This window comes from Triticum urartu, chromosome 2 (genome assembly GCF_003073215.2).
Source record: "Triticum urartu cultivar G1812 chromosome 2, Tu2.1, whole genome shotgun sequence".
NCBI classification, from domain to species: Eukaryota; Viridiplantae; Streptophyta; class Magnoliopsida; order Poales; family Poaceae; genus Triticum; species Triticum urartu.
In genome coordinates, this window is record NC_053023.1 from 159,816,817 (window position 1) to 159,888,905 (window position 72,089).

The following is a 72,089-nucleotide window of genomic DNA, read 5'->3' on the forward strand; positions in this document are numbered from 1 at the left end:
AATTGATGCAGATGTTAGTCCAGAACCAGCAGAACAACAACAACAACAACCCCCCACCACCACCACCTGTTGACCACTTAGCCCGTTTCCTTAGGCTGAATCCTCCGGTGTTTTCCAGTAGCACCGAGCCAATAGTAGCAGGCGATTGGCTCCGCAAGATAGGAAGGGAGTTGACCACTGCGGGATGCACAGATGGTGAGAAAGTGAAGTTTGCCGCACATCAGCTTGACGGACCCGCGGCAGCATGGTGGGAGAATTTCACAACCACTTACCCAGTCGACACTGTCACATGGGATCAGTTTCAGCAAGCTTTCCGCACTGCCCATGTTTCAGCAGGAGCTATGGCCATGAAGAAGCGTGAGTTTCGCAACTTACGCCAAGGAGCAAGGACAGTTGGCCAGTACGTTGATGATTTCAGCAAGTTAGCACGTTATGCCCCAGATGATGTTGCTACGGATGCAGCTAAGCAGGAGAAGTTTCTGGAAGGACTAAATGATGAACTAAGCATGAAATTGATGGTAGCAAGTTTCAACAACTACCAGGAGTTGGTAGATCGTGCCATCATGATTGAAGGAAATCAACAGCAGATTGAGAACCGTAAGAGGAAGTATGGACAGGGGAAGTATAACTCTGGAGCCCAGCAGAAGCCCCGTTTTTCCCCTAAACCGGGATTTCAGTTTCAGCATACCCATGGAGGAGGTAGTTCGCACAACCATAATGGCCACAAGAATGGTAATGGGAATGGAGGAAGCAACGGCCAGAACCGTACCACCCCATCGACCCCAACCAAGAGAGATCTGAGTCAAGTCACTTGTTTCAAGTGTTCCAAGACCGGACATTATGCCAATGAATGTCCCGAAGGCCAGAATGGAAATGGCAATGGAAGCTCTGGGAAGAAGCTGAACCCTTTCAATAGGGGACAGGTGAACCATGTTAATGTGGAGGAGGTTGAAGATTAGCCTGATGCAGTAATCGGTAAGTTTTTGGTTAAGTCATTTACTGCACTCGTTCTTTTTGATACTGGTGCATCGCATTCATACATATCAAGGGGATTTGTGGATAAATATAACCTGCCAACCCAAGCCCTTAGGTCACCCATGTTAGTAAGCTCACCAGGAGCGGAGTATATGGCTAGACGATGGTGTGATCGGTTACCATTAAGGATTGGTAACTATGTGTTTCCCTCAGACCTAATAGTATTGGAATCTCAAGGATTGGATGTGATATTAGGCATGGATTGGTTATTGAAGTATGAAGGGAACATTGAATGTGCTAGTAAGTCAATTTTGCTTACCACACCCGAAGGAAGAAGGATCAAGTATGTATCCCGGCATGTGCCAAACAGGACACAAGTAAACTGCCTGACAGGAGTTGTGCAAGAAGAAGTACCAGTGGTGAAGGATTTTCCTGATGTATTTCCTGAGGAATTGCCAGGAATGCCACCGGATAGGGACATAGAATTCTTGATTGAGTTATTGCCAGGTACAGGCCCAATATCGAAGCAACCATACCGGATGCCAGCAAAGGATTTGGTAGAAATTAAGAATCAGATTAAGGAGTTACTGGAGAAAGGTTACATTCGCCCAAGTTCTTCGCCTTGGGGATCACCCGTACTTCTAGTGGAAAAGAAGGATGGATCATTAAGGATGGTTGTAGATTATCGGGGATTGAATGAAGTAACCATCAAGAACAAGTACCCACTGCCAATGATCAATGAACTGTTTGATCGGTTGCAAGGAGCTAAAGTGTTTTCCAAGATCGATTTGCGATCAGGGTACCATCAATTGAAGATTCGGGAGCAGGACATACCTAAGACAGCATTCACCACGAGATATGGACTGTATGAGTATACCGTTATGTCATTTGGATTGACTAACGCACCTGCCTATTTTACGAACATGATGAACAAAGTGTTTATGGAGTTTTTGGATAAGTTCGTCGTAGTGTTCATTGATGACATCTTAGTTTATTCAAAGAATGAAGAGGAGCATAAGGAACATTTGCGTTTGGTTTTGGAGAAACTAAGGGAACATCAGTTATACGCCAAATTCAGCAAATGTGAGTTTTGGTTGAAGGAAGTTGGATTTCTTGGACATGTTATATCTGGAGAAGGTATAGCAGTTGACCCCACTAAGGTTGAGACCATAACCAAATGGGAATCACCAACGACAGTTGGAGAGATCCGGAGTTTTCTTGGACTCGCAGGATACTACTGGAGATTCATTGAGAACTTTTCAAAGATTGCAAAGCCTATGACTGAATTGTTGAAGAAGGATACTAAGTTCAAATGGACTGAGGAGTGTGAGGCTAGTTTCCAGGAATTGAAGAAACGCTTGGTCACCTCACCAGTATTGATTTTGCCAGATCAGACCAAGGATTATGAGGTGTATTGCGACGCTTCACGTCGAGGACTTGGAGCAGTGCTTATGCAGGAAGGGAGAGTTGTTTCGTATGCTTCACGGCAACTGAAGCCTCATGAGTTGAATTATGCCACGCATGATTTGGAGTTAGCAGCCATAGTGCATGCATTGAAAACATGGAGACATTTCCTCATTGGAAATCATTGTGAGGTGTACACGGATCACAAGAGTTTGAAGTACATTTTCACGCAGAAGGAGTTGAACCTCAGACAAAGGAGATGGTTGGAGCTCATCAAGGATTATGACATGAGATTGCATTACCATCCCGGAAAAGCTAATGTGGTAGCTGACGCATTGAGCCGTAAGAGACATGTCAACACCCTAGTGACGGGAGAAGTACCAAAGGAGTTAGCAGAAAACCTTCGTGAGCTATGTTTGGAAATAGTTCCGAGAGGCTATGTAGCAGCATTGGAGATTCAGTCAACCTTGATGGATAAGATCAGAGAAGCTCAGAAATCTGACAAGGAGATTGCTGCTATAAAAGAGAAATTGAGCGAAGGAAAAGCAAAGGGATTTCGTGAGGATGAGCACGATACCTTATGGGTTGAGGACCGTGTTTATGTGCCCAATGACCCGGAGATCAGGAAGTTGATTTTGCAAGAGGCACATGATTCACCGTATTCGATTCACCCAGGGAATACCAAGATGTATTTGGATTTGAAGGAAACATTCTGGTGGACCAGAATGAAGAAGGATATTGCAGCATATGTAGCAGTTTGTGACGTATGTCAGAGAGTAAAGGCAGAGCATCAGAAGCCAGCAGGATTGTTACAACCATTGCCGATACCCGAATGGAAGTGGGATAAGATAGGCATGGATTTTATCACAGGACTACCCAGGACGAAAGCAGGCTATGACTCGATATGGGTAGTAGTTGATCGTTTGACGAAGGTAGCACATTTTATTCCAGTTAAGACCACTTACACCAGTGCTAAGTTGGCAAAGATATACATGACTAGGATCATTTGTTTGCATGGAGTTCCGAGGAGTATCGTATCAGATAGAGGAACTCAATTTACCTCAAAGTTTTGGAATCAGTTGCATGAAACTTTAGGAACCAGACTGGAGTTCAGCACAGCTTTTTACCCACAGACGGATGGACAGACCGAGAGAGTCAATCAGATTTTGGAAGATATGCTGAGAGCTTGTGCACTAGATTATGGATCTAGTTGGGACGATAACTTGCGTATGCGGAGTTTTCTTATAATAACAGTTACCAAACCAGTTTGAAGATGGCACCTTTCGAAGCTTTATACGGAAGGAGGTGCAGGACACCGTTGTCATGGGACGAAGTTGGAGACTGTCAATTCTTTGGACCAGATTTGATTAAGGAGTCTGAACGGAAGGTTAAGTTGATTTGCGATAGGCTCAAGGTAGCCCAGTCCAGGCAGAAGAGCTACGCAGATTCTAAATGCAAGGAGACAGTCTACGAAACCGGAGACAGGTTTTATCTTCGAGTATCCCCACTTCGAGGAGTTAAGCGCTTTGGAGTTAAGGGAAAGTTAGCACCGCATTTCATTGGACCGTATAAGATCTTGCAACGTATGGGAGAAATCGCTTATAAGTTGGAATTACCAGAGGAGCTGTCAGGAGTTCATGATGTATTCCATGTTTCTCAACTGAAGAAATGTCACGCCGAGATGGCAGAGATACCGCTAAGAGATACAGTACCGCTTGAAGCGATTCAGTTGAAGGATGACTTAACATATGAGGAGAAGCCAGTCAAGATTCTCGATTATGCCAGCAGAGTTACCCGCAGCAAAGTTATCAAGTTTTGCAAAGTTCAGTGGAACCACCACTCAGAGGATGAAGCCACCTGGGAAAGAGAAGAAGATTTGCTCAAGGACCACCCTCACCTATTTTCTAGCCAACCCGAATCTCGAGGGCGAGATTCATCTTAAGGGGGGTAGGTTTGTAACATCCCAAATTTGCAATTTGGAATGTCATACACTAGATCATCATGCATAGCATATTTTCATGCATTTTGGTTGATCCTAGAAATTTCACGCAACTCAAGGACCCACGGAGAGAGTTGGAGATTTCGTTATTTTCATATTTGAGAGTTTTCTCAAATTTTGAAAAGAGGATCATTTGATTTATTTATTTCATCTTCAATTATTTTTCCAATATCAAAAATATAAGAGAGGGAATGATATGACTTTCCCAAATTTAGGAAAAATGAAGATTTAATGAATAAATCCAATTTTGGTTTTGCCGGAGTTTTGTTAGCTTTTTATTTGGATAGGGAAAAATGCGCGTTTTCAAAAAATTGCATTCTAGGTCCGGAGTAAAGTTCATTTTGTTCGACTCATTTTTAGGAGTCGGGGAAAATTTACTTTAGTAATTTTGGAGTTCGTTTAGTTTAGTTTTCTTTTGTTTTTTGCGCGTGAATCCAGTCAAAAAAAAGAGGACCAAGGCCAGCCGGGCCAAAGGCCCAGCCAGCCGGCCGCCTCCCCAGCCAGCGCGCGCGCCAGGCGCAGCGCCAGGCCGCCGCCTCCCTCGCTCTAGGCCGAGTCCCAGAGGGACTCTAGGCCGGTTAGCCCCCCCCCTTTCCTTGTTTTGTTTTCCCTCTTTTGCTTGCCCCCTACCCCAAGTAATCCCCCCCACCTATATAAATACACCCCAAACCCCCCCTCTCCTCACATCAATCCCAAGCCCCTCTCCTCCTTAGCCGCGCCCCACCCCACGCCCCTCACCCGCCGCCGCCCTATAGCCGCCGCCGCCGCCCTATAGCCGCCGTTCGCCGGAGCCTCGCCGAGGTTGTCCCACGCCGCGTCTCTTTTTCTCCCCTCGGTTCAGTTTTTCTTCTAAACCCTTCCGGTTCTTTCTTAACCGTTCCGGTTTTGTTTCGTTCTTTGTTTCGGTTTTCTTTTCCGAAAACCCTAGATCGGTTTTCGTTCTTCTTTCGGACCGTTCGTCTCAACGAACGTGATCACCGATTATTCCCCTGTTAACGACGCCCGTTCGTTTAATCGTTCTTCTTTTTCTCTTTGTTGGATTTATTCCGCGATCGCGATCTCAGATCCGATCTTCGTTCTAGTCTTTCTTTCCGCTCGCTTATCGGAATCAGGTGATTCAAGCGCCTGGAGTTTCGTTTCGAAACCGCCGTTCCTACTAATCAACTTGAACAAGCCTTTGCTACAGTAAAAATTTGACCTAGTTTCAACTTGCCAGAACCGAGTTGTTTCTTCCGCCGTTTGTTTTCCGTTTCTTTGTTCAGTTCGTTCTTTCTTTGCAACCGGAGTTCTTAAGTTGAACTCTCTGGTTCGATCTCTTGTTCGAGTTTTACCTGTGCATTAGATGAGTACTTATTGTGTGCTTGTTGTTTGTCTGCGATAGATCACCCGGATTGCGCCGCTTGTTACTTCGAAACCCTAGGTCTCGCGGATCATCAGCAAGGCAAGTAACACTTTGATCATACCTTTTCTACAACCCATGTTTTACTGCATTAGATCAATCCTCTCACATTGCATGATTAGGATCTAATTAAATTGTGGGTTGGGAAGTAGATGAGGTAGTACCTATTACCTGTATTATTATGAAACCTTTGGGAGTTACTTCTACGTTTGCTTATTATGCCATGCTATGCTAGTAGATGTGGATTGGGAGAGTGATATCCATGACAGATGTGAGTTGATAATTTTTAATGGTTTATCTAAGGTGGCCACTTAAACACACATCTGGGTGGATTGAGGCACCTGATGTCTATCAGGACTTGCCTGTTTTATTTGGACCGCCACCCAGGCTCAAAGGGATCATAAGATCATTCATGCTAGTAACTTCCGTGTGCAGCCACATGCTACTATGGGCTCTGGCATAGTTGACTAAGTTGTGCGAACTCTTATGGGGTGGACTAGCAGATGTAGGGGTTGTAGGTGGTACGGTCTACCCCACATGTAAGGTGCTAGCGCTTCTGAAAGACTGTGTCTCGGTCATCCGTTTCTCAAACACCATGTAGTGCGAGAAAACAAACGGAGGCGATCGAGTCATGTGGGGAAAAGTGCGCAAACCTCTACAGAGTGTATAAACTAATCATGATTAGCCGTGTCCCTGGTTATGGACAACTTGAGTATCTAGTACTTGAATATCATGTGAATCTCATCACATTACTTCTAATTAATGTTGTTGGGTTTTAATTACTTAATTGGGATCGGAATGCTGTCAACCATTCTCGATGTTTAACAACCACCATGATAGTTAAATAAATTTATTTCTTTGCAGTAGGGAAAAATTGGCTTTACGCAAAATTGTAACCATAGAGCTTTCCACCAGCCATATATGCATATAGTATAGCTGTTTCATTCCATTACTCTCTATGTGTTACTTTGCCAGCATATTCCATGTGTTGACCCGTTTTCGGGCTGCAACTTCTCACGTTGCAGACTTTTCAGACGACGAGTAAGGTGCTTTTAGGTCGTGGTTCTATACTCAGTGATGCCGTTGGAGTTGATGGACCCATTTATCTTCCGAGTCTTCCGTTGTTATCGTTATTAGATGGCCTTAAGCCATATTTATTGTAATAAGTTCTCTTTGAGACAACGATGTAATAAGTGTGTGATTGCCACTCTGCTATAAATCCTTCGATGTACTGTGTGGTGTCAGCATTACTGATCCAGGGATGACACCGGAGCACAGTAGACTTGATCCATTCGGGTCGGGTCGCCACAGATGCGATCCTGATTACTTAGATAACATGTAGGTGAATTATGTCATGCGATCTTGTTTAGTTATTCATCATATCTTTGAATTATGTTATGCTATGCTATCCAGTTTAGATAGACATCATATATGTGAAATTATGTCATGCTATCCGTTCTAGTTAAACAATATACATGTCAACTATTTCATGCCCTCTTTTTTCCACACTATCTATTGCATCTGTCTCTCATACAATGTCTGTACATTCAACTATGTTTCCTGTTTATCAGCCATTTGAATTGGAGCAGGTGATGCCAGTATCTAGCAGACTAAAAACACGGTCTTGAAATAAAACAGTGCTACCTCTTGGTGGAGATAGCACCCCGGTTGTACATGCACAAGAACCAGTCCTACCACACATAACCCAAACTCTCCCAGATTGTACCCCAACTGCGATGGAGAGAGAACCAGCTTCACTCAATCTAACCCCAACCCCAGCCGATAGTAACCCAGTTCCTGTTGACACAGCACCATCTCCACCACAGAGCTCCCAAACAAGAGCAGTTAGTAAGGCAGCTCTAGTGCCCAATGGGCCAGTACTATCACGGCGAACCCCAACTCCACTAGTTAGTACGCCTATTCCTGTGGAGGAAGCACAACCAGCTAGTCGTAGTTTAGCATCTATCGCATTTGATGTTGTTAAATCGTATGTGCGTATCTTCCCATCTTGGAAATATTATACTGAAGATGAAGGAAAATGCCAGTTGCAGGTGTTTGTCCAGGAGTTATGTGTAAGTAATGTTATTCATGGCAATTACTTTGCTTCGTCTCATACATCCTACCTCCATGATGGTTATAATACAGCAAATTTTCCCATTTTTCTCTATAGAGAAGGACCGATTTGGAAACTCAGGATGAGGTAACCTGTGCTAATACCTCTGCTATCTTCAAGAATGCTTGGTGGAAGTATCGGAATTACCTGAAGAAAACGTACTTCACCCGCAAACAAACTCATCAAATTCCCTTACGTTTTCCTGAGACACATTTACTGGACGATGACTGGGAACGCCTTGTTCTGTACTGGTCGTGAACCAAGAATGTGGTAAGGTCTATGAACTCATTTTCTATTTTTAAGTATTATATTATTGTGTCTTACTGTACTCTGTTCATGTAGAACAAGTCCTAAACCTGAAGAACAACTGTTCTAATTTAAGATTCCATTGTTATCATAGTTCAAAAAAGCGCTAGGCGTTAATTGTGCGTTTTGCCACCGCCTTGCGCTTTACTGACCAAAGTGCATGCTTATGCGCAGTTATGCACAGATTATGCGTAGTTATGCGCAATGCGTTTTGCCAACGCCTAGAGCCTAGGCGCGCTTAAGCGCTCACTTAGGCGCACCTTTTTAACTATGATTGCTTTGCTCTTGTATCACTGTATTTACTCATACAAACTTATTTTTAAATTGAAGGATCCAAACGAAACTCCAATGGCACAGCAGGTATGTTCACGCATGTTTCTTTAACAGGTTTGCTCTTATCAATAGCTCTACTAATTTCAATTTTAATCGTGTATACAGTTGACTTTCATATCATGCACATTACTAGCATCACAACAGAGCCAATAGTGTTGTTGTACATGTAGACCCGTGGTACCCATCTGAAATCTTGTTGTGCCGTGTAGTTTCCCACGCTTTGTATTCTTTCACTGGTGCTTTGTCTTGAACTGATATGATTTGAGCCGTGTCTCTATTTTGATTTGGCAAGACAATGCAGTGACCATAGGACATAGATATATGTTTGTTTGATGCTTTTATTATGTACTAGTACTTGGCAATAGAAGACTTGGTAGTTTAATCCTGTCCACCTTACTAATGAACTGGTTCACCGAAATGAGTTTCATATACTAGTACATGCTAAACTTGTTACGTGTCTGCTTGTTTCTTCTTTTAGAATGCTGACAGAATATTGGGGAAGAGTGCCTTATTAAGCAATGGTAAAGGAAGTAATGCAGATAAGGTTCAGGATAGTGACACATCCTTGTTGGTCTCCAACAAAGTTGATAAAACAGCTAAAGAAGACTATCTTGAAGACAGCGAGACAACCCCAAAGTCCTGTCCTGGTTTAGTGTTCGAGTTACTAGCCACTACCGCTTGCACAAGCTATTCAAACTCACTGTCCAAATCAGTTCGGTTTCTTGAGTCTCAACTACAAGCTGAAAGACATCGATCAGTTGTGCTGCGACAAGAAGCGAAAGGACTGCAGAAGCCCCTGGAGCATTCAGATGCATACTTTCTGGTGCAACAGCAAGCGTTGGAGGATTTTAGCACCAAACAGGACAAAGCTAATCAGCTTGCTAAGCTTATTGCCAGCATGGCGGATACCCATGATAACGTTTCTTGAGCTCTTCTGAAGTTGTTTCAGTTATGCTCTTGTTTTGCTGCCGCGTTTATTTGCACTGGTAGCCAATTTTGACGGCCAATGTATGTAATGTGATGCTTTGTTCCCTATATTTGCACTGGTGGCGAACTTTGATGCCCAGTGCATGTAATATGTGTAATAGTGGTAATAGGCTAGCATTAATTGCTTGCTTGTTTATTTCCTTATTGTCTTGTTTAGTTGTTTGCTTGTAGTCACTGCAGTTCTTTTTCTATTTTTTTTCTAGTGGCCACAATAGCCTATTTTTGATAACTAGGCCAAAATAATCATGGGCCTTCTATGGGCCGTATGATCCATGGGCCTTCGTCCGGCCGTAGGATCCACCGGCCTTCTATACGGGCCTTAGGGTCCATGGACCTTCTACGGGCCGTACTATCCATGGGCCTCATACGGGCCGTAGGATCCATGGGCCTTCTACGGGGCGTATCATCATTTCGCCAATCATGGGCCGTACTATTTGTGGACCATAACGGGCCGTTAATAGGCCGTATTTGATAACTCTATGAAAACAGCCCAACGGGTTTTTTTACATGAAAACGGCCCAATGTATTAACGATCCGCAAATGGGCCGACTGTAACGACGGGCTGAATTTGGCCCACAAGAAGAAAATGATAGTAACGGGCCGTATGTAACCGAATGCTGCAAATGAGCCCAAGAATCAATGGGCCCTGAGAAGGCCGAAAGATAACTTGGGCTAGAAATGGCCCAATGGAATAACGGGCCGTTAATGGGTATAAAGTGATACACTGTTCATTACGGGTCAGTTTCACCATGGGCCGTTAATGGGCCAAGAGTTACAAAGGTCCTTATATGGGCCGAAAGAATTCATGGGCCACACATGGGCCGAAAGTTAAAACGGGCTGAATCATATTGGACAGCCCAGATGACGCTACTGGGCCTAATTCGGAAAGGGCGTAACGGGGCCTGGGTTAGCGGGCTGTAAATGGGCTATATGCGAACATGCCGTTAACAAGCTTTCCGTGGGCTGGCCCGCCACCTTTTGACCAAGTCAAACGAGCCGGCCTATTCACATGAACGGGCCTCTATTGGGCCATGCCACGTGTCGCCGTATCATAGGCGCTTTCGGTCCAATGAGCGGATGACATCTGTCCCAACGGTGAGCCGACACATGTTTCCTCCAGCCAATGATGATTTTACACGTGGAAAATCCCCATTGGTCGGGGCAGTTAACGGGTTATTGATACGTCTCCGTCGTATCTATAATTTTTGATTGTTCCATGCCAATATTCTACAACTTCCATGTACTTTTTGGCAACTTTTTATACTATTTTTGGGACTAACATATTGATCCAGTGCCCAGTGCCAGTTCATGTCTGTTGCATGTTTTTGGTTTCGCAGAATATCCATATCAAACGGAGTCCAAACAGGATAAAAACGGAAGGAGCTTATTTTTGGAAAATATGGAAAATTCGGAAGGAAAATCAATGCGAACCAGTGCCCGAGGTGGTCACGAGGCAGGGGGCGCCCCCCCCCTTAGGGCGCGCCCCTACCCTCGTGAGCCCACCGTAAGGTGGTTGACGCTCTTCTTTTGCCACAAGAAAGCTAATGTTCGGAAAAAAATCACGGCGAAGGTTTCAGGCCAATCGGAGTTACGGATCTCCATATATATACAAAACGGTGAAACAGAGCCAGGAGAGAACGCAGAAACAGATAGAGACAAAGAGATAGATCCAATCTCGGAGGGGCTCTCGTCCCTCCCACACCATGGGATCCAAGGACCAGAGGGGAAACCCTTCTCCCATCTAGGGAGTAGGTCAAGGAAGAAGAAGAAGAAGAAGGGGGCCCTCTCCCCCTTGCTTCCGGTGGCGCCGGAGCGCTGTCGGGGCCATCATCATCACCGCCATCTTCACCAACAACTTCACCGCCATCATCACCAACTCTTCCCCCCTCTATGCAGCGGTGTAACCTCTCTCTTACCCGCTGTAATCTCTACTTAAACATGGTGCTCAACGCTATATATTATTTCCCAATGATGTATGGCTATCCTATGATGTTTGAGTAGATCTGTTTTGTCCTAATGGCTATTTGATGATCGTGATTGGTTTGAGTTGTATGTTTTATTATTGGTGCTGTCCTATGGTGCTCTCCGTGTCACGCAAGCATGAGGGATTCCCGTTGTAGGGTTTGGAATATGGTTATGATTTGCTTATGGTGGGTGGCGTGAGTGACAGAAGCACAGACCTGAGTAAGTAGGTTGTTTGCGTATGGGATAAAGGGGACTTGATACTTTAATGCTATGGTTGGGTTTACCTTAATGAATCTTTAGTAGTTGCGGATGCTTGCTAGAGTTCCAATCATAAGTGCATATGATCCAAGTAGAGAAAGTATGTTAGCTTATGCCTCTCCCTCATATAAAATTGCAATAATGATTACCGGTCTAGTTATCGATTGCCTAGGGACAAATAACTTTCTTGTTGACAAAGGCTCTCTACTAAAACCAATTTAGTTGTGTCTTCATCTAAACAGCCCCTAGCTTTTATTTTCTCGCTCTTTACTTTCTTGCAAGCCTATCCAAAAAACCCCACAAAGTACTTCTAGTTTCATACTTGTTTCTGGTAAAGCAAACGTCAAGTGTGCGTAGAGTTGTATCGGTGGTCGATAGAACTTGAGGGAATATTTGTTCTACCTTTAGCTCCTCCTTGGGTTCGACACTCTTACTTATCGAAAATTGTTGCAATCCCCTATACTTGTGGGTTATCAAGACCTTTTTCTGGCGCCGTTGCCAGGGAGCAATAGCGTGGGGTGAATATTCTCGTGTGTGCTTGTTTGCTTTATCACTAAGTAATTTTTATTTGTTGTTCTTAGTTGTTCTCTATCTTTAGTTATCGATATGGAACACGAAATACCAAAAAAAATTAGGTGTACTTTCTGCTCATGGAGATGGGGAACCTCCTAAAATCCTCGATGCTGGTTATGTGAAAGATATTATGTACTACTTTAATAATCCTGAGAAAACCCCATTCAATTATGTAATGGGAGTAACGTTGGATCAACGTGAATACTTTAGGGATTACCGCTTGACACAAAAAGGGAAACTATTATGGGATCAAATTCATATATTGAAGTGGTATGCTAGACAACTATGCGTGGAATATGATTATACTTGTTGCTCTAAGATGAAGGCTCCACACCTTCCCTTTTCATGCAAATTTAATGATAATAAAACCTTAGCCTCTTATGCTAATGGTATATATGATTACTATGATGTGGAACAAATAGAAGAATTTGTTTCTTTTATGGGTGCTTATGAAATTGAATCTATGTTTAAAGAGTTTGAAGATTTTGATGATGCTTGCTATAGATCTGAAAATTTAGCTATCCTTAAATATTGCTATGAGAATTATGAATACAATTACGAAATTAATGCACTTGTTGAGAAAGTCACTGTTGTCCAAGAAGAGACTAATATTTTGCAGGAGTCTATGGAAGAAGAAGTTGATGAAACTGTGAGCTCATTGGATGAAAAAGATGAGGAGGAGAGCGAAGAACAAAAGGAGGAAGAGCGGATTGATCACCCATGCCCACCTTCTAATGAGAGTAACTCTTCAACTCATACATTGTTTAATTCCCCTTCGTGCTTACCGAAGGATGATTGCTATGATGACTGTTATGATCCCTTTGATTCTTTTGAAATATCCCTTTTTGATGATGCTTGCTATGCTTATGGCCAAGATGCCAATATGAATTATGCTTATGGAGATGAACTTGCTATAGTTCCTTATGTTAAACATGAAATTGTTGCTATTGCACCCACACATGATAGTCCTATTATCTTTTTGAATTCTCCAAACTACACTATATCGGAGAAGCTTGCACTTATTAAGGATTATATTGATGGGTTGCCTTTTACCGTTGCACATCATGATTTTGATGAATATAATATGCATGTGCTTGCTGCTCCTACTTGCAATTATTATGAGAGAGGAACTATATATCCACTTCTCTATGTTTCCAATATGATAAAATTGCAAGAAACTGTTTATACTATGCATTGGCCTTTACTTTGTGTGCATGAATTGTTCTTTTATGACATGCCGATGCATAGGAAGAGAGTTAGACTTCTTCATTGCTTGATATATGTTACTTTGTGCTCACTACTAAATTACAACTCATTGTTGATTCAAATTGGCTTTGATATACCTTGGGATCCGGGTGGATTCACTACTTGAGCACTATATGCCTAGCTTAATGGCTTTAAAGAAAGCGCTGCCAGGGAGACAACCCAGAAGTTTTAGAGAGTCATTTATGTCTGTTGAGTGCTTTCATACGGTTTAAAAACAACAAAAATAAAGAGGGGAACCCAAAACTTTTTCTAAAAGAAAAGTGAAAGTGAGAGAGACGAGCATTGTGAAAGTGGGGGACGTCCTTGAACTTTGTTCATGCCCATGGGAACTTTGTGAATCTTAATTACAGAAACCTTTCAACAAAAAAATAATTATCCCCTTGTAAAATTCCATTGTATTATAAAAATAATGTGCCAAGGTTTGCCTTTAGGATGTTTACATTTGCTTGATGGTTTGTACGGTGCAGGACAGAAACTTTGGCTGTAGTGCGCGATTTTACATTTTTAGCTGGAACGTCAAATGGTTCTGATTATTTTTGCACTGTCTTTATATACAAATTGTTTATTTTTCCTAATTTTGGCTGAATTGTTCAACTATCAGAAGTATGGTGAATGTTCAGATTGCTACAGACTGTTCTGCTTTAGACAGATTCTGTTTTTGATGCATAGTTTGCTTGCTTTGATGAAACTATCAATTCATATCAGTGGATTAAGCCATGAAAAAGTTATATTACAGTAGACACAATGCAAAAACAAAATATGAATTGGTTTGCAACAGTACTTAGAGTAGTGATTTGCTTTATTATACTAACGGATCTTACCGAGTTTTTTGTTGAAGTTTTGTGTGGATGAAGTGTTCGATGATCGAGAAGGTCTCGATGTGAGAAAAAGGAAGAGAGGCAAGAGCTCAAGCTTGGGGATGCCCGAGGCACCCCAAGTAAATATTCAAGGAGACTCAAGTGTCTAAGCTTGGGGATGCTGGGGAAGCATCCCCTCTTTCTTCAACAAGTATCGGTATGTTTTCGGATTCGTTTCGTTCATGCGATATGTGCAATCTTGGAGCGTCTTTTGCATTTAGTTTTCATTTTTATTTTATGCACCATGCTGGTATGAGATAGTCCTTGGTTGATTTATAGAATGCTCTTTGCACTTCACTTATATCTTTTGAGTATGGCTTTATAGAATGCTTCATGTGCTTCACTTATATCATTTGAAGTTTGGATTGCCTGTTTCTCTTTACTTAGACAACCGCCATTTGCAGAATGCTCTTTTGCTTCACTTATATTTGTTAGAGCACGGGCATATCTTTTGTAGAAAGAATTAAACTCTCTTGCTTCACTTATATCTATTTAGAGAGATGACAGGAATTGGTCATTCACATGGTTAGTCATAAAATCCTACATAAACTTGTAGATCGCTGAATATGATATGTTTGATTCCTTGCAATAGTTTTGCGATATAAAGGCGGTGATATTAGAGTCATGCTAGTCGAGTAATTGTGAAATTGAGAAATACTTGTGTTAAGGTTTGCAAGTCCCGTAGCATGCACGTATGGTGAACCGTTATGTAACGAAGTCAGAGCATGAGGTGTTTATTGATTGTCTTCCTTATGAGTGGCGGTCGGGGACGAGCGATGGTCTTTTCCTACCAATCTATCCCCCTAGGAGCATGCGCGTAGTACTTTTTTCGATGACTAATAGATTTTTGCAATAAGTATGTGAGTTCTTTATGACTAATGTTGAGTCCATGGATTATACGCACTCTCACCCTTCCATCATTGCTAACCTCTCTAGTACCATGCAACTTTCACTGATACCATAAACTCACCATATACCTTCCTCAAAACAGCCACCATACCTACCTATCATGGCATTTCCATAGCCATTCTGAGATATATTGCCATGCAACTCTCATCATCATCATATACATGACTTGAGCATTCATTGTCATATTGCTTTGCATGATCGTAAGATAGCTAGCATGATGTTTTCATGGCTTGTCTGTTTTTTGATGTCATTGCTACGCTAGATCATTGCACATCCCGGTACATCGCCGGAGGCATTCATATAGAGTCATATCTTCGTTCTAGATATCGAGTTGTAATATTGAGTTGTAAGTAAATAAAAGTGTGATGATCATCATTATTAGAGCATTGCCCAAAAAAGAGAGGCCAAAGAAGCCTAAATAAAAAAGGGGGGCCAAAGAAGCCCGCAAAAAAAGAGAAAAAAAAAAGAAAAAGGGGCAATGTTACTATCCTTTTACCACACTTGTGCTTCAAAGTAGCACCATGTTCTTCATATAGAGAGTCTCTTGAGTTATCACTTTCATATACTAGTGGGAATTTTCATTATAGAACTTGGCTTGTATATTCCAACGATGGGCTTCCTCAAATGGCCTAGGTCTTCATGAGCAAGCAAGTTGGATGCACACCCACTTAGTTTCAGTTTGAGCTTTCATATACTTATAGCTCTAGTGCATCCGTTGCATGGCAATCCCTACTCCTCACATTGATATCTATTAATGGGCATCTCCATAGCCCGTTGATATGCCTAGTTGATGTGAGACTTTCTCCTTTTTTGTCTTCTCCACATAACCCCCACCATCATATTCTATTCCACCTATAGTGCTATGTCCATAGCTCACGCTCATGTATTGCGTGAAAGTTGAAAAGGTTTGAGAAACGTCAAAGTATGAAACAATTGCTTGGCTTGTCATCGGGGTTGTGCATGATGTGAATGCTTTGTGTGGTGAAGATGGAGCATAGCCAGACTATATGATTTTGTGGGGATGAGCTTTCTTTGGCTATGTTATTTCAATAAGACATGATTGCTTGGTTGGTATACTTGAAATATTATTGTCTTTATGTCAAAGGATAGATTATTGCTTTGAATCACTCGTGTCTTAATATTCGTGCCATGATTAGACATATGATCAAGATTATGCTAGGTAGCATTCCATATCAAAAATTATCTTTTTTATCATTTACGTACTCGAGGACGAGAAGGAATTAAGCTTGGGGATGCTGATACGTCTCCGTCGTATCTATAATTTTTGATTGTTCCATGCCAATATTCTACAACTTCCATATACTTTTTGGCAACTTTTTATACTATTTTTGGGACTAACATATTGATCCAGTGCCCAGTGCCAGTTCTTGTCTGTTGCATGTTTTTGGTTTCGCAGAATAACCATATCAAACGGAGTCCAACCGGGATAAAAACGGACGGAGCTTATTTTTGGAAAATATGGAAAATTCGGAAGGAAAATCAACGCGAACCAATGCCCGAGGTGGTCACGAGGCAGGGGGGTGCCCCCCCCCCTTAGGGCACGCCCCCTACCCTCGTGAGCCCACCGTAAGGAGGTTGACGCTCTTCTTTTGCCGCAAGAAAGCTAATATTCGGAAAAAAAATCACGGCGAAGGTTTCAGGCCAATCGGAGTTACGGATCTCCATATATATACAAAACGGTGAAACGGAGCCAGGAGAGAACGCAGAAACAGAGAGAGACAGAGAGATAGATCCAATCTCGGAGGGGCTCTCGCGCCTCCCACACCATGGGAGCCAAGGACCAGAGGGGAAACCCTTCTCCCATCTAGGGAGGAGGTCAAGGAAGAAGAAGAAGAAGAAGGGGGGCCCTCTCCCCCTTGCTTCCGGTGGCGCCGGAGCGCTGCCGGGGCCATCATCATCACCGCCATCTTCACCAGCAACTTCACCGCCATCATCACCAACTCTTCCCCCTCTATGCAGCGGTGTAACCTCTCTCTTACCCGTTGTAATCTCTACTTAAACATGGTGCTCAATGCTATATATTATTTCCCAATGATGTATGGCTATCCTATGATGTTTGAGTAGATCTGTTTTGTCCTAATAGCTATTTGATGATCGTGATTGGTTTGAGTTGTATGTTTTATTATTGGTGCTGTCCTATGGTGCTCTCCGTGTCACGCAAGCATCAGGGATTCCTGCTGTAGGGTTTGAAATATGCTTATGATTTGCTTATGGTGGGTGGCGTGAGTGACAGAAGCACAGACCCGAGTAAGTAGGTTGTTTGCGTATGGGATAAAGGGGACTTGATACTTTAATGCTATGGTTGGGTTTTACCTTAATGAATCTTTAGTAGTTGCGGATGCTTGCTAGAGTTCCAATCATAAGTGCATATGATCCAAGTAGAGAAAGTATGTTAGCTTATGCCTCTCCCTCATATAAAATTGCAATAATTACCAGTCTAGTTATCGATTGCCTAGGGACAAATAACTTTCTTGTTGACAAAGGCTCTCTACTAAAACCAATTTAGTTGTGTCTTCATCTAAACAGCCCCTAGGTTTTATTTTCTCGCTCTTTACTTTCTTGCAAGCCTATCCAAAAACCCCTACAAAGTACTTCTAGTTTCATACTTGTTTCCGGTAAAGCGAACATCAAGTGTGCGTAGAGTTGTATCGGTGGTCGATAGAACTTGAGGGAATATTTTTTCTACCTTTAGCTCCTCGTTGGGTTCTACACTCTTACTTATCGAAAGAGGCTACAATTGATCCCCTATACTTGTGGGTTATCAGTTATCGGATCCAAAACCCGACCCGATAGCTTAACGGCGTTCCGTTACGGTGGATGCCACGTGTCGGTCACCCTTGATGAAAGCACTTCTGTGACGCGCGATTTATCATCATGGAAGTGGACACTTCCGTGATGATAATTTTGGTAATGTCATGGAACACTTCTACGACAGCACAGGTATGACTATCTTGATTCTGTCATAAATTTGTCATGGATGTACATGCATGACAAAAAACGCGACCTACTGTGACAAACACGTATCATCACGGAAGTGTATTTTTTGTAGTGTCGTCTATCAGTAACTTTACTTGAGGCTATATTTTTATTCACCACATGATATGTGTTTTGCTTGGAGCGTCTTGTATGATTTGAGTCTTTGCTTTTTAGTTTGCCACAATCATCCTTGATGTACACACCTTTCAGGAGAGACACACATGAATTGGAATTTATTAGAATACTCTATGTGCTTCACTTATATCTTTTGAGCTAGATAATTTTGCTCTGGTGCTTCACTTATATCTTTTAGAGCACGATGGTGGTTTTATTTTATAGAAATTATTGATCTCTCATGCTTCACTTCTATTATTTTGAGAGTCTTTTAGAACAGCATGGTAATTTGCTTTGGTTATAAAATTAGTCCTAATATGATAGGCATCCAAGATGAGTATAATAAAAACTATCATAAAAAGTGCATTGAATACTATGAGAAGTTTGATACTTGATGACTGTTTTGAGATATGAAGATGGTGATATTAGAGTCATGCTAGTTGAGTAGTTGTGAATTTGAGAAATACTTGTTCTAAAGTTTGTGATTCCCGTAGCATGCACGTATGGTGAACCATTATGTGATGAAGTCAGAGCATGATTTATTTTTTGATTGTCTTCCTTATGAGTGGCGGTCGGGGACGAGCGATGGTCTTTTCCTACCAATGTATCCCCCTAGGAGCATGCGCGTAGTACTTTGTTTCGATAACTAATAAATTTTTGCAATAAGTATGTGAGTTCTTTATGACTAATGTTGAGTCCATGGATTATACACACTCTCACCCTTCCACCATTGCTAGCCTAGCTAGTACCGCGCAACCTTCGCCGGTACCATAAACCCACCATATACCTTCCTCAAAACAGCCACCATACCTACCTATTATGGCATTCTCATAGCCATTCCAAGATATATTGCCATGCAACTTTCCACCGTTCTGTTTATTATGACACGCTTCATCATTGTCATATTGCTTTGCATGATCATGTAGTTGACATCGTATTTGTGGCAAAGCCACCGTTCATAATTCTTTCATACATGTCACTCATGAGTCATTGCACATCCCGGTACACCGCCGGAGGCATTCACATAGAGTCATATTTTGTTCTAAGAATTGAGTTGTAATTTTTGAGTTGTAAGTAAATAAAGTGTGATGATCATCATTATTAGAGCATTGTCCCATGTGAGGAAAGGATGATCAAGACTATGATTCCCCCACAAGTCGGGATGAGACTCTGGACGAAAAAAAGGAAAAAAGGGAGGCCATAAAAAAGGCCCAAATAAAAAAATGAAAAATGAGAGAAAAAGAGAGAAGGGCAATGTTACTATCCTTTTACCACACTTGTGCTTCAAAGTAGCACCATGATCTTCTTGATAGAGAGTCTCTGATACGTCTCCAACGTATCTATAATTTTTGATTGCTCCATGCTATATTATCTACTGTTTTGGACATTACTGGGCTTTATTACCCACTTTTATATTATTTTTGGGACTAACCTATTAACCGGAGGCCCAGCCCAGAATTGCTATTTTTTGCCTGTTTTAGGGTTTTGAAGAAAAGGAATATCAAACGGAGTCCAAACGGAATAAAACCTTCGGGAACGTGATTTTCTCAACGAACAAGACCCGGGAGACTTGGACCCTACGTCAAGAAAGAAAAGAGGAGGCCACGAGGTAGGGGGCGCGCCTACCCCCCCCCCCAAGCGCGCCCTCCACCCTCGTGGCCCCCCTGTTGCTCCACCGACGTACTCCTTCCTCCTATATATACCTACGTACCCCCAAACGATCAGATATGGAGCCAAAAACCTAATTCCACCGCCCGCAACTTTCTGTATCCAGAGATCCCATCTTGGGGCCTGTTCCGGAGCTCCGTCGGAGGGGGCATCGATCACGGAGGGCTTCTACATCAACACCATAGCCCCTTCGATGAAGTGTGAGTAGTTTGCCTCAGACCTACGGGTCCATAGTTATTAGCTAGATGGATTCTTCTCTATTTTTGGATCTCAATACAATGTTCTCCCCCTCTCTTGTGGAGAACTATTCGATGTAATCTTCTTTTTGTGGTGTGTTTGTTGAGACCGATGAATTGTGGGCTTATGATCAAGTCTATCTATGAATAATATTTGAATCTTCTCTGAATTCTTTTATGTATGATTTGTTATATTTGCAAGTCTCTTCGAATTATCAGTTTGGTTTGGCCTACTAGATTGATCTTTCTTGCAATGGGAGAAGTGCTTAGCTTTGGGTTCAATCTTGCGGTGTCCTTTCCCAGTGACAGTAGGGTCAGCAAGGCACGTATTGTATTGTTGCCATCGAGGATAACAATATGGGGTTTTCTTCATATTGCATGAGTTTATCCCTCTACATCATGTCATCTTGCTTAAGGCGTTACTCTGTTTTTAACTTAATACTCTAGATGCATGCTGGATAGCGGTCGATGAGTGGAGTAATAGTAGTAGATGCAGGCAGGAGTCAGTCTACTTGTCTCGGACGTGATTCCTATATACATGATCATACCTAGATATTCTCATAACTATGCTCAATTCTATCAATTGCTCAACAGTAATTTGTTCACCCACCATAGAATACTTATGCTCTCGAGAGAAGCCACTAGTGAAACCTATGGCCGCTGGGTCTATCTTCATCATATTAATCTCCTACTACTTAGTTATTTCCTTTGCTATTTACTTTGCCTTTATTTTACTTTGCATCTTTATCATAAAAACACCAAAAATATTATCTTATCATATCTATCAGATCTCACTCTCGTAAGTGGCCTTATAGGGATTGACAACCCCTATTTGTGTTGGTCGTGAGGATTTATTTGTTTTGTGCAGGTACGAGGGACTCGCCCGTAGCCTCCTACTAGATTGATACCTTGGTTCTCAAAAACTGAGGGAAATACTTACGCTACTTTGTTGCATCATCCCTTCCTCTTCGGGAAAACCAACGCAGTGCTCAAGAGGTAGCAAGAAGGAATTCTGGCGCCGTTGCCGGGGAGGTCTACGCAAAAGTCAACATACCAAGTACCCATCACATACCCTTATCTCCCACATTACATTATTTGCCATTTGCCTCTCGTTTTCCTCTTCCCCCCACTTCACCTTTGCCATTTTATTCGCCCTCTCTCTCTCTATCCTCCCTCTCTTTCTCTATTTGCCTCTTTTTGCCTGCTTGCTTTCTGTTTGCTTGTGTGTTAGTTTGCTTGCTTCTCACGATGGCTCAAGATAATACTAAATTGTGTGACTTCACCAATACCAACAACAATGATTTTATTAGCACTCCGATTGCTCCTCTTACCGATGCTGAATCTTGTGAAATTAATACTGCTTTGCTGAATCTTGTCATGAAAGATCCGTTTTCCGGCCTTCCTAGTGAAGATGCCGCTACCCATCTAAATAGCTTCGTTGATTTGTGTGACATGCAAAAGAAGAAAGATGTGGATAATGATATTGTTAAATTGAAGCTATTTCCTTTTTCTCTTAGAGATCGTGCTAAAGCTTGGTTTTCGTCTTTGCCTAAAAATAGTATTGATTCATGGAATAAGTGCAAAGATGCTTTTATCTCTAAGTATTTTCCTCCCACTAAGATCATCTCTCTTAGAAACGATATTATGAATTTTAAGCAAATTGATCATGAACATGTTGCACAAGCTTGTGAGAGAATGAAACTAATGATACATAATTGCCCTACTCATGGTTTAAATTTGTGGATGATTGTTCAGAATTTTTATGCTGGATTGAATTTTGCTTCTAGAAATCTTTTAGATTCGGCCGCGGGTGGAAATCACTTTAGGAGAAGCTACTAAACTCCTAGATAATATTATGGTTAATTATTCTCAATGGCATACTGAAAGATCTACTAATAAAAAGGTGCATGCAATAGAAGAAATTAATGTTTTGAGTGGAAAGATGGATGAAATTATGAAATTATTTGCTAATAAGAGTGTTTCTTTTGATCCTAATGATATGCCCTTGTCTACTTTGATTGAGAATAATAATGAATCTATGGATGTGAATTTTGTTGGTAGGAACAATTTTGGTAATAACGCGTATAGAGGAAATTTTAATCCTAGGCCTTATCCTAGTAATCCCTCTAATAATTATGGTAATTCCCACAAAAATTCTTATGGAAATTATAATAAGATGCCCTCTGATTTTGAATCTAATATTAAAGAATTTTAATGCTATGATTGAAGAAAAATTGCTTAAGATTGATGATTTGGCTAGGAACGTTGATAGAATTTCTCTTGACGTTGATTCTTTGAAACTTAGATCTATTCCACCTAAGAATGATATCAATGAGACTCTCAAAGCCATGATAATTTACATTGATGAGTGCAAAGAAAGAACCGCTAGGATGCGTGCTAAGAAAGATGCCTTTATAAGAGTGTGTTCTTCTAGTTCCTATGAAAATAAAGATGAAGATCTAAAAGTTATTGATGTGTCCCCTATTAAATCTTTGTTTTGCAATATGAATCTTGATAATGATGGGACTGAATATGATCCACCTTTACCTAGAAGGCATTCCAAGAATTCGGAATTTGTTGATCTTGATGCTAAATTTGATAAAAGTGGGATTGAAGAAATTAAAACCCTAGATGTTGCTAAACCCACTATTATGGATTTCAAGGAATTTAACTATGAAAATTTCTCTTTGATTGATTGTATTTTCTTGTTGCAATCCGTGCTAAATTCTCCTCATGCTTATAGTCAAAATAAAGCGTTTACTAAACATATCATTGATGCCTTGATGCAATCTTATGAAGAAAAACTTGAATTGGAAGTTTCTATCCCTAGAAAACTTTATGATGAGTGGGAACCAACTATTAAAATTAAAATTAAAGATCACGAATGCTATGCTTTATGTGATTTGGGTGCTAGTGTTTCCACGATTCCAAAGACTTTGTGTGATTTGTTAGGTTTCCGTGATTTTGATGATTGCTCTCTAAACTTGCACCTTGAGGATTCCACTATTAAGAAACCTATGGGAAGAATTAATGATGTTCTTATTGTTGCAAATAGGAATTATGTGCCCGTAGATTTTATTGTTCTTGACATATATTGCAATCCTTCATGTCCTATTATTCTTGGTAGACCTTTCCTTAGAACGATTGGTGCAATTATTGATATGAAGGAAGGAAATATTAGATTCCAATTTCCATTAAGGAAAGGCATGGAACACTTTCCTAGGAAGAAAATTAAATTACCTTATGAATCTATTATGAGAGCCACTTATGGATTGCCTACCAAAGATGGCAATACCTAGATCTATTCTTGCTTGTTATGCCTAGCTAGGGGCGTTAAACGATAGCGCTTGTTGGGAGGCAACCCAATTTTATTTTTATTCCTTTCTTTTTGATCCTGTTTAGTAATAAATAATTTATATAGTCTCTGTTTTGGTTGTGTTTTTGTGTTTAATTAGTGTTTGTGCCAAGTAGAACCGTTGGGAAGACTTGGGGAAAGTCTTGTTGAACTTGCTGTAAAAAAAACAGAAACTTTAGCACTCACGAGAACTGCTGTCATTTTTATTTGGATAGTGATATTTAGTTAATTCTTTTTGCAGATGATTAATAGATAAATTCCTCACGTCAAGCAATTCATTTTAGAATTTTTGGGGTTCCAGATATTGCGCTAGCTACAGATTATTACAGACAGTTCTGTTTTTGACAGATTCTGTTTTTCGTGTGTTGTTTGCTTATTTTGATGAATCTATGGCTAGTAAAATAGTTTATAAACCATACATAAGTTGGAATACAGTAGGTATAACACCAATATAAATAAAGAATTAGTTAATTACAGTACCTTGAAGTGGTCTTTTATTTTCTTTCGCTAACGGAGCTCACGAGATTTTCTACTTTAAGTTTTGTGTTGTGAAGTTTTCAAGTTTTGGGTAAAGATTTGAAGGATTATGGAACAAGGAGTGGCAATAGCCTAAGCTTGGGGATGCCCATGGCACCCCCAAGATAATCTAAGGACACCTAAAAGCCAAATCTTGGGGATGCCCCGGAAGGCATCCCCTCTTTCGTCTACTTCTATCGGTAACTTCAATTGGAGCTATATTTTTATTCGCCACATGATATGTGTTTTGCTTGGAGCGTCTTGTATTATTTGAGTCTTTGCTTGTTAGTTTACCACAATCATACTTGCTGTACACACCTTTTGAGAGAGCCATACATGATTTGGAATTTGTTAGAATACTCTATGTGCTTCGCTTATATCTTTTGAGTTATATAATTTTGCTCTAGTACTTCACTTATATCTTTTAGAGCACGGTGGTGGATTTGTTTTATAGAAACTATTGATCTCTCATGCTTCACTTAGATTATTTTGAGAGTCTTAAATAGCATGGTAATTTGCTTAAAATCCTAATATGCTTGGTATACAAGATTAATAATAAAATTTCTCTTATGAGTGCGTTGAATACTATGATAAGTTTGATACTTGATAATTTTTTTGAGATATGGAGATGGTGATATTAAAGTCATGCTATTTGAGTAGTTGTGAATTTGAGAAATACTTGTGTTGAAGCCTGTGATTCCCGTAGCATGCACGTATGGTGAACCGTTATGTGATGAAGTCGGAGCATGATTGATTTATTGATTGTGTTCCTTATGAGTGGCGGTCGGGGACGAGTGATGGTCTTTTCCTACCAATCTATCCCCCTAGGAGCATGCATGTAATACTTTGCTTTGATAACTTGTAGATTTTTGCAATAAGTATATGAGTTATTTATGACTAATGTTGAGTCCATGGATTATACGCACTCTCACCCTTCCACCCTTGCTAGCCTCTCTAATACCGCGCACCTTTCGCCGGTATCATACACCCACCATATACCTTCCTCAAAACAGCCACCATACCTACCTATTATGGCATTTCCATAGCCATTCTGAGATATATTGCCATGCAACTTTCCACCGTTCCGTTATCGAGTTGTAATTGTTGAGTTGTAAGAAAAATAAAAGTGTGATGATCATCATTATTAGAGCATTGTCCCAGTGAGGAAAGGATGATGGAGACTATGATTCCCCCACAATTCAGGATGAGACTCCGGACGAAAATAAATAAATAAATAAAAGAGGTCAAAGAAGCCCAAATAAAAAAAGAGGCCATAAAAAAGAGAAAAAGCCCAAATAAAAAAATGAGAGAAAAAGAGAGAAGGGACAATGTTACTATCCTTTTACCACACTTGTGCTTCAAAGTAGCACAATGATCTTCATAGTAGAGAGTCTCTCATGTTATCACTTTCATATACTAGTGGGAATCTTTCATTATAGAACTTGGCTTGTATATTCCAATGAGGGGCTTCCTCAAAATGCCCTAGGTCTTCATGAGCAAGCAAGTTGGATGCACACCCACTTAGTTTCTTTTTGAGCTTTCATATACTTATAGCTCTAGTGCATCTGTTGCATGGCAATCCCTACTCACTCACATTGATATCTAATGATGGGCATCTCCATAGCCCGTTGATACGCCTAGTTGATGTTAGACTATCTTCTCCCTTTTTGTCTTCTCCACAACCACCACTCTATTCCACCTATAGTGCTATATCCATGGCTCACGCTCATGTATTGCGTGAAGATTGAAAAGGTTTTGAGAATGACAAAAGTATGAAACAATTGCTTGGCTTGTCATCGGGGTTGTGAATGATTTAAATATTTTGTGTGGTGAAGATAGAGCATAGCCAGACTATATGATTTTGTCGGGATAACTTTCTTTAGCCATGTTATTTTGAGAAGACATACTTGCTTTGTTAGTATGCTTGAAGTATTATTATTTTCATGTCAATATGAACTTTTGTCTTGAATCTTTCGGATCTGAATATTCATACCACAATTAAGAAGAATTACATTAAAATTATGCCAAGTAGCACTCCGCATCAAAAATTCTGTTTTTATCATTTACCTACTCGAGGACGAGCAGGAATTAAGCTTGGAGATGCTTGATACGTCTCCAATGTATCTATAATTTTTGATTGCTCCATGCTATATTATCTACTGTTTTGGACATTATTGGGCTTTATTATCCACTTTTATATTATTTTTGGGACTAACCTATTAACCGGAGGCCCAGCCCAGAATTGCTGTTTTTTGCCTGTTTTAGGGTTTCGAAGAAAAGAAATATCAAACGGAGTCCAAACGGAATGAAACCTTCGGGAACGTGATTTTCTCAATGAACAAGACCCGGGAGACTTGGACCCTACGTCAAGAAAGAAAAGAGGAGGCCACGAGGTAGGGGGCGCGCCTACCCCCCCCCCCAAGCGCGCCCTCCACCCTCGTGGCCCCCCTGTTGCTCCACCGACGTACTCCTTCCTCCTATATATACCTACCTACCCCCAAACGATCAGATACGGAGCCAAAAACCTAATTCCACCGCCGCAACTTTCTGTATCCATGAGATCCCATCTTGGGGCCTGTTCCGGAGCTCGCCGAAGGGGGCATCGATCACGGAGGGCTTCTACATCAATGCCATAGCCCCTCCAATGAAGTGTGAGTAGTTTACCTCAGACCTATGGGTCCATAGTTATTAGCTAGATGGCTTCTTCTCTCTTTTTGGATCTCAATACAATGTTCTCCCCCTCTCTTGTGGAGAACTATTCGATGTAATCTTCTTTTTGCGGTGTGTTTGTTGAGACCGATGAATTGTGGGTTTATGATCAAGTCTATCTATGAATAATATTTGAATCTTCTCTGAATTCTTTTATGTATGATTGGTTATCTTTGCAAGTCTCTTCGAATTATCAGTTTGGTTTGGCCTACTAGATTGATCTTTCTTGCAACGGGAGAAGTGCTTAGCTTTGGGTTCAATCTTGCGGTGTCCTTTCCCAGTGACAGTAGGGGCAGCAAGGCACGTATTGTATTGTTGCCATCGAGGATAACAAGATGGGGTTTTCTTCATATTGCATGAGTTTATCCCTCTACATCATGTCATCTTGCTTAAGGTGTTACTCTGTTTTTAACTTAATACTCTAGATGCATGCTGGATAGTGGTCGATGAGTGGAGTAATAGTAGTAGATGCAGGCAGGAGTCGGTCTACTTGTCTCGGACATGATTCCTATATACATGATCATACCTAGATATTCTCATAACTATGCTCAATTCTGTCAATTGCTCAACAGTAATTTGTTCACCCACCGTAGAATACTTATGCTCCGACAGAAGCCACTAGTGAAACCTATGGCCCCCGGGTCTATCTTCATCATATTAATCTCCTACTACTTAGTTATTTCCTTTGCTATTTACTTTGGCTTTATTTTACTTTGCATCTTTATCATAAAAGTACTTGTCGGTGTCAAAACCGGCGGATCTCGGGTAGGGGGTCCCGAACTGTGCGTCTAGGCCGGATGGTAACAGGAGGCAGGGGACACGATGTTTTACCCAGGTTTGGGCCCTCTTGATGGAGGTAAAACCCTACGTCCTGCTTGATTAATATTGATGATATGGGTAGTACAAGAGTAGATCTACCACGAGATCAGAGAGGCTAAACCCTAGAAGCTAGCCTATGGTATGATTGTATGTTGTGGTTGTTGTCCTATGGACTAAAACCCTTCGGTTTATATAGACACCGGAGAGGGTTAGGGTTACACAAGGTCGGTTACAAAGGAGGAGATATCCATATTCCTATTGCCTAGCTTGCCTTCCACGCCAAGTAGAGTCCCATCCGGACACGAGACAAAGTCTGCAATCTTGTATCTTCATAGTCTAATAGTCCGGCCAATGGAGATAGTCCGGCTATTCGGAGACCCCCTAATTCAGGACTCCCTCAGTAGCCCCTGAACCAGGCTTCAATGACGATAAGTCCGGCGCGCAGTATTGTCTTCGGCATTGCAAGGTGGGTTCCTTCTCTGAATACATCACAGAAGAATTTGAATACGAGGATAGTGTCCGACCCTGTAAAATAAGTTCCACATTCCATCGTAGAGAGAATAATATTTTCACAGATCTAATTTGCTGGCTTGTTTTAGCAGCATGACGTTACGTCATGGCCCGGTGATTATTCAAACCGTTTCTTTTAACCAGCTCCACACATAACGTGAGGCGGTTTCTTGACACGTCTTGTCGAAGCGGAGATCGTGTTCCCCCAATTACGGGATTCTCATTAATGCGGTCGTGGGTAACCCAACCGTGTCTAGGACTCCTAGATTATAGGCAAGTCCTAAACGGCTACGGAGAGGACGCTTGATATTCACCCTCTTTATAAAGGGACAAGGTTTTCGCTTTTTTTCCCTCTCGTGCTCAATCGAACCCTTCCCCCGCCTCGAGTTCTAACACCCAAAGCCCAGGTTAGGTGCTCCGTATCTTCAATCATGTTCGGATCCAACCTTCAAGGCCGATGGATGCCCTCATCCGTTACGGAAGAGGACATTAAGAAGTTGAGGGAGACCAGATACCTGACTGCCGAGGTTTCACATCGGCTGCCTGCTCGAGGGCAGATCGTCCCTACTCCCGAAACTAACGAGAATGTTGTGTTCATCTCCCACTTCCTCCGAGGTCTAGGCCTCACTCTGGATCCCTTCGTTAGGGGTTTGATGTTCTATTACGGGCTAGATTTCCACGATCTAGCTCCGGACTCCTTTCTCCACATCTCGACATTTGTTGTCGTGTGTGAGGCTTTCCTCCGCGTTACCCCTCACTTCGGCCTATGGCTCAAGACCTTTGAAGTAAAGCCAAAGATGATCGAGGGGCAACATGCAGCGTGCGGAGGTGCATCAATAGGCAAGATGGCAGGAGCTCTGTGGCCGAAAGGTTCCTTTCCAGAGGTGTCCGAATTATGGCAACGGGAGTGGTTTTACGTCACGGCTCCCAGAAGTGCCAGGTGGGCGGCTGCCCCCGCTTTCCGCTCAGGCCCCCCCACCACAACTGATGTCATGGATTAGCAGAGGTCTGAGCTGGGGTCCAGCCAAGGACGTGCCTATACTGCAAAGCCGCATCCGAGATCTCTTCGAGGGAGATTTTAATTTGGTTGTGGTAATACAAGTTATGCTGGTTCGTCAAGTCCAGCCTTGCAAACGCCGGCCCCTTCGCTTGTGGGAGTTCAACCCAGAGGGACCGCGTGCCATTCAAAGTTTCCTCGGCCTGACACATGAGGAGATGTACAAGTCATTCTTCGGACCTCAAGTAGAGTGTCCGGATATTACCGAGGACGTGGGCCTGAGCAGTAACCGCGCCGCCGAACAAGTAAGAAATCCTCTAGCCGAACACATTGTCTTTTATTCGTCATGAAGTTATTTCTGAGAGTTCGCTTTTTGGCCAGGACTGGCTAACAAAGGCGAAGATGATTCGGTGTTTGGCCCCCCTCCCTGAGGGTTTGGAAAATCCGGTATTGGAAAAGATGCTCGAGGTCGCACCTTGCCCGGAGCCCTCGAAGGAAGATACGGGGGGATAATACGGGCGGACGCGGGCCCCCATCGCTGCCCGTTCCAACTGAGGGAATGAGCGTCTCCATGAAGGAGGATAACCAGGGGAGGAAAAGGACTGCTTCCGAGGATCCGGAAGCCAAAGCCTCCAAACGGGAGAAGAAGTCTCCCACAGAGGGTCCTGCCTCGGGGTGTGCTTTTGCCGCACAAAGTCCGCGGGGGGATCAGCCCTCCAACGAGTCATAAGTGATCCAAAATACTTTAATAGTAAAGGTATGCTATCTTTTTTTGAGAAAATAACCACCGCATATATCTTGCAGTTCGGGCCTTAGCCCCTCTCAGCTGAGCTCGTCTTCGAGGGATCTTCTTCCAGAGATGATGGAGAGCGAAACGCCTCCCCCGGACTCCTCCGCTCAAGAAGCGGGTGACCCCGAAGTGTCGTCACGGAGGGCCTCTTCGGATCCGGTGAGGCCAGAAGATAATCCCATAGACCCCCGAAGTCCCCAGCGTCCGGCTCCCGAAGAGAGCAGAAAAAAGAGTCCGGCACCATCTGGTATGCGGTTGGACGTTCTGAGGGAGTTGGTGGGGCGAGCGGCCATCTCAGAAGAACACTGTACGCTGATGGGTACGGTGATGGAGAGAATTTCTTCCGTCGAAAGCGGATTACATGAAGCCTTTATGAGTCTACTGACAGGCTTTGAGGTACGTGAGATAATATGTGATAGTACTGCACATGTTAGGTGTGCCCTGTGTAGATAGTAGCCCCTGAGACTCTGGTTGTCGTCGAGAACGGCGGCGAACAGAGGATCATATTCCCAAGCAATAACCAGACTGCCCCTATGTGCAGGTGGTGGAAGCTCCGGTGGCTAGCCGGACTAGTGAGTTTTCCAAATTAAAACGGCAACTGGATGCGGCAGACGCCGACATCGAGCTTGTTAACAAGAGGCTTGACGAGGCACAGGGTAAGTGCTATTATCTGGTGAACACCACATAGTAAGAGCAGCATGATGCCGGTATCTTTAAGATGTTGTGACTACAGATGGAGCTGCCACCGTGGAAACCTTGCGGGCAGAACTTGTCTGAGCCAAGGAACAAGCGAGGATTAGTAATGTGGCTGCTTTGAAGGTGGCCGAAGAGTTGAAAGCCGAGAAGGCCGCACATTGCAAGAGCCAAGAGAAGATGGCCAAGATGGCCGTAGAATTAAAAGACACTGCCGACCGTTGCCGGGTCCTTGAAAAAGAAAACCGAGCGAAGGTAACGGACCTTGAGAAGGCCACGATGGCGGACAAAGACACCCGTTCTGCTATGAGAGCAAAGAAGGAGGAGCTGCGAGAAGCCGGGGATATTGCGGCTGGGAAACCCTTCATGTTACGGAGGAAGTTCGGAGATCCACGGTATGCCCCTCTGGATCGGCTGTGGAGTTCGGCAGATGCGTATATGGATTTGGCGGCGAGCGCTGCTGATGCGGCCAAGTACTTCCAAGGTCAGACAGATCGTGAAGTGGACAAGCTGTTCTGGTCGCAATTCAATGTTCCAGAGCGTCCGCTTTCATTGCCTGACCAGCTAGCCGAATGGGCCGAACTGAATAGGTTGTCCGGACTCGCCATGAGGTCTGTTGTGGATTAGCTATGGCCGGAAAAGCCAAAGCCGAACAGCTATTTCAGCTTAGTGCAGCAGTTCCTTGGTGCGGTGCCGCGCATTAATGCGATGAAGAGGTCGGCGTGCATAGAAGGCTCGCGGATGGCCCTTGCCTGTGTTAAAGCATACTAGGCGGAGATGGACGCTACCACTGTTGCAGCGCAGGGTTCGGCCATAGGCCGAGTGGCTGCCGAGCACTATTTCGAGGAGGTTCTCGAGGGTGCTCGTTTGATAGAGGCCCGGTGCTCGAAGAATATTATGTTTGAGTGATATGTATTCTCATTGTAAACACAATGCTTTTATGAAGTTTTATAAGGCTATGTTTATACTTTTGCCTAAAAGTAGTATGATGCCTCCTGTGCGGCCGTTTATGTATACATGTGTATAACCTGAAAGATTGCAGTCGTCGGCTTCAACCCCCACGCATATAATGCGGAGGTTCTCGCGAAAAACGCGTGTTTAGACTTAAACCAACGTCTTGGTCCTATTAAGGAGGTGATAGCGTAGAGAACGAGGCAACCGGACTATAATGCTTTAACACTTTCACTTAGCCATAGGAGTTTGATAGTGGGGCTACTAGATAGCCCCTGGTGGCTCCACACTCTCCCGATCGCGGGATGCGTACATGCCTGGCCGGAAAACAGCCCTTCGTTAAGGCGGAGGAATTCTAACATTCCGATAGGTCATCGAGTGGTTGACCAGTCTCACGCTATATCATGACAGTCAGTTTTCGGCTTTCTCTACTGAGGTGCTCGTCCGGATGAACCAGGGCACAATCCAGTAGTTCTCCTGGTGCTACCTTAGCCGATAAAGCGTAACGTAAGGCACCAAAACACAGGAGCCGGGCAAACCCAATATTTGACCAAAGACAATGATTCGGAGCTGATGCATATAAGGCCAAACTCGCGACGCCAAACACTCCCTAAGGTATTCGGTCTTTATGGTATAAACCGGGCCTAAATAGTGCCCTTTGTAAGAAGCCCCTTGTGTCCAGGTACGTGCATTATTCTGACATGGCCACATGCCAAGACGTCAACATCCTTCTCAACTGTGCTGAGAATTTGGTGGATGTGTATCAACAAGAGACAGTAAAAAAAGGTTTACGCAGGGTCTTAATCTAAAAAGAATCCTTGGAACGGGTCCCTGCTGCACGTCTGCGCCTGTGTCTCCATTGTGCCGTATCCTGGACAGGTGTAGCACGATGATCATCTGTAAAAGAGAGGAACTTAGGTGAAAAAGTTGTCGTGCAAAAAGATAGTTTTTAAAGAAACCATGTATAATTCAAGATGAGTAAAAATTGCCACTTGTCTGCGCGCGTTGAGCCCCTTGTATTTGTAATAGGGGTTTGACCATTGATCCGGTATGAATTACATATAGCTGCGCCGGACTCGTCTTAACCGTGTCTGAGGTCATGACGACCTGTTAAATGCTTTAGTTGGTGAGGCCATTTTTAGTGTGCGGCTGCCAAAGCAGCCGCACTCTCTTCAGCGCGCAAAGATCGCTTAATACTTCCGTTCACTGTAATGATGCCACGTGGGCCGGGCATCTTGAGTGTGAGGGAAGCGTAGTGCGGTATTGCATTAAAGCGAGCGAAAGCTTCGCGTCCGAGTAGTTCTTGATAGCCACTTTGGAACGGAGCGATGTGGAAGGTTAAATGTTCGCTACGGAAGTTATCGGGGAAGCCGAATATAACCTTTAGTAGCAGGGAGCCCGTGCAATGAGCCCCTGGGCCTGGCATTACCCCTATAAAGGTAGTATTGCTATGGCAAATTTTCGTTGGGTCTATCCCCATTTCGCGGATTGTATCCTGGTATATCAGGTTGAGACTGCTGCCACCGTCCATCAGGACTCGTGTGAAGTGGTATCCATCGATTATTGGGTCTAATACCAGGGCAGCCCATCCTGCACGCCGGATACTTGCTGAGTAATCATGATGGTCGACAGTGATCGGTTGAGACGACCGGTGGCAGGGCTCCGCGGTGATAGGCCCTTGGGCATATTTTTCTGGGAGTGCCGTTTTGTTTCTCCCCTTGATCACGTGTAACACGTTTACTGTTTTGACTTCTGATGGAAATTTCTTTTGTTCCCCAGTGTCTTGCTTGAGAGGCTCATCCTCGTCTTCGCTTGGTGCATCCTCCCCCTTGTGTACGGCGTTGAGCTTGCCGGACTGCTTGAAGACCCAACATTCTCTGTGAGTATGATTAGCGGGTTTACCAGGGGTGCTATGGATCTAACATATTTGGTCCAAAATTTTGATTAGGCTGGACAGTTCGTCTCTGGCGCCTTTAGAGGGCGGCTTTTGCTGACCTGGCCGAGAGCTTTTGAATCCGGCGTTTACTGTCGTGCTCTTTGTGCTATCTTCTTTATTCTGGCATTTGTTATTGCTGTTGCGCCATGATTTCCCGTTTCCATCTCTAACTTCAGATGTACTGGGGTCGCTGGTGCTGCATCTGGCTAGCCAGCTGTCCTCACCCGCGCAAAAGCGGGTCATGAGGCTTGTTAATGCTGCCATTGTTCTCGGCTTTTCTTGGCCGAGGTGTCTGGCAAGCCATTCGTCACGGACGCTATGCTTAAAAGCTGCCAAGGCTTCAGCGTCTGTACAGTCGACAATTTGGTTCTTTTTAGTAAGAAACCTGTTCCAAAGTTTTCGGGCTGACTCTCCGGGCTATTGAGTTATATGACTCAAATCGTCCGCGTTCGGAGGTCGGACATGAGTCCCTTGAAAATTTGCCCGAAAAGCGTCATCGAGCTCTTCCCAGCTTCCAATGGAGTTTTTGGGGAGGCTTTTAAGCCAGTGACGAGCTGGCCCTTTGAGCTTGAGGGGTAAGTACTTGATGGCGTGGAGATCATCTCCTCGAGCCATATGGATATGGAGGATATAGTCCTCAATACAGACCCCAGGGTCTGTTGTTCCGTCGTATGCCTCTATGTTTACGGGTTTGAATCCCTCTGGAAATTCATGGTCCAGCACCTCGTCGGTGAAACATAGGGGGTGTGCGGCACCCCTGTATCTGGGTGTACCGCGTTGTTCGGATGTTTGTTGTGTTACATCGTATGCTGGGGCGCGCTTGCGTGGTCCATAGATGGATCTGGTTGCGCCGTCCTTTTGGTGTGAGCCCTCGCGTGGATCGCGTATTGGTTTGTGGGTGGCGTTGTTTGCCGCTCTATGTTGGCCGTGAGGTCATTTATCCGGCCAGGTGGCCGTTTTTATTTTTGGTTGTGGGGGGTCTGAGGCCTCCTCATTGAATTCAGGTAGCAACTTCCGCTTTGGGTAGCTCTTGGTGGGGCGATTGTCGCCGTACTTCGCTGCTGTGTTGAGTACTTTACTCCATCTGATTTGGAGTGTGTCCTGCGCAGCCTTGAGCCTTTACTTCTGCTTTTTCAGACTCCTCGTGGTGGCAACAAGCCTTTGACGGGCATTCTGCTGCTCCGGGTGCCTGTCCGGCGTTATGTCGTCTGGACTATTATCGTTGATAGAATTGGTTTGTTCGGTTTGATTCTCCGTATTGCCGTGGTCCGGCAGTGGTTCGCCCTGCTCCAACGCTGGGTCTGTATGATCATTATTTCTGCCGAGGCGGGATTTGGGGCGGCGCTGCGCCGCCGCTTTGACTGCTTCTCGAGGGAACAAGCCTTCGGTGCGTCCTTTCGTTCCTCGTCGTCGTCTTCTTTTGGTGTGTCCACCATGTATACGTCATATGATGAGGTGGTCATCCAACGCTCTGTGGGCGGTGGTTTCTCTTCGCCTCCCGCATCGTCGTCCATACCGTCGATGTCTTCGGAGTCGAAGTTGAGCATGTCGGTTGAGTCGTCTACGGTGGCTATTAAGTGGGTGGTGGGTGGGCGTCGAATTTCTTCGTCGTTCGCATCCCAATCCTGTTGGCCATAACCCGGCCAGGGCTCTCCTAACAAAGAGAGAGACCTTAGTGAATTCAGAATGTCGCCGAAGGGCGAGTGTTGAAAGATATCCGCGGCGGTGAATTCCATGATCGGCGCCCAATTGGATTCGATTGGCAGGGGCGCGGGCGGTTCAGAGTCAGAAAAAGAGTCCGACACCTTGGAGTCATGGGCTGCGCAGGATTATGCTGGTGTTTGGCTCGATCGCCGTTGAGACTGCAGCCCCTGAGGCGGTGTCTAACCACCCATCCTCGATTGGCGCAGTTGGCTCCGAGCTAAGGGTCGGAGCTGATGCGGGCGCGGCCTCTGGGGTACTGTTCGGCGGCAGAGCTAGGTCATACCCATCGTGACAGTGCGGCGCACCCGGCTGTGGCTCGAATCCGTCGAAGATCAAGTCTCCGCGGATGTCGGCCGTGTAGTTCAAACTTCCAAATCTGACCTGACGGCCAGGGGCGTGGCTTTCAATCTGCTCCAGAAGGCCAAGCGAATTAGCCCGCAGTGCTAAGCCGCCGAATACGAAGATCTGTCCGGGGAGAAAAGTCTCACCCTGGACCGCATCGCTATCGATGATAGTAGGAGCCATCAAGCCTAACGGCGACGACACAGAGGAACTCTCAATGAAAGCACCAATGTCGGTGTCAAAACCGGTGGATCTCGGGTAGGGGGTCCCGAACTGTGCGTCTAGGCCGGATGGTAACAGGAGGCAGGGGACACGATGTTTTACCCAGGTTCGGGCCCTCTTGATGGAGGTAAAACCCTACGTCCTGCTTGATTAATATTGATGATATGGGTAGTACAAGAGTAGATCTACCACGAGATCAGAGAAGCTAAACCCTAGAAGCTAGCCTATGGTATGATTGTATGGTGTGGTTGTTGTCCTACGGACTAAAACCCTTCGGTTTATATAGACACCGGAGAGGGTTAGGGTTACACAAGGTCGGTTACAAAGGAGGAGATATCCATATTCGTATTGCCTAGCTTGCCTTCCACGCCAAGTAGAGTCCCATCCGGACATGAGACGAAGTCTTCAATCTTGTATCTTCATAGTCTAACAGTCCGGCCAGTGGAGATAGTCCGGCTATCCGGAGACCCCCTAATCCAGGACTCCCTCAATACCAAAAATATTATCTTATCATATCTATCAGATCTCACTCTCGTAAGTGGCCTTATAGGGATTGACAACCCCTATTTGCGTTGGTTGCGAGGATTTATTTGTTTTGTGCAGGTACGAGGGACTCGCGCGTAGCCTCCTACTGGATTGATACCTTGGTTCTCAAAAACTGAGGGAAATACTTACGCTACTTTGTTGCATCATCCCTTCCTCTTCGGGGAAAACCAACGCAGTGCTCAGGAGGTAGCAGTCTCCTATGTTGTCACTTTCATATACTACTGGGAATTTTACATTATAGAACTTGGCTTGTATATTCCAATGATGGGCTTCCTCAAAATGCCCTAGGTCTTCGTGAGCAAGCAAGTTGGATGCACACCCACTTAGTTTCTTTTGTCGAGCTTTCATACACTTATAGCTGGTGCGTCTATTGCATGGCAATCCCTATTCACTCACATTGATATCTATTAATGGGCATCTCCATAGCCCATTGATACGCCTAGTTTATATGAGACTATCTTCTCCGTTTTGCCTTCTCCACAACCACCATTTTATTCCACCTATAGTGCTATGTCCATGGCTCACGCTCATGTATTGCGTGAAGATTGAAAAAGTTTGAGAACATAAAAAGTATGAAACAATTACTTGGCTTGCCATCAGGGTTGTGCATGAATAAATATTTTGTGTGGTGAAGATATATCATAGCCATACTATATGATTTTGTAGGGATAACTTTCTTTGGCCATGTTATTTCGAGAAGACATAATTGCTTAGTTAGTATGCTTGAAGTATTATTATTTTTATGTCAATATTAAACTTTTGTCTTAAATCTTTCGGATCTGAACATTCATGTCACAATAAAGAAAATTACATTGAGAATTATGCTAGGTAGCATTCCACATCAAAAATTCTGTTTTTATCATTTACCTACTCGACGACGAGCAGGAATTAAGCTTGGGGATGCTTGATATGTCTCCAACGTATCTATATTTTTTGATTGTTCCACGCTATTATATTATCTGTTTTGGATGTTAATGGGCTTATTTATACACTTTTATATTATTTTTGGGACTAACCTACTAACCCAAGGCTCAGTGCAAATTGCTGTTTTTTTGTCTATTTCCGTGTTTCGCAGAAAAGGAATATCAAACGGAATCCAAACGGAATGAAACCTTCGGGAGAGTTATTTTTGGAACAAACGTGATCCAGGGGACTTGTAGTAGACGTCAAGAAATCAACAAGGAGGCCACGAGGCAGGGAGGCGCGCCTGCCCCCTGGGTGCGCTCCCACCCTCGTGGGCCCCTCGTAGCTCCACCGACCTACTTCTTCCTCCTATATATGTCCATATACCCCGAAAACATTTGGGAGCACCACGAAACCCTATTTCCACCGCCACAACCTTTTGTACCCAAGATATCACATCTTGGGGCCTTTTCCGGAGCTCCGCCGGAGGGGGAATCGATCACGGAGGGCTTCTACATCGACACCATAGCCTCTCCGATGATGTATGAGTAGTTTACCACAGACCTTCGGGTCCATTGTTATTAGCTAGATGGTTTCTTCTCTCTCTTTGGATCTCAATACAGTGTTCTCCTCTATCTTCTTGGAGATCTATTTGATGTAACTCTTTTTACGGTGTGTTTGTCGAGATCCGATGAATTGTGGGTTTATGATCAAGTTTATCTATGAACAATATTTAATTCTTCTCTGAAATCTTTTATGTATGATTGGTTATCTTTGCAAGTCTCTTTGAATTATCAGTTTGGTTTGGCCTACTAGATTGATCTTTCTTGCAATGGGGGAAGTGCTTAGCTTTGGATTCAATCTTGCGGTGTCCTTTCCCAGTGACAGCAGGGGCAGTAGGGCACGTATTGTATTGTTGCCATCGAGGATAAAAAGATGGGGTTTATATCATATTGCTTGAGTTTATCCCTCTACATCATGTCATCTTGCCTAATGCGTTACTCTGTTCTTATGAACTTAATACTCTAGATGCATGCTGGATAGCGGTCGATGTGTGGAGTAATAGTAGTAGATGCAGAATAGTTTCGGTCTACTTGTCGCGGACGTGATGCCTATATACATGATCATGCCTATATATTCTCATAATTATGCACTTTTCTATCAATTGCTCGACAGTAATTTGTTCACCCACCGTAATACTTATGCTATCTTGAGAGAAGTCACTAGTGAAACCTATGGCCCCCGGGTCTATCTTTTATCATATAAGTTTCCAATCTATTTTACTTTGCAATCTTTACTTTCAATCTATATCATAAAATACCAAAAATATTTATCTTATTATTATTATCTCTATCGAATCTCACTCTCGTAAGTGACCGTGAAGGGATTGACAACCCCTTTATTGCGTTGGTTGCGAGGTTCTTATTTGGTTGTGCAGGTACGAGGGACTTGCGTGTAGTCTCCTACTGGATTGATACCTTGGTTCTCAAAAACTAAGGGAAATAATTACGCTACTTTGCTGCATCACCCTTTCCTCTTCAAGGGAAAACCAACACGGTGCTCAAGAGGTAGCAGTAAGCAATATGACTATTATCGCCCACAACTCTTTGTGTTCTACTCGTGCATATAACATCTACGCATAGACCTGGCTCGGACGCCACTGTTGGGGAACGTAGTATTTCAAAAAAATCCTATGATCACGCAAGATCTATCTAGGAGAAGCATAGCAACGAGTGGGGAGAGTGTGTCAACATACCCTCGTAGACCGAAAGCGGAAGCGTTTAGTAACGTGGTTGATGTAGTCGAACGTCTTCGCGATCCAACCGATCAAGTACCGAACGGACGCCACCTCCGCGATCTGCACACGTTCAGCTTGGTGACGTCCCTCGAACTCTAGATCCAGCTAAGGCCGAGGGAGACTTTCGTCAGCATGATGGCGTGGTGATGGTGATGATGAAGTTACCAACGTAGGGCTTTGCCTAAGCACTATGACAATATGACAGAGGTGGAAAACTATGGAGGGGGCACCGTACATGGCTAAAGATCAACTTGTGTGTCTATGGGGTGCCCCCCCCCCCCGTATATAAAGGAGGGGAGGAGGAGGCCGGCCGGCCACAAGGGGCGCCCCAAGGGGGGAGGAATCCTACTCCTAGTAGGAGTAGGTTTCCCCCTTTCCTAGTCCAAGAAGGAGAAGAAGGGAAAGAGGAGAGAAGAGAAGGAAGGAGGGGGCGCCCTCCTTCCCTTGTCCAATTCGGACTGGGCAAGGAGGGGGGCACCACCTCTGGCCGGCCCTCTCTCTTCTCCACTAAGGACCATAGTGGCCCATTAATCCCCCCGGGGCGGGGGGGGTAACCTCCCGGTACTCTGGAAAATACCCGATACACTTCAGAACCATTCCGGTGTCCGAATATAACCTTCCAATGTATCAATCTTTATGTCTCGACCATTTTGAGACTCCTGGTCATGTCCGTGACCGCATCCAGGACTCCGAACAACCTTTGGTACATCAAAACACATAAACTCATAATATGAATCGTCATTGAACGTTAAGCGTGCGGACCCTACGAGTTCGAGAACTATGTAGACATGACCGAGACACATCTCGGTCAATAACCGATAGCAGAACCTAGATGCTCATATTGGCTCCTACATATTCTACGAAGATCTTTATCGGTCAAACCGCATAACAACATACGTTGTTCCCTTTGTCATCGGTATGTTACTTGCCCGAGATTCGATCATCGGTATCACCATACCTAGTTCAATCTCGTTACCGTCAAGTCTCTTTACTCGTTCCGTAATGCATCATCCCGCAACTAACTCATTAGTCGCATTGCTTGCAAGGCTATAGTGATGTGCATTACCGAGAGGGCCCAGAGTTACCTCTCCGACAATCGGAGTGAAAAATCCTAATCTCGATCTATGCCAACTCAACAAACACCATCGGAGACACCTATAGAGCATATTTATAATCACCTAGTTACATTGTGACGTTTGATAGCACACTAAGTGTTCCTCCGGTATTCAAGAGTTGCATAATCTCATAGTCATAGGAACATGTATAAGTCATGAAGAAAGCAATAGCGATAAACTAAACGATCATAGTGCTAAGCTAACAGATGGGTCTTGTCCATCACATCATTCTCTAATGATGTGATCCCGTTCATCAAATGACAACACATGTCTATGGCTAGGAAACTTAACCATCTTTGAATAATGAGCTAGTCTAGTAGAGGCATACTAGGGACACTCTGTTTGTCTATGTATTGCCAAAAAAGGGTTTCCCCCCGCTTTGTATACAAAGCAACCAACCGAACATCCAATGATAGGTGCTGGGGCGAAAGTAGCACAGTCACGCCCAAAAGAAAAGAAAGAGAAAAAACAAGAGAAACTAATGCCAACAACGGCGGATCGACAAAAAAACGAAGAAGCCTCGTGGCCACTGCACCCACCGGAGATCGCCCACCAAGCTCTGATCCTCCGAAGTGCCGGTACCAATTAGCACCTCCAAGAAGGGACGCGACGATGACGACTGTTTGTCTATGTATTCACACATGTACTAAGTTTCCGGTTAATACAATTCTAGCATGAACAATAAACATTTATCATGATATAAGGAAATATAAAAAACAACTTTATTATTGCCCCTAGGGCATATTTCCTTCAATTGCAAGGTACTGCATTTCCCGCAGAAATGGAACCATTCAAATTAACAAGTTCTCGCTTGTCGTGGCAATGCATCTATATTGGAAAATTGGAGACACTGTTCTACTCATGCTCTACCAAGGCACAGGAGGGCTCTTCCTTCTCATTGACGAGATGTCGAGTCGCCGTGATCAAGCTGCTTCCAGCGGATAGTTGTGGTTGTTGGCCCTCGGCCTCTTAAAATGTGCTAGTTATTACTATGTTAAGTATGTAGATAGGGACCATATGGTTCTTGGCCCCCAGCCTCTTAAAATGTGATAGTTGTTACTATGCTAAGTATGTACATATGGACCATATGGTTGTCAAAACCGTGTTATGAAGATCCTCCTTTTGTCAAATAGTGTAACCACTATATATATGTTACTCAAATGTTGTCAGCCAGGTTATTAAATTTTCATGGAAATTATTAATATCGTACATAGTTCATTGAGTTTAAGCGTGTGCCCGATGTCTAGAAGGCATTTACATATTAACTGTCCATATTGCAAATTCACACACGTGTTAACATAAGGAAATGTATGTGTAACTTACTAATCATCGCACACGAGTACTCGCAGACGCATCGTGTGTGATACTCCTAGCCACTGCAAGCAACTAATTTGCAATTTTCAGAGTCTTTTATACACACAGAATCGCACACGAATTAACTATAGTAACCATCTGTGTTGTAATTTCTCATCGCAAACAGTTCATCTGAGTCGGCTGTTTGCCGCATATCACACACATCTTTTTTACATGACTCGTTTGTATTTTTTGGGATCGTCGCAAACAGTTCATCTATGTGAACTGTATGCTGCATATCACACACATTTTGTTAAGTTGAACCGTTTCTGTTGTGTTCCCTAATCGAAAACAGTTTGTCCGAGTGAACCGTAAGCCGTATATCACACACACCTTGATCTGGCTAACCGTTTCTGTTGCACTCCCTAATAGCAAACAGTTCATCTGAGTGAACTGTATGGCGTATATCGCACACACCTTGATATGGCTGCCTGTTTCTGTTGTTCTCTCTCATCGCAAACAGTTCGGATGGATCAAACGTGTGCCCTGCATCGCACACGCAACTAAAACCGTGTTTGATGGCTCCGCCATCGCAAACGTTTTGCATCTTTTTTGACGGGTTTTTTGCATCACCATTTGCGATTAATGCATCTCACAGTTTCGTCAAAGGGTCTCTGATCATAGTGTCGCATTAGCAGCATCCTGCAGTAGTGTAGCCATCCATGAAACCAGTCATGAGCAGGTGCGCCATCAAACGACCATCCTCATAGGGGTCGAGCCAAACTCCTCCTTTGCATCTTCGACACGGACATAAAATCTCTTTCCGGTTATTTTCATTCATGTCCTGCATCGCCGACCGCAACCACCTTTCCACCATCATTCCACTAACCATCATGAACGCCCGCACGGTAATAATAAACAAATTTATTATAAAAATGCATGCATGCATTAAAGTCATACAAAAATTCGGCATGACCTTCCCTAAAAATAGGACATATAGAGTTTGCCCGAAATTCACCGAAACAGAAATAAATCGACATTTCGGCAAAACATAGACAACTCAAGCACAATTCGGCGGCAAGTCATGTCGCACACACAATTTCCATCATATCGCCTGGTTATGTCATATCACACACATACACATATTTCCATTCTTGCAAACGCACAAATTTTTAATCACCTATGTCGAGATCGAGCATGGTGATGATGGTGTTGATCGATGTCGCCACACAACTAGGGAATGATCAAAAGTGGACAAATCTTACTTCTTGACATGGCTAGATCTAGTCAGGGAGGTACATAGGTCACTTTATTAAATGGGTATATCTACCTAGATAGTTGGGGAAGGAGATGACTTAAACTAGTGGAGGGGGAGGAAAAAGAGGAAGGAGTTGCATTAATGGAGGCGGTGTAGTTAGCTAGGAGCAATAAAAAGAGATGAAGAGAGGTAGAAGAAAGAGAGTAATGGGAGGGAGAAGTAGTGAGGAAGAAGCAAAGTGAGGGAGAGAGGAGGGGGGAGCTAGGGGAAAGTGAAAGGAAAAGAGGATGGGGGAGGCCGGGAGGGGGAGGGGAGGAAAAGGTGGTGCTGCGCTCTAGCAGTAGCGTGGGAATGAAAAACGTGCCGCTGCTAAAAAGTAGCAGTAGCACGCTCCTGGAAGACGCGCTACTGCTAAGTGGGGCCCGCCATGTGGCCAAGTTCAAACTTAACAGTAGCGTCCTACCCTGGAAACACCCTGCTACAAAGTTCAAACTTAACAGTAGCGCCCTACCCTGAAAACGTGCTACTACTATTTTATTAGCAGTAGCACGGTTTGCGGAAGGGCGCTACTATACCTAGCCCGTCGGCAACAGTGTGGCAATTATAGTAGTAGCGCATTTTCATCTTGTCGCGCTACTGCTATATGGATAGCAGTAGCGCCCTTTGTGACCACACACTACTGCTAAGTAGCAGTACTGCCTCCTTTTAACCAACACTACTGATAAGCTTCTGTGTATAAGGTTTTCTGTAGTAGTGCATGGTTATCCCGTGTATAGTTTATTGTTTGGCTATGGAAAATTTTATGTTTCAGTTTTTGTAGTGTTGGAGACTAACTGAAAAGCCAGAACACATTGGTGTTAGTTGGTTACACGAGAGCTCCGTCCCTGATCCTTATGCGTGTTGGGCCAAAAAGAACAAGCATCTACTCCCTTGCTTTTCTTCTTACTCTACATATTAGATTTGTCTGAAATCAAACTCCTTAAAGTTTGACCAAGTTTATACAAAATATTATTAACATTCACAATACAAGAACGACATCTTTAGGTCCACCATAAAATATAATTTCATATTATACTTATTAGGTATTGTAGATGTTGATATTTTATAATACGAAGTCATTATAACTTTGCAAAGTTTGACCCCAGACAAATCCAATACATGAAGTAAAACGATACAAAGGGAATATTACATGTGTATACATGGCCACAAGAAATGCCATGATTCAAGAGTAAAATGGCAGTTGACCTGGCATCCAAAATTTGGCAGCTGTAAGAACACTCTAGCAGACTCCTTAAAGCCAGTAAAACCCTTATAATTTTTAGATTTTTAAAAAGTGTCCAAAACAGAAAATAAAAATGGCCCGACCCTTAAATATTCTAAAGGCCACCATAAATCCACACCTGAGACCAATATATTTGAAGGCTTGAAGGCCAAACTGAGGGTGACCCTTATATCGGTCAAACCTCATCGGGAAGGACGCACCGCCGCAATTTCATCGCATACCTCACCAGAATCGTCCGCTGCCCACTAGAATCGGCCACCGCCCGCTGGAATCGGGCACCGCCGGTTCGAATTGGAGCCGGAGAAGGGTGGGGCGAGGTGGCCGAGATGAGCATGGATGTGGACGGCCGCCGGCGAGGGCGTTCGAGGGATAACGGGGAACGAGCAAGGGAGGCGGAGGAGGACGACGGGGAAGAAGAGGAACATCCGTCTTTACAGTGCCGTTTACAGGGTCCGTTCTGGAAGGTAAAACCGACTCTTAAAACACGTTTTTTGCGACCCTTATAACGGTTTTAAGGGTCCGCGATATAAAGGGTCTGCTAGAGATGCTCTAGGGATCTTAAAAGATGAAAATAAAACTATAAGAACCTTTCAATAAAAATAGTAGTATACAACCCTAAATTTTTTATCTCAAAATATGAAAAAGTAGTATATGGGAGGGGCTGAAAAGATGGCGCATGAAATCCTAAAATTTTGGATCTCAAGACATAGAAATGAGAACTCTGAGGACTTTTCTGTATAATCAATAGAACATGTGTGGGGTAAAAATTAAAAGGGCTGAAAAGATGGCGCGTGAAATCCTAAAATTTTGGATTTCAAGACGTAGAAATGAGAACCCTGAGGACTTTTCTGTAAATCAGTAGAACACGTGTGGGGTAAAATGTAAAAATATAGTGACATCCTTATGTGTGCAGATCCTTGCTACGCTTTATAATTTTAAGTTATCAGGTGTCCTCGAAGGGACAGCTGTTAAAGCAGCGCGGTGCTTATAAACAGGTCCTGCTCTATCTGGCTAGCCGAGGTGGGACTAAATGAACGATCGTTTTGCTCCTGGCACTGCCCAGCCGAAAGCCAGCGGATCCCATTCCCAATTGGCGGGCCATGAGTGGGGTGTAGTTCCTTGCGCAGCCCAAGTTATTGGGGTGTCATGTCTCAAAAAAGAAAAGTTATTGGGGTGTCGCTTTTTCTCTCTCAAAAAAAGAAAGTTATTTACATCAAAAAAAAGTTATTTCGGTGTCGCTCGCCCATCTCTCTTCTAGGGTTTCCACCTCCGCCGCCCCCGCCTTCCTCCTCCGCGCGCTAGGGTTACCGTCGTCGCAAGCCCTAGCCCATCCCTCAGCTCCTCGGTCGCCGCTCGCCTGCCACAGCCGCGCCTCGCCGTCGCTTGCCCGCAGATGCCATCCAGACCGTAGCTCCACCCTGTTCTCTGTAGGATCAGACCCAGGATCAACAAACACACGCGAGGTGGACACTCACACGATACGAACTGAAGGAGAAAGAAGAACTGCACGAACGCAATGAATGGAGAGATTTTTGCGACGCGCTTAACCTGCGTCTTTTTGTTTCCTTCCTCTTATTCTCAAGCATAACAAACTCGCAGCATGCACTGCCCATGATCCGTTTTACCCGCGCCATCCCACGGACAGAGTCGTGGCCAGTACACCCACGATTACAGCAATAAAGAAAACTACGACAAGTCTGAAGAAAAGACTAGCCTGACACTAACTGTCTAAACTGAACCTGACCGTGTACATTGCACGTTTCAGGATTATTCAGAGAACTAACTTACTGAAAATAGAACAGGTGCAACTAGATTACCATAACATTTCACCTCCTTAAGATTGTTGCACCAGCTAAACATTTTGTAACCCAATCTTCTCCTTCATTTCCTGAAACCGCACCCTTGCTAATGGTTTGGTCAATATGTCAGCAAGTTGCGCCTCTGTTCTGACATGTTCCACTGAGATTTGCTCTTCTTCGACACAGCTTCTCACATAATGATATCTAATGTCTATATGCTTGCTTCTCTCATGGAACACTGGGTTTTTGCACAATGCAATTGCTGATTGGTTATCAACCTTCAGCAATACTCTGTCCGGCTCCCTGTTCAACAATTCTCCAAGGAGCCGAGCTAGCCACACTGCTTGGCATGCAGCTGATGCGGCTGCTACATATTCAGCTTCACAAGACGATAGAGCCACAACTCTCTAATTTTGCGTTGCCCATGTAATTGGACTCCCACCCAGGAAGAAGATCATGCCTGTAGTGCTCTTGCGGTCATCCACATCCCCAGCTAAATCACTGTCACAATATCCGAGAAGTTATGGATTCTCTCCAGCTCCTTTCTCATAAAAACATCCAAGGTTCAGAGTTCCTTTCACATACCTCAGGATGTGCCTGATTGCTGCCATGTGATCAGTCGTGGGCCTCTCCATAAACCGACTGACATAACCAACAGCATAGCATATGTCTGGTCGAGTGTGGACCAAATAGCGAAGGCTCCCAACCACGCTACGATACTGAGTATGATCAACCTCTGGTGCTTTACTGGACTTAGTCAACCTTAACCTCGCCTCCATGGGAGTGTGAATTGGATTGCAGTCCTGCATCCCCATCTTGTTCAGAATTCTAGCTGCATATGCTGACTGACATAGGGCAATTCCCCGAGCTGATTGCTTCACTTCTATCCCAAGATAGTAACTAAGAAGCCCGAGATCGCTCATACTGAATCTTGTTTTCATTTGCCTTTTGAAAACTGCTATATCAGTGTCATTGCCTCCTGTAATTATCAAGTCGTCAACATACACCCCAACAATCAGAGTGTGCTTGCCATTTGTTCTCTTGTACACCCCTGAATCTGACGGACACTTCTCGAACCCCATCTCTGTTAAAGTGCAGTCTAGTTTGGAATTCCATGCACACGGTGCTTGACGCAAACCATACAATGCCTTCCGCAGTCTGCACACCTTGCTGTCCTGACCCACAACTTCGAAGCCTGGAGGTTGGCATACATACACCTCCTCAATCAGATCCCCATTAAGAAAGGCTGATTTAACGTCCATATGATGCATCTTCCAACCAAATTGAGCTGCCAGTGCAACTAGAAGTCTGACGGACTCAATGCGCGCGACAGGGGCAAAAACTTCTTCAAAGTCAATTCCCTGTCTCTATACATAACCCTTTGCAACCAACCTCGCTTTGTGTTTGATTACTGCTCCAGTGGGGTCTTTCTTCAGCTTGTAAACCCACTTCAGCCCAATTGGTTTGTGCCCTTTCGGGAGATCGCACAACTCCCATGTGTTGTTCTCATGGATGGAGCTTAGTTCCTCTTTCATTGCCTTCTGCCAACAGGTCTCTTTTAGAGCTTCATCATGATTCCTAGGCTCCTCAAGGCCGAACAGGCATAGCTTGGCATCTATTTTTTTGATCTCTGTTTCCTCATAGATCTCATCGAGGAGTCGCTTCCCTTGTGGCCCCTGCGAAGGCTCGGTGTACGGGGTGTTAGGAGAACCAGGAGCATAAGCAGGGGACACCGGAGAGGCTTCTAGGTCCAGCGGGATTGCAGCCCCGTCGTTGGCACGTCTTGTTCTATGACTCTGCCGAGGCGCTGCTATGGTAGGAGTTCTGCTTGGTGAATCTGCTGCCACGGCAACGTCTTCTGCTACCTCTTCTCCATCACAAACTGGCTGTTCTGGGTAGCTGACAACAAATGAACTTCCATCGCTGCTTCCCACTGATCCCGAGAGGCTCCAATCCCAACACCTGTCTTCCTCAAACACTGCATCTCGTGATACAACAAGTTTCTTACTTTCCGGGTCATACATGCGATAAGCCTTGGAGCCAGTTTCATAACCAATGAAGACCATTTGTGAGCTTCTGTCAGAGAGCTTTGACACGCCGGGCCCAACCTTTTTCACATGAGCAACACAACCAAAAGTGCGAAGATGTTGGATTGACGGCTTTCTCTCATACCATGCCTCATACGGTGTTTTGCCCTGGACACTCCTTGTCAACGATCTGTTCAGCAAATACACGGCAGTGGTCACTGCTTCACCCCAAAACCGAGCTGGCACCCCCATACTTTTCAGCAGACTGCGCGCCATGCCCACGACGGTTTGGTTTCTCCTTTCGACCACACCATTCTGTTGTGGGCTATATGGTGACGTGCAAAAATGCTTGATTCCGTGCTGCTCACAGTGCTCTATAAATTCTCTTGAGGTAAACTCACCCCCTCGGTCTGTTCTAATTGCCTTCAACTGATGCCCACTTTCAACTTCAGCAGCCTTCTGAATTTTCTATAGTACATTGAGAGCCTCATCTTTGCTCCGCAACAGAGTAATCCACATAAACCGAGAGTGGTCATCCACTACCAGAAGAAAGTATCTCTTTCCACCAGGCGTTTCAGGCGTTATAGGCCCGCATAAGTATGCATGAATGAGCTGAAGTTGCTCCGTTGCACGGTAAGTGGCCTGAACCGGGAACGGGAGGCGTCTCTGCTTAGCAATCATACACCCATCACAGATCTTATCTACCTGATCTAGGTATGGCATACCATCTACCATACCCTCTGTTGCAAGTGCTCGGAGTGACCTAAAGTTCACATGTCCATACCTCATATGCCACAGCCATGATTGCTCCTTAGCATGCGCCAACAGACACACAGGTTCAGTTGGTTGGATGTTTAAGATATACATCCGGTTCTTAGTCCTCTTTACTCTAGCTAGGACATTTCTCTAGCGATCCCATACTGTCATCAGCCCATCTTCACTAGAATATTTGCACCCATTTTCATCTAGCTGCCCCAGACAGATGATATTACTCTTGAGCCGAGGAATGAAGTATACATCGGTAAGAACACGATGCTCGCCTGTGAGACATTGTATGAGAACTGATCCACGTCCACAAATGTCTACTGCAGAACCATCACCAAATTTCACCTTTCCCTTCACTGTTTCATCCAATTCAGAAAACTTATGTGCATCTCCAGTCATGTGGTTACTTGCCCCTGTATCTAGGTACCAAGCAACCTCGTGGCTACCCGTCAGTTTAGGCGCCACTTTCTCTTCATTCAACAGTACTTGTTCAGAGGTGATGGGGTCTGAAGGCATCATCTCACATGTCTCCAACATAAGGAGTGCAGCATCTTCAACCTCTTCTGCCTGCGCAAAGTTCGCCTGCTCGCGCTTCGGCTCCGGGCAGTCAGACTGAAAGTGGCCCATTTCATTACAATTGAAACACCTAACCTTTGTGATGTCAAATTTGCGGTGCTTCTTCTGCTTCCAGGCATCCTTGATCTCACCACGCCTGGCTTGTCCACGATCACCACGGCCTCCGCGGCCAGCGCCGCGACCTCGACCGCCTCCACGTCCACGACCGGTGTTACTGCTGCCGGCTCCGGGTGACCCCTTTTTGCCCTTCATCAGCTGTTCAAGTGCCTGCGTCATGAACATCGGTTGGTCCTCCTTCACACCAGAGTGACGCCGCCGCCCGCATTGGCTCTCTTCGAATGCGGCGAGGCGACCGACTGCCTCCGACACGGTCATGGTAGTGAGGTCACCCCACTGCTCAATGGTGTTCATGATGTCCCCAAACCGGCTCGGGACGGCGTTGAAGAGGACCTCAATGATCGACTCATCTGACACCGTCTCGCCCAGCGATCGGATTTCTCCAACGAGCGTCATCAATTTCTGCGCAAACACACTGACAGACTCACCGTCGTCCATCTCCATGCGGTCGAGTTGCCGCTTCAACTGCTTGACCCGCGCCTTCTTGACACGGTCCTCGCCGACGCGCATGCGCCGGATCGCCTCCAAGGCCTCGTGGGCGGTAGTGCATTCAGCCACCGCCATCATCACCGAGTCGGGAACCGACTGAGAGAGTGCGGCAAACGCTTCGTCGTCCCTGCTCTGGTTAAACTCGCCCGTGCCCTCGAGCGCCGGCCACACGCCATACGGACGCAGCAGGATCTTCATCTTCACCGCCCACAGACCATAGTTCGAGTCCATGAGCATTGGGTACTGGATCGGGACGCCGCCAGTCCTCGACGGCGCACGCGGCACGATCGCCACCTCTGCGCCCGTGTCGTCATCCCCGGTCCTCTTCGCCGGCGGCGTGTACTTTCCGCCGCCGCTGCTCTTCGGTGAAGTATCGCCCATCACTGCTCGCCGCCGCCACAACTCCTCCTATCTCCGCCGCCGTGCTCCGCCTCCGTGAACCAACGCTCTGAATACCAAATGTAGGATCAGGCCCAGAATCAACAAACACACGCGAGGTGGACACTCACACGATAGGAACTGAAGGAGAAAGAAGAACTGCACGAACGCAATGAACGGAGAGATTTTTGCGACGCGCTTAACCTGCGTCTTTTTGTTTCCTTCCTCTTATTCTCAAGCATAACAAACTCGCAGCATGCACTGCCTATGATCCGTTTTACCCGCGCCATCCCACGGACAGAGTCGTGGCCAGTACACCCACGATTACAGCAACAAAGAAAACTACGACAAGTCTGAAGAAAAGACTAGCCTAACACTAACTGTCTAAACTGAACCTGACCATGTACACTGCACGTTTCAGGATTATTCAGAGAACTAACTTACTGAAAATAGAACAGGTGCAACTAGATTACCGTAACATTCTCCACCACCAATGGCCCGGCACCTCCTCGCCCTGGTATTGCAGCTGTTTGGCGTCGGAGCTCCGCGATCCGGCGCCGGCGACCGCCATCGTCCCGTGCATCTGCGCCCAACGAAATGGAAGCCTGCGTTTCCACGAGCCGCGTCCTCCTCCCTTTCCCTCTCTGCGCCGCGCGGCCGGCGGATGCCTGCTTCCGGCGCCGAGCAGGGGCTAGCCGACGAAGAGGGGTCGGGCTAAACCCGGCAACGGCGTCGCTCGACAGCGCCGCAGTGCTCCTCGACGCCACCGTCGGGGCGGGGACGGGGTACTCGCAGGCGCGCTACTACACCTCGCTGGGGTTCTTCGTGCTGTCCGTGCCGGGGCTCTGGTTGCTCATCAAGCGCTCCGTCAAGTCCAAGGTCTCCCCCGGCCTCTCCTCCTCCGTACTTGCTTCCTCTATTTCTTAGTCCCACAGTCTGCCCTCCTTTCTATCGAACCAAATTAGTCAAATAAGTTAAATCTCCAAAGTTAATATTGTTGGAGACGCCTTCTTCAAATTGTAAAATATATACGTGGACCAATTTGACAACGATGGATCTGTCCCTCTTTGAGGTAGTGACTTCATGCCGGCTTTGTGAACAATTGCTATTCTTGAATAGGATCTATTCGAATTAAACGTGCATACACAGACTTCTTAAAATTTGTTGAGGGGGTGCACTTTTAGGAACAATTGCTCTCAACTTCTTCCAGGTTGAATTTGACTAAAAAGTAAGTGCCATGTTGTTCTAATGACCACCAGAAAATATTTTCCTTGCAATGCCAATTGTTGCAGGTTTTCATCCTTCCTGTTTCTATCTAAATTTATTCTTAAGGTAGTCAATGCTTTTCTAGGATGTATGCCTTGGCGTAGTGGTAAAGTTGCTGCCTTGTGACCTCATCTTCACCGCCCACAGACCATAGTTCAAGTCCTGGAAACAGCCTCTTACAGAAATGTAGGGAAAGGCTGCGTACTATAGACCCAAAGTGGCTGGACCCTTCCCCGGACCCTGCGCAAGCGGGTACATGCCCCGGGCTGCCCTTTATAGATGTCTTGAATTGCCTGCAGTATACTTCTTTGTCATCTAATATGTCTCCCTGATGATTTAAATAGATACCAAGGATATGATTAGGCACATATATATATGAGTATGTTTATGACGACACCTGCACCAGCAGTTGTAGTTGTTATTTTGCCTGTAGCCGCCCCCAAAACTCACTTTGCAGGGTGAGAGACCCCTTTCCTTTCCATTTGTTGGGTTTCGCTTTGTGCCATCATTTGGTTGGTCGACAGGCACCGGAAGAAAGGAAGAACATAGTACTTCTCTCCTATGATGTACTCATATGTATGAATTTGATCTCAAATGACCCGACATCCAGTGGTCTGCATGAATTATTTCAGATGTTTTGGGGCAAATGAAAATTATAGGAAATTAAATTGACCCCATTAGTAATATCTATAATCTCTTCATTCTGGGTCTATCTTTCTACTGCACAAAAATATATTAATTATTTTGCATATATTGGTTAAAATTATGTCTGGTTTCATCCTTGGCTCAAAATGTTGGTGTGTAGTGCTAAAATTTGCTTGGGATAGATAGTTAAAGGGAAACTCTTCTGTTCACCCGACCGATCTTTCTGCGCGCATCTATCGCCTTTATGCTCATCGGATGTTTCTTTAATCAGATGGCTTGGAAGTATCCTTTTTCCACGGTCTAGCTTTGCAACTGGACTATTGTTGCAATTTTTGCCCCCGCAACAACTAGCTTGTTGCAAGATCTGGATCCCCACGCGCCGGCGTGGACGACCATGCTCTCCTCCTTCATGGGCCCTCTCCTCTCTCCTCCTCCTTTCTCTCCTCCGTTGACGGGCCCGACCTGCTCTCATGCTCCATCTGCTCGGTCGTTGGTTGCCTCTCCACGACTGCTCCGTGACCTCGTCCGAGCTGCCTCCCGCCGGATATGTGGTGCTCCGGCGAGATCGACGCTGCATTGCCTTGGCAGCCTCCGCCCCTCGGTTGTCCCCGACGTAGCTGACATCTGACGTTGCTGTTGGACGGCGTGGAGTGGGATCCGCAATTGATTTTTGTCTTCTGCAACAGCATGTTTTTGCAAAAAGGCTCTTGTTGCAACAGGTTAAGAGGAAAAAATAGTTTAAAATTTTAATGCAACTGGCCTTTGTTGCGAATAATTTCGGCAACTAGACCTCTGTTGCAGAAAGTACTGCAGCAACACATGTGTTGCAAAGATGACGGATCACGTGGGTAGATCACACAGCCATCCGCAGCTTCATCCAATGGTCAGGGAGGCAGCTGATCTTTTAACTTTATCCACCGGCGGACGCGTAGCATCGCCCATAGATAAATGATAGAACTTGTTTCAGTATAGGGTATCTTGCTGGGGAAACACACTTTGTAGACTGTACTGTCTGTGCCTGTCAAACTGTTTATTGCTACTGCAACTGAAGCTAGCTCTGTATAGAAGGGCTTTGGGTTGTTTAAAGTTCCACTGAAAAGAATGTTTATTTCACTCCAGATCTTATTTACAGTATGTTGTGCCATCCTAAAATCTGCCTGCAAAATACATGGCCTTATAGTAGATTCGGTCAGGAAATTGGGGTGCTTTTGTTTGTGGTGCTGAAAATTTTACTGCAACTTTTTTTAGTTCCATTCTTAGCTACGGCATGTTGTGTGATGCTAAACCTGCCTGGAATAGATAGTTGGCGCATAGATGGATGATGGAATTGTTTCAGTCCGGATATTTAGTTTGGAAAAAATTGTCATGTGGCAGGAAAATTCTCTGTATATGGTGTGAAACTATTTATTTATTACTCCCTCCGTTCCAGAATGATGTGAAGATGTTTCACTAGTTTCCCGAATTGCCATATAGGTTTACTGAAAAGAGCCGGTTTTAACCATTTCATGTGCTTCGTATCGCATTGTTCCGAATTTATGGACCGTAATTATTGGGCTAGGTTTTACACTGGCTAGGAGTTGGAGCAGATAGCTGGTTATCACTTCAACACTTCGTGCAAGTGTGATTCTGATGATTTTTCTGGTCTTATTACGCAGGGCTCTGGGATGAGGCTTAAACGGTTTGGAGCGAAACCTGATGCCAGGAATAGAAGACGCCTTGATGATGGATTCGCCCAAGGCTTCCTCCTTGGAGGTGGAAAAACCTTCCCTTGGTGACGGCGAGGGGCCCATGCTTGCAGGGAAGAAAAGGAAGGATGTTCCTGGGCGCGAGAATGGCGGCGTGGCGAAGAGGGTGCTCAGGTCGGACACCATGAAGCTGCATGTGGATGCTGAGCCTGAGGGTGAAGCCGCCGCCGTGGATGTTTGCGAGGGTGACAGTTTGGAGAAGGCTGACTGTGAGGCTACTGTGGGTGACAGTTTGGAGAAGACTGACTGTGAGGCAACTGCGGGTGACAGTCAGGAGAAGACCAACTGTGAGGCTGTTGCAGAGGAAGGCAGAAGCGGGGTGCAGGCAGTTGATGCTTGTAAAGGTGATGAGCAAATGGATGATGCTCCAATGAAAGTCGATAATGCTATAGAAGTGCCATAGAAGTGTTCTGAAAATAATGTGGAAAGTGCCGGCATTGCTGAAGAGAATGGCTTGGATAACCAAAAAAGCAATTTTGAATCTGATGATAAGAAAGAGAAGGCAGACGAGAAGATTTACTCTGCAACTCAGGAGGAGGAGAATGTGTCCTTCTACTTCAGCTCAGTCTTCCCAGCAAGTTAGTTTTTTCTCCAAACGATAGACTCAGCTGGTTTCACTTGTGCAGAACCATTCATTAAGCATCCCCCGGAAAGCAAAAGGAGTAAATTAAAGGTGCAGAGCTACCAAATTAATCTGACAATGCTGCATCTTTCTTACCATCTTATTATTTACAGTCTGTGTACTCTTAAGATCCAAAGTAATCAACCAAAGTATCTCACTATCTCCTGTTATCACTGATTTCCACAATCCAATCAGATCATTTCTCTCTCAGCAAAATAGACAATGATATTATGTTGTCTGAAGATATTATCAAAAGGAAATGGCATTTTCATCTTTAAGAGGGTTAAAGATGAACCTATAATGTGAATGGTCTGTGATGTATATGTATGTTCCAGAAGTGATCACCAATTTTAACTGATTTGTGAAGTTCACCGTTGTAAGAAACCAAACCATACTAAATGAAGCTACTGCCATTACCACTGCCAGAAAAATGCTAGTACTTCCATCAACGATAGGAGGATGCCTTAGAGAACAACAAAGCATTACATGGAACTAAGGCGCATATATGTGATATATTTGTACTAAAGCCAAACTGTAGTTACTTTTTCTAATGATTGTTTGACTGCTGCTATATGTTGATTTTATATACAAGCAGTATGGTACGCTGAAATAGATATACATGGCAATATCCCAGAATGTAGAGTATTTGAATTCTAATAATTAGGTATTATACCCCAGAACTAAAATCTCAAAAAACAGTACCAAAATTATGTTTGATTTGTGCATAAATGATGGTGCCCTGGCTCCATGGAGCAGCAATTCAGTGTCCAATATATACTGTATCAGTAGTGTTCTCCCTTACTGTTTCAAAACAACAAATTTAAGTTACAATGAAGATGTAGTTGTGAAATGAGCAGCAGGGAGAGTATCCAAGAATCAAATGGAGCATCTGAATTATCTGGGTGCTCACTGAAACAAATTGCGCAGACATGGAGGCCCCGAATTAATGTTTCAAGGCATTGCTCTTCATCGTAGTTGATCAACCGTTGAACAACATCCTCTACAGACAGAATCTCTCCAACAACCCGAGCATCCACAGGAGCCGTCGTACTATCAGACATGCGTATGATTATCCCACTATCAAAACCAAAATGAGAGAGCGTAAAGCCCTGCACCCACTCAAAAACAACTTCCTGTGCAGACTGATGTGCCCAAATCGATTCAAGCATGTGACAAAGGGTTGAGACCTTCAAGCATGATTATCCCGCCATCAAAACCAAGATGAGAGAGCGTAAAGCCCTGCACCCACTCAAAAAAACTTCCTGTGCAGACTGATGGCCCAAATCGATTCAAGCATGTGACAAAGGGTTGAGACCTTCACAGTATCCAACCACTGTACACCGAGAAAGAAGTATGGAGGATGATGGCTCAGGTATGATGGAGGCATAAGGCATGTCAGTGATATTGGAGCCAAGTGCTTGACACTGAATGTGAACTGGTTGTCTGGGTAATCATCAACACTCTGGAGTTCTGTGGGCACACTGATACCATCTGGAATTTCACAGTGCACATGGATCTGCAAAGAACTGAAAACGAGTTAGGAAAGAGCACTGCACATTTTGTCGGTATTTTGGTAACTGATGAGTACTGGAACTGGAAGTCTGGAACCAATTAAAACAACAATAAACTCCTCAAGAAAATAAATCATACAGCTGTGGCAAATATTGTAGTAATAGTTTACTTGAAAGGTAACCTCAACTTAACATCTAGTGAAGATTCTCATAGGAAAACTCAGGTCTTAGAAAGGTAACGTCAACTTAAATCAAGAACATGACTTGTAGGATTAGCAAGGATTCACATTGGAAATCTCAGTAGACTTATAGGATATTTCTATTTTTCTCACCAATAAAAGAAGTTCCTCCAAATGAATAAATCATACAGCAGTGCCAAATAATGTAGTAATAGTTTAGTGGCCTTTCAAGACCAATTGCAGTAACAGTAGTTTGATAGCTTAATTGGCAGGGCCGTAATAAAATAAGCTGATTTTTATGATTAAGTGTATGATGAGAGGAATACGGAATGGCATGAATGGATTTGGTACCCGGATGCAGTGCTGCTTATCCCTTTTGTTGTAGACAGTTAAGACGTAAACCATCTGCAGGAGAACAAATGAGCAAAGAAAATAATTAGAGTGCAATGGGCATTGTTGCAGATTGGTAATCAAAATCTCAAGCACTAAAATAAGTTGGTGTCTCTTTGCTATAGCTGTACTTGAAGGAAACAGATCTCCTAAGGAGGAAATTATCAAAAAGCTGCATGTCCATACTAATACCTATCAGTGACAGCAACTTATATATTCAGACCTCCTAAAGACGCAACTACTTACACATACTTGATCTGAAACATTCACAGTTTATACTTTCAGTGACAACAACTCATAAATTCAGTTCCCACTTTAATCGTTTAGAAAAAAAATCATTCCAGTGTCCCGGGCACAAACTGAATCTTGTCATGCATATCATTAGATGCAAATGCCACGAAGATGATCAAAGGTACAACAGAAGCTCAATTTCTTTAGGCAGCGTTCTTCTCCGTCTGTTCTGCGACTGTTGGTTGGGGGGGAGTGTGTGTGAGAGAGAGAGGTGAACCTGTAAGGGTGGAGATGGAGCCGGAATTGGAGGCGCTACAACTCCGACCATCTCGAGGGCATCCGGCGCTCATAGCAGCGGCTCCCCGAGTTGAGAGCCGGAGAGGGCCACTCTGGGACCTGGATGCGCCGGTCACCCGCCAGCAGCGAGAGAGAAGGGCCGCAGTCCTCCTGACGGGTGCACGCGAGCATGACGGCGACGACACCGAGTCTTCCCGTCGATGGTGACGCCTTCGGGCGGAGCAGCTGTGTGAATGGATGACGACGCTCCTCCGATGAACGCGATGGAGGGGTGGCGGGGGTCTCCTGCTGGTGGGTGGTGGTGGGGCAGGCAGCCGGACCTCTTCCAAGGGGGCGGCAGCGAGCTGCGCTCCTACTGCCGACCGCCAATGGGGTGGGGAGGAGGAGGAGACGCCTAGACGGGTGTGGGGCCGAGGATGGGGAGCAGGGCGAGCAGAGGAGGACAGGAGCGCGGCGACGACTGCAAGAGCGAAGGAGAGGAGCGCGAGTGGGACTGGAGGCTAGGGTTCTGAAGTCTGACCAATCGGGCACCCTCCTCACCCATACGTGAAACCTAACCATCCACACCACGCCACGCACGGCCGCACGCGTGAAATACCACGAATGCCCTCAGCGGGGCAGGGAAATTTCTGGCGGGGCCACTCGTCTTTGACCACAGAAGGATTGCACCGGGCACGCCTACAGCCAAGGCCGCTGACACGCACAACCCACGAACACCAGGCCCCACAGTTCAGCCAGATACGATCAAAATCGTGAAGTGTATTTGGCTTTTACTATTCATTGCTTAGAACCCGATTTTTATCTAACGGCCAGGAATCACTGGAGGCTAAATCGGACCGGTAGAATGGCATCAAGCTCGAGTTCGGACGCCCCAAAATCGCTAAGCTCTGAGGAGGCCCAGGTTCAGACGTGAATCTAACTATGGGATTTTTTGTCCTTGGACATCATCACTAATATGTATCAATAAGTATGTGACTTGTTTGTGAGACTATATATATAATATAATTTTTCTAACATTCCCTAGTTGATAAGATTATGCATGGACATATGCTTTTGTTGAAAATATGAGCAATTTACCATATGATTTTATTAACAGAAATACTAGATAAAACATGACTATTATAGCAGAGAAACAAGTCATGCAATCTGACAGTGAGAAGGTAAATACCATCTGTAAATATGAACTGTAACCAAGTATGTCTAAAGCAGACAGTATAGCAAGTTGCATATATGAAGTAGAACCTAACATATGTAGGACAGACACTAGAACAAAGAACCGAGGCAGGACCTATAACAGAAAGAGCAAGAACACGTACGGGACAGCAGCGGCAGCACTGGACTTGGGGTCGACATTCTTGCCAGCCAAGTCGTCGAAGAGGTTGTCGACGTTGAGGAAGAAGTCGTCGTTGGGGAAGTGGTCGTAGGTGTCCGGAGCGTTTGTGATGAACTGGTCAGTAGTCGCGCAGGCGCTCCCCAAAAACCTTATCACCTTTCTCCCGTACAAGACTCAAAGGGGTGCAGTTTCGGAGGCTTACTGTCGGTGTCAAAACCGGCGGATCTCGGGTAGGGGGTCCCGAACTGTGCGTCTAGGCGGATGGTAACAGGAGACAAGGGACACGATGTTTTTACCTAGGTTCGGGCCCTCTCGATGGAGGTAAAACCCTACTCCTGCTTGATTAATATTGATGATATGGGTAGTACAAGAGTAGATCTACCACGAGATCAAGGAGGCTAAACCCTAGAAGCTAGCCTATGGTATGATTGTTGTTCCTACGGACTAAAACCCTCCGGTTTATATAGACACCGGAGAGGGCTAGGGTTACACAGAGTCGGTTACAATGGTAGGAGATCTACATATCCGTACCGCCAAGCTTGCCTTCCACGCCAAGGAAAGTCCCTTCCGGACACGGGACGAAGTCTTCAATCTTGTATCTTCATAGTCCAGGAGTCCGGCCGAAGGTATAGTCCGGCTATCCGGACACCCCCTAATCCAGGACTCCCTCACTTACTGTCCCGGCCTGCGGTGCATGCCGCAAGCCGGGATGGGGAAGATTGTGGCAGTAGCTTAGTGCTCAGGAACTTGGTGGCTAGAGGAAGAGAGTATTCTGGTGTGTTTCTCTGGAGAGGAGCGACCTCCCTTTTATAGGCACGGGAGAAGAAGGCGAGAGGCTACGCCGAGAGCTTAAGGGAACGAGGGAGACGAAACGAACAAGAAGCAGCCGAAGGGTGCACCGTTCATATTCAGTATCCACTATAGCAAAAACTTTCCAGCTCCGGAGTGACCTTTCGTATACCCATAGTGCGTGGCAAAAATTTAGACATCGGCTCAGCTCATTCCCCGCAACCCGCGGCGCGTCGTGACGAGGCGTGGCGTGACGTGGCGAGGCGGGCAACGGAGAAGGAGCGCGCGTGAATGTCCCTCTTGTTCTCATGCTCATACATGTGGGGAAACATCCTCCCTTATAAGGAGGTCCAACTCCCACTAAACTAGCAATGTGGGACTAAACTTTATTTCCACCTCTTGCCTTGCACGAATGGGTTGCATGGGCCTCTAGGATTTATTAGGAATTTCTGAAACCGCTATTGGGCTTGGCCCAAAATAGACAAAATTTCAGCAATCCCCCACCAGATCCCAGAGGCACACAAAATTTGCCTTTGGTTCCAAAACACTGTTTTATATATCGGTACTGCAGTGGAGACTGTTAAGTTGAACTTCCACCTAGAACTCTATGCTACACTAGGAAGCAACTTGAACAGTGGACTGGGCCTTAAACTGCAAGTTTTCTGCGAATCTAGCTTCACACAAAGCCTTGACCGATACTTGGCTACCATGGGTCTTCCTCGCTGGTGGAGCTTATGTTGGAAATATGCCCTAGAGGCAATAATAAAAGCTTTATTATTATATTTCCTTGTTCATGATAATTGTCTTTATTCATGCTATAATTGTATTATCCGGAAATCGTAATACATGTGTGAATAACAGACACCAACATGTCCCTAGTAAGCCTCTAGTTGACTAGCTCGTTGATCAACAGATAGTCATGGTTTCCTGACTATGGACATTGGATGTCATTGATAACGAGATCACATCATTAGGAGAATGATGTGATGGACGAGACCCAATCCTAAACATAGCACAAGATCGTATAGTTCGTTTGCTAGAGTTTTCCAATGTCAAGTATCTTTTCCTTAGACCATGAGATCGTGTAACTCCCGGATACCGTAGGAGTACTTTGGGTATACCAAACGTCGCAACGTAACTGGGTTACTATAAAGGTAGACTATGGGTATCTCCGAAAGTGTCTGTTGGGTTGACATGGATCAAGACTGGGATTTGTCACTCCGTATGACGGAGAGGTATCACTGGGCCCACTCGGTAATGCATCATCATAATGAGCTCAAAGTGACCAAGTGTCTGGTCACGGGATCATGCATTACGGTACGAGTAAAGTGACTTGCCGGTAACGAGATTGAACGAGGTATTGGGATACCGACGATCGAATCTCGGGCAAGTAACATATCGATTGACAAAGGGAATTGCATACGGGGTTGATTGAATCCTCGACATCGTGGTTCATCCGATGAGATCATCATGGAGCATGTGGGAGCCAACATGGGTATCCAGATCCCGCTGTTGGTTATTGACCGGAGAGTCGTCTCGGTCATGTCTGCTTGTCTCCCGAACCCGTAGGGTCTACACACTTAAGGTTCGGTGACGCTAGGGTTGAGAAGATATGTATATGCAGTAACCCGAATATTGTTCGGAGTCCCGGATGAGATCCCGGACGTCACGAGGAGTTCCGGAATGGTCCGGAGGTAAAGAATTATATATAGGAAGTGTTGTTTCGGTCATCGGGACAAGTTTCGGGGTCACCGGTATTGTACCGGGACCACCGGAAGGGTCCCGGGGGTCCACCGGGTGGGGCCACCTATCCCGGGGGGGGCATGGGCTGAAGTGGGAGGGAACCCAGCCCAAAGTGGGCTGGGGCGCCACCCCCCAAGGGCCCATGCGCCTAGGGTTAGGGGGGAACCCTAGAGGGGGCGCCCCCTTGCTTAGGGGGCAAGCCCCCCACCCTTGGCCGCCGCCCCCCCTAGTAGATTCCATCTACTAGGGCCGGCGCCCCCCCCCTTGGCACCCCATATATATAGTGAGGGAGAGGAGGGACTTGATACCCCAGCCCCTGGCGCCTCCCTCTCTCCCTGTTACGCCTCCCTCTTGTAGCATAGGCGAAGCCCTGCTACTGTGACGCCCTGCATCCACCACCACGCCGTCGTGCTGCTGGATCTTCACCAACCTCTCCTTCCCCCTTGCTGGATCAAGAAGGAGGAGACGTCTCCCGTCCCGTACGTGTGTTGAACGCGGAGGTGCCGTCCGTTCGGCGCTTGGTCATCGGTGATTTGGATCATGTCGTGTTCGACTACATCATCATCGTTCTTTGAACGCTTCCGTGCGCGATCTACAAAGGTATGTAGATGCATCCAATGACTCGTTGCTAGATGAACTCCTAGATGATCTTGGTGAAACGAGTAGGAAAATTTTTGTTTTCTGCAACGTTCCCCAACAGTGGCATCATGAGCTAGGTCTATGCGTAGTTCTTCTTGCGCGAGTAGAACACAATTTGTTGTGGGCGTAGATTTGTCAACTTTCTTGCCGCTACTAGTATTTTCTTGCTTCAGCAGCATTGTGGGATGAAGCGGCCCGGACCAACCTTACACGTACGCTTACGTGAGACCGGTTCCACCGACTAACATGCACTAGTTGCATAAGGTGGCTGGCGGGTGTCTGTCTCTCTCACTTTAGTTGGAGCGGATTCGATGAACAGGGTCCTTATGAAGGGTAAATATAAGTTGACAAATCACGTTGTGGCTTTAACGTAGGTAAGAAGACGTTCTTGCTAGAACCCTAATTCAGCCACGTAAAACTTGCAACAACAATTAGAGGACGTCTAACTTGTTTTTGCAGCAAGTGGTTTGTGATATGATATGGCCAAAGTTGTGATGAATGATGAATGATCTATATGTGATGTATGAGATGTTCATGCTATTGTAATAGGAATCACGACTTGCATGTCGATGAGTATGACAACCGGCAGGAGCCATAGGAGTTGTCTTTATTCTTTTATATGACCTGCGTGTCATTGAGAAACGCCATGTAAATTACTTTACTTTATTGCTAAACGCGTTAGCCATAGTAGTAGAAGTAATAGTTGGCGAGCAACTTCATGGAGACACGATGATGGAGATCATGATGATGGAGATCATGGTGTCAAGCCGGTGACAAGATGATCATGGAGCCCCAAGATGGAGATCAAAGGAGCTATGTCATATTGGCCATATCATGTCACGTTTATTATTTGATTGCATGTGATGTTTATCATGTTTTGCATCTTGTTTACTTAGAACGACGGTAGTAAATAAGATGATCCCTCATAACAATTTCAAGAAGTGTTCCCCCCTAACTGTGCACCGTTGCTAAAGTTCGTCGTTTCTAAGCACGCCGTGATGATCGGGTGTGATGGATCCTTACGTTCACATACAACGGGTGTTGACGAGCCTAGCATGTACAGACATGGCCTCGGAACACATGCAAAAACACTTAGGGTTAACTTGACGAGCCTAGCATGTACAGACATGGCCTCGGAACACAGAAGACCGAAAGGTCGAGCATGAGTCGTATAGAAGATACGATCAACATGAAGATGTTCACCGACGTTGACTAGTCCGTCTCACGTGATGATCGGACATGGTCTAGTCAACTCGGATCATGTAATACTTAGATGACTAGAGGGATGTCTAATCTAAGTGGGAGTTCATTAATAATTTGATTAGATGAACTTAATTATCATGAACTTAGTCTAAAATCTTTACAATATGTCTTGTAGATCAAATGGCCAACGTAGTCCTCAACTTCAACGCGTTCCTAGAGAAAACCAAGCTGAAAGATGATGGCAGCAACTATACGGACTGGGTCCGGAACCTGAGGATCATCCTCATAGCTGCCAAGAAAGATTATGTCCTACAAGCACCGCTTGGTGACGCACCCGTTCTCCCTGCAGAACAAGATGTTATGAACGCTTGGCAGGCACGTACCGATGACTACTCCCTCATTCAGTGCGGCATGCTTTACAGTTTAGAGCCGGGGCTCCAAAAGCGTTTTGAGAGACACGGAGCATATGAGATGTTCGAAGAGCTGAAAATGGTTTTCCAAGCTCATGCCCGGGTCGAGAGATATCAAGTCTTCGACAAGTTCTTCAGCTGTAAGATGGAGGAAAACAGTTCTGTCAGTGAGCACATACTCACGATGTCTGGGTTGCATAACCGCTTGACTCAGCTGGGAGTTAATCTCCCGGATGATGCGGTCATTGACAGAATCCTTCAGTCGCTTCCACCAAGCTACAAGAGCTTTGTGATGAACTTCAATATGCAGGGGATGGAAAAGACCATTCCTGAAGTATTTGCTATGCTGAAATCAGCAGAGGTAGAAGTCAAGAAGGAACATCAAGTGTTGATGGTCAATAAAACCACTAAGTTCAAGAAAGGCAAGGGTAAAAAGAACTTCAAGAAGGATGGCAAGGAGGTTGCCGCGCCTGGCAAGCAAGCTGCCGGGAAGAAGTCAAAGAGTGGACCCAAGCCCGAGACTGAGTGCTTTTATTGCAAGGGAAGCGGTCACTGGAAGCGGAACTGCCCTAAATACTTAGCAGACAAGAAGGCTAGCAAAACAAAAGGTATATGTGATATACATGTAATTGATGTGTACCTTACCAGTACTCGTAGTGACTCCTGGGTATTTGATACCGGTGCCGTTGCTCATATTTGTAACTCACAGCAGGAGCTGCGGAATAAACGGAGACTGGCGAAGGACGAGGTGATGATGCGCGTCGGGAATGGTTCCAAGGTCGATGTGATCGCCGTCGGCACGCTGCCTCTACATTTACCTACGGGATTAGTTTTAAGCCTCAATAATTGTTATTTAGTGCCAGCTTTGAGCATGAACATTGTATCGGGATCTCGTTTAATTCGAGATGGCTACTCATTTAAATCTGAGAATAATGGTTGTTCCATTTTTATGAGAGATATGTTTTATGGTCATGCTCCTATGGTAAATGGTTTATTCTTTATGAATCTCGAGCGTAATGCTACACATATTCATAGTGTGAGTACCAAAAGATATAAGGTTGATAATGATAGTCCCACATACTTGTGGCACTGCCGCCTTGGTCACATAGGTGTCAAACGCATGAAGAAGCTCCATGCAGATGGACTTTTAGAGTCTCTTGATTATGAATCATTTGACACGTGCGAACCATGCCTCATGGGTAAAATGACCAAGACTCCGTTCTCAGGAACAATGGAGCGAGCAACCAACTTATTGGAAATCATACATAGTGATGTGTGCGGTCCAATGAGTGTTGAGGCTCGCGGTGGCTATCGTTATGTTCTCACCCTCACTGATGACTTGAGTAGATATGGGTATGTCTACTTAATGAAACACAAGTCTGAAACCTTTGAAAAGTTCAAGGAATTTCAGAGTGAGGTTGAGAATCAACGTGACAGGAAAATCAAGTTTCTACGATCAGATCGTGGAGGAGAATACTTGAGTCACGAATTTGGTACACACTTAAGAAAATGTGGAATAGTTTCACAACTCACGCCGCCTGGAACACCTCAGCGTAACGGTGTATCCGAACGTCGTAATCGCACTCTATTAGATATGGTGCGGTCTATGATGTCTCTTACCGATTTACCGCTATCTTTTTGGGGCTATGCTTTAGAGACTGCCGCATTCACTTTAAATAGGGCTCCGTCGAAATCCGTTGAGATGACACCGTATGAATTATGGTTTGGGAAGAAACCTAAGCTGTCGTTTCTAAAAGTTTGGGGATGCGATGCTTATGTCAAGAAACTTCAACCTGAAAAGCTCGAACCCAAGTCGGAGAAATGCGTCTTCATAGGATACCCAAAAGAAACTATTGGGTATACCTTCTACCTCAGATCCGAAGGCAAGATCTTTGTTGCCAAGAATGGGTCCTTTCTAGAGAAATAGTTTCTCTCGAAAGAAGTAAGTGGGAGGAAAGTAGAGCTTGATGAAGTATTACCTCTTGAACCGGAAAATGGCGCAACTCAAGAAAATGTTCCTGAGGTGCCTGCACCGACTAGAGAGGAAGTTAATGATAATGATCAAGATACTTCTGATCAAGCTCCTACTGAAATTCGAAGGTCCACAAGGACACGTTCCGCACCAGAGTGGTACGGCAACCCTGTCTTGGAAATCATGTTGTTAGACAACGGTGAACCTTCGAACTATGAAGAAGCGATGGCGGGCCCGGATTCCGAAAAATGGCTGGAAGCCATGAAATCCGAGATAGGATCCATGTATGAAAACGAAGTATGGACTTTGACTGACTTGCCCGTTGAACGGCGAGCCATAGAAAATAAATGGATCTTTAAGAGGAAGACAGACGCGGATGGTAATGTGACCATCTATAAAGCTCGACTTGTCGCCAAGGGTTATCGACAAGTTCAAGGGGTTGACTACGATGAGACTTTCTCACCGGTAGCGAAGCTAAAGTCCGTCCGAATCATGTTAGCAATTGCCGCATTCTACGATTATGAAATATGGCAAATGGACGTCAAAACGGCATTCCTTAATGGTTTCCTTAAGGAAGAATTGTATATGATGCAGCCGGAAGTTTTTGTCGATCCTAAGAATGCTGACAAGGTGTGCAAGCTCCAACGCTCGATTTATGGGCTGGTGCAAGCATCTCGGAGTTGGAACATTCGCTTTGATGAGATGATCAAAGCGTTTGGGTTTACGCAGACTTATGGAGAAGCCTGCGTTTACAAGAAAGTGAGTGGGAGCTCTGTAGCATTTCTCATATTATATGTAGATGACATACTTTTGATGGGAAATGATATAGAACTCTTGGACAGCATTAAGGCCTACTTGAATAAGAGTTTTTCAATGAAGGACCTTGGAGAAGCTGCTTATATATTAGGCATCAAGATCTATAGAGATAGATCGAGACGCCTCATGGGTCTTTCACAAAGCACATACCTTGATAAGATATTGAAGAAGTTCAATATGGATCAGTCTAAGAAGGGGTTCTTGCCTGTGTTACAAGGTATGAAATTGAGCTCAGCTCAATGTCCGACCACGACAGAAGATATAGAAGAGATGAGCGTCATCCCCTATGCATCAGCCATAGGTTCTATTATGTATGCCATGCTGTGTACCAGACCTGATGTAAACCTTGCCGTAAGTTTGGTAGGAAGGTACCAAAGTAATCCCGGCAAGGAACACTGGACAGCGGTCAAGAATATCCTGAAGTACCTGAAAAGGACTAAGGAAATGTTTCTCGTTTATGGGGGTGACGAAGAGCTCGTCGTAAAGGGTTACGTCGACGCTAGCTTCGACATAGATCTGGATGACTCTTAAGTCACAAACCGGATACGTGTATATTTTGAATGGTGGGTCAGTAAGCTGGTGCAGTTGCAAGCAAAGCATCGTGGCGGGATCTACATGTGAAGCGGAGTACATGGCAGCCTCGGAGGCAGCACATGAAGCAATATGGGTGAAGGAGTTCATCACCTACCTAGGAGTCATACCCAATGCGTCGGGGCCGATCAAGCTCTTCTGTGACAACACTGGAGCTATTGCTCTTGCCAAGGAGCCCAGGTTTCACAAGAAGACAAGGCACATCAAGCGTCGCTTCAACTCCATTCGTGAAAATGTTCAAGATGGAGACATAGAGATTTGTAAAGTACATACGGACCTGAATGTAGCGGATCCGTTGACTAAACCTCTCCCTAGAGCAAAACATGATCAACACCAGAATTCCATGGGTGTTCGATTCATCACAATGTAACTAGATTATTGACTCTAGTGCAAGTGGGAGACTGTTGGAAATATGCCCTAGAGGCAATAATAAAAGCTTTATTATTATATTTCCTTGTTCATGATAATTGTCTTTATTCATGCTATAATTGTATTATCCGGAAATCGTAATACATGTGTGAATAACAGACACCAACATGTCCCTAGTAAGCCTCTAGTTGACTAGCTCGTTGATCAACAGATAGTCATGGTTTCCTGACTATGGACATTGGATGTCATTGATAACGAGATCACATCATTAGGAGAATGATGTGATGGACGAGACCCAATCCTGAACATAGCACAAGATCGTATAGTTCGTTTGCTAGAGTTTTCCAATGTCAAAGTATCTTTTCCTTAGACCATGAGATCGTGTAACTCCCGGATACCGTAGGAGTTCTTTGGGTGTACCAAACGTCACAACGTAACTGGGTGACTATAAAGGTAGACTACGGGTATCTCCGAAAGTGTCTGTTGGGTTGACATGGATCAAGACTGGGATTTGTCACTCCGTTATGACGGAGAGGTATCACTGGGCCCACTCGGTAATGCATCATCATAATGAGCTCAAAGTGACCAAGTGTCTGGTCACGGGATCATGCATTACGGTACGAGTAAAGTGACTTGCCGGTAACGAGATTGAACGAGGTATTGGGATACCGACGATCGAATCTCGGGCAAGTAACATATCGATTGACAAAGGGAATTGCATACGGGGTTGATTGAATCCTCGACATCGTGGTTCATCCGATGAGATCATCATGGAGCATGTGGGAGCCAACATGGGTATCCAGATCCCGCTGTTGGTTATTGACCGGAGAGTCGTCTCGGTCATGTCTGCTTGTCTCCCGAACCCGTAGGGTCTACACACTTAAGGTTCAGTGACGCTAGGGTTGAGAAGATATGTATATGCAGTAACCCGAATATTGTTCGAAGTCCTGGATGAGATCCCGGATGTCACGAGGAGTTCCGGAATGGTCCGGAGGTAAAGAATTATATATAGGAAGTGCTGTTTCGGTCATCGGGACAAGTTTCGGGGTCACCGGTATTGTACCGGGACCACCGGAAGGGTCCCGGGGGTCCACCGGGTGGGGCCACCTATCCCGGGGGGGCCCCATGGGCTGAAGTGGGAGGGAACCCAGCCCAAAGTGGGCTGGGGCGCCACCCCCCAAGGGCCCATGCGCCTAGGGTTGGGGGGGAACCCTAGAGGGGGCGCCCCCTTGCTTAGGGGGCAAGCCCCCCACCCTTGGCCGCCGCCCCCCCTAGTAGATTCCATCTACTAGGGCCGGCGCCCCCCCCCTTGGCACCCCATATATATAGTGAGGGAGAGGAGGGACTTGATACCCCAGCCCCTGGCGCCTCCCTCTCTCCCTGTTACGTCTCCCTCTTGTAGCATAGGCGAAGCCCTGCTACTGTGACGCCCTGCATCCACCACCACGTCGTCGTGCTGCTGGATCTTCACCAACCTCTCCTTCCCCCTTGCTGGATCAAGAAGGAGGAGACGTCTCCCGTCCCGTACGTGTGTTGAACGCGGAGGTGCCGTCCGTTCGGCGCTTGGTCATCGGTGATTTGGATCACGTCGTGTTCGACTACATCATCACCGTTCTTTGAACGCTTCCGTGCGCGATCTACAAAGGTATGTAGATGCATCCAATGACTCGTTGCTAGATGAACTCCTAGATGATCTTGGTGAAACGAGTAGGAAAATTTTTGTTTTCTGCAACGTTCCCCAACAGCTTATGCGTCATACTCCGAGACCTTTCATGAGTTTACTAGAGAGTACCCTACCCTCATAGATTATGGCGTTTAACAATCAGACTCATATAGGTGTGTTCTTCAAAAGATGTTCTGCAGGACAACATCTCTGCTTCAATGAGCCACTCAGAACACATTAAGATATACATCAACCTGCCATGCAGATTAGGAGAGTATTGCATCTTCATGGAGTGGTATTGTTAATAGTAAGGATACCCTCCTCTCAGTTGACCAACAACTTGTCTTTCACATTTAATTCATGGGATCTCCGATCACATAGACTAGGTTACCACTATGAACAACTCACATTGTGGGTCTCATACCCATCTCCTTCGATGCATTATCTATCACATTACGTGATAGACACTTAGTAAAAGGATCTACCAGATTTTTAGACGTTCGGATATAATCCAATGCAACAACTCCAGAGTTTTTCATTTTTCTGACAGACTTTAACCTTCTCGGAACGTGTCTTGATGACTTCATGTTATCCTTTGAGCTGCTCACTTTTGTGATCACAGTTTAATTGCCGTAGTTCATAAGGATACATGGTACAGGTTTCTCAACAACCGGCAAGTCATTCAAGAGCCGACAAAGCCAATCTGCTTCAACCGTAGCTGTATCTAGTGTCATGAGTTCTGCTTCCATTGTTGACTTTGTTAAGATGGTCCGTTTGCAAGACTTCCAAGAAACAGTGCCACCTCCATGAGTGAATACATATCTGCTCGTGGCCTTCATCTCATCAGCATCTGAGATCCAATTTGAGTCACTATACCCTTCCAGTACCTTTGGGTACCCAGTGTAGTGAATTCCATAACTCGTAGTGCCTTTTAAGTAACGCATAACTCTCTCTAGAGCTTTCCAATGCACATCTCCAGGTTTTGAGGCAAACCAACTCAGTTTGCTAACAACAAAAGAGATGTCAGGTCTTGTACCACTCGCTAAATACATAAGCGAGCCAATAATCTGAGAATACTTCAATTGACCTCTAGCAATTCTTCGATTCTTTCGAAGCAGCATGCTAGCATCGTATGGTGTTCGAGAGGGCTTGCAGTGTCTGTAACCAAAGCGACTCAAGATCTTTTCTGAAGGAAATATGCCCTAGAGGCAATAATAAAGTTGTCATTTTATATTTCCTTATTCATGATAAAGGTTTATTATTCATGCTAGAATTGTATTGATCAGAAACCTAAATACATGTGTTAAACAAACACCATGTCCCTAGTGAGCCTCTACTTGACTAGCTCGTTGATCAAAGATGGTTAAGGTTTCCTAACCATGGACATGGGTTGTCATTTGATAACGGGATCACATCATTAGGATAATGATGTGATGGACAAGACCCATCCGTTAGCTTAGCATTATGATCGTTCAGTTTTATTGCTATTGCTTTCTTCATGTCCAATACATATTCCTTCGACTATGAGATTATGCAACTCCCGAATACGGAGGAATGCCTTGTGTGCTATCAAACGTCACAACATAACTGGGGGATTATAAAGATGCTCTAAAGGTATCTCCAAAGGTGTTTGTTGAGTTGGCCTAGATCGAGATTAGGATTTTTCACTCCGAGTATCAGAGATGTATATTTGGGCCCTCTCAGTAATACACATCATAAGCTTGCAAGCAAACGACTAAGGAGTTATTCACGAGGTGATGTATTACGGGACAAGTAAAGATACTTGCTGGTAACGAGATTAAACTAGGTATGAAGATACCGACGGTCGAATCTCGGGCAAGTAACATACCGATGGACAAAGGGAATTATGTATGTTGTCATAACGGTTCGACCGATAAAGATCTTTGTAGAATATGTAGGAGCCAATATGGGCATCTAGGTTCTGCTATTGGTTATTGACCATAGAGGTGTCTCGGTCATGTCTACATAGTTCTAGAACCCATAGGGTCCGCACGCTTAACGTTCGATGACGATATAATATTATATGAGTTATGTGATTTGGTGACCGAATGTTGTTGGGAGTCCCGGATAAGATCACAGACATGAAGAGGAGTCTCGAAATGGTCGAGAGGTAAAGATTGATATATATGATGATAGTATTCGGACACTGGAAGTGTTTCGGGGGGTACCGGGTACTTATCGGGTCACCGGAAGGGGTTCCGGGCACCCCCGGCAAAAGATATGGGCCTTATGGGCCAAGAGGGGAAACACACCAGCCACAAGGGGCTGGTGCGCCCCCCATATGGGCCGGCCAAGGTGGAGAAGGAAAGGGGAAGGAGGAAAGGAAAGAAAGGGAATAGTATTCCCCCTTCCCCCTCTTTCCTCCCCCCTCCGATAGATATGGCAGGGGGAGGCGCGCAGCTTGGGAGGAGCCCAAGTAGGATTCGGTCCTACTTGGGGCGCCTCCTGGCCTCTCCCCTTCCCCTCCCCCCCCCCACACATATATATAGGGTGGGTCTATTATGATAGCACCCCTTAAAACCTTATTCTGATAACAGTAGCTCTTATTCTGATAACACCATCGAGCTGACCCGTATAGAAACTAACCCCGCAGAACAAACGAACCGAACTGCACCGGACACAAAAAAAACCCACACCCCACCTTATCCTCCCACTCTCCCCACGACCCCAGCCAGCCACCACTCTCCCTGCGCCAGCCCACCTCCCTCCCCACCTTCTCCGATGCGGCGCGCCCCTGCCCTCTCCACCTTCTCCGGCGACGCCGCCCACCACCACCTCCCTCCCCGCGCCGCGCCCCACCTCCCTGCCCACCTTCTATGGCGTGGTGCGCCCCTACCACCTCCCTCCCCCGTCCCCATCTCGGATCCCTCCTCTCACGCCGCCTCTGGATGCGAGCCACCGCCACCAACGCCCAGCGCCCTGCCGGCAATAGGGCCAGCCCTACCACCGTCAAACCCCATGGCCTCGCCGCCCTCACCCCCAGGGCCGGCCACGCCCCCGCCAAGCAACCACCGGATCCAGGGGGATCCGGTTCCACCTCCCTCGTCCGTCCCCTGCCCCCTGGGTAGCTACCCCCGATGAGCAGGACAACGGCCTGCGTCGGCGGCCCCAACCCTGCCCCACCCTGGCCGCGAATACGACCCCGCCCCGCAATGCCGACCTCGACGGCCTCGGCCTCCCGCGCCGCCCCACGACGACCGGCCTCCAAGGCCCCGGCCCCTGCGCCGCCCGGCCCCGGCCATGACCGCTGACGTCCGCGACCCTCCCTGATCCCCTCTAACAAGTTCCGCTGCCTCCCCTCCCCTCCGACGAGCTCTCCTGCGTCCCCTCCCCTCATGTGAGCTGCGTGGTATGTTATTTGAGAAAAGGCCCAAACCTCAATTCGTTTGGTTGTTGCTACAGTTC

General features: G+C 45.1%; 2 protein-coding genes across 3 annotated transcripts; one reads left to right on the forward strand and one right to left on the reverse strand.

Annotated features, from left to right (window-relative positions):
- Positions 1-50,453: 50,453 nt before the first annotated feature.
- On the forward strand, positions 50,454-54,687 carry LOC125536530. The gene is made up of 2 exons (XM_048699765.1): positions 50,454-51,128; positions 53,816-54,687. The coding sequence occupies exons 1-2, from the start codon at positions 50,847-50,849 to the stop codon at positions 53,933-53,935; spliced, it is 402 nt and encodes a 133-aa protein (XP_048555722.1). The 5' UTR covers positions 50,454-50,846; the 3' UTR covers positions 53,936-54,687.
- Positions 54,688-55,208: 521 nt separating this feature from the next.
- On the reverse strand, positions 55,209-57,667 carry LOC125536529 (E3 ubiquitin-protein ligase RNF14-like). 2 transcript variants are annotated; one of them, XM_048699764.1, is made up of 4 exons: positions 57,116-57,667; positions 56,569-56,622; positions 55,843-56,043; positions 55,209-55,714 (listed from the first exon to the last, which is right to left on the reverse strand). In XM_048699764.1, exons 1-4 carry the CDS (start codon positions 57,164-57,166, stop codon positions 55,334-55,336), a joined length of 687 nt encoding a protein of 228 aa, XP_048555721.1. In that variant the 5' UTR covers positions 57,167-57,667; the 3' UTR covers positions 55,209-55,333. The 2 variants fall into 2 exon arrangements, 1 of the variants encoding a protein (XP_048555721.1); XR_007295073.1 differs by having other exon boundaries at positions 55,209-56,053.
- Between the last annotated feature and the right edge of the window lie 14,422 nt (positions 57,668-72,089).

Coding starts and splice junctions, on each gene's coding strand:
- LOC125536529 (XM_048699764.1), bottom strand. CDS start 57,166: ATGGTCGGAGTTGTAGCGCCTCCAATTCCGGCTCCATCTCCACCCTTA. Junction 56,623..57,115: donor CTCCATCTCCACCCTTACAG/GTTCACCTCTCT, acceptor GTTCTCCTGCAG/ATGGTTTACGTCTTAACTGT. Junction 55,715..55,842: donor AGTGGTTGGATACTGTGAAG/GTCTCAACCCTT, acceptor TCATGCTTGAAG/GTCTCAACCCTTTGTCACAT.
- LOC125536530 (XM_048699765.1), top strand. CDS start 50,847: ATGGAAGCCTGCGTTTCCACGAGCCGCGTCCTCCTCCCTTTCCCTCTC. Junction 51,129..53,815: donor AGCGCTCCGTCAAGTCCAAG/GTCTCCCCCGGC, acceptor CTTATTACGCAG/GGCTCTGGGATGAGGCTTAA.